Source organism: Elaeis guineensis, chromosome 3 (genome assembly GCF_000442705.2).
Source record: "Elaeis guineensis isolate ETL-2024a chromosome 3, EG11, whole genome shotgun sequence".
NCBI classification, from domain to species: domain Eukaryota; kingdom Viridiplantae; phylum Streptophyta; class Magnoliopsida; order Arecales; family Arecaceae; genus Elaeis; species Elaeis guineensis.
This window is the reverse complement of record NC_025995.2, coordinates 90,159,200-90,231,288: the sequence shown is the minus strand read 5'-3', so window position 1 is coordinate 90,231,288 and position 72,089 is coordinate 90,159,200. Positions and strand designations below refer to the sequence as shown.

Below are 72,089 nucleotides of genomic sequence, written 5' to 3'. Positions count from 1 at the left end.
AAATCGAGAGGGAGATTGGAGCGAGCAAGGAAGAGGAAGGCGATCTTGGGAGTCCCTTCGACGGAGGAGGACCGTCCAGAGGAAGAGAAGGCGGAGGCAGAGGATTGGGATTGAGAGCTGATGCGAAGGAGGGCAAGGACGCAGACGAGGACGGAGAGGGAGAGCACAAGCTGCAGACCCAGCCAGAAGTGCTGCTGGATCGACGGCGACGAAGACGGCGGCATCCTCTTCTTCATCGTCATTGTCACCGTCACGACGAGGGAGTATGAAAGAATCGAGGAGGAAGAGAAGATGGGACGCTTTCTATCTTCTCGCATTTATGGAAGCAACACCATCTAATTGCTTTGGCCATCCTCGTTCCCGGACGTCATGTTTCTCTTTCCTAACCTTTACCACCTCTGCTCTCCGCTGCCTCGCATTGCCGCCAACCCTTTCCGCTCTGTTTTAATTCTTATACTTTTACTACTGGAAATCTATCTGGTATCACCAGTACAGGAATATCGTTGGTGGCGATGCCGTGCTTTCTCTGGTGATTTAAACTGGGTGGGGACAGCAGGGGAGTTTTCTGGTCCTCTTCTCGTGCTCTCCATCTGAAGTTCTAAAAAGCGACTCCAAAGTACCCCCCAACATTTCTGTTCATGCTCTCATCTTTCCTTTTTTGTTTGTTTTTCCAGTCTCCCTCTTTATCACGCATTCCACGCCGCTTCCGCAGCTCCGCATTACTCGGCAGCAAATCTCGGTCCAAAAATTTCGTGACCCTACCGGTTAATAACGTCGTCTGTGCTTTTGAGGAAATTCGTGAGGAAACTGTGGCTGCTAAGTTTGTATTTATTTGATATAGAAATGCGCCAGTCATGATCACGGCTTTCATTCAGCTCTCTAACCATGTGAAGCGACCTTCCACCGTCATACTACGTGCTGGCCCATCACGTGTTGGAAGTCACGTCTTTGGACGAGAGCGGGGCCTCTAAGTTTTTCCGTTTAAAATATTAATTACGGTTGGTAAATAAGGATGGAATGAAAGAGCAGCTGAAAATGGATCTGGACCGAACGACATTCCTACTTGAATCCGATCCCAAATATTTTTTAGCGCTTCAGATCGAGTTTAGACTTGAAATTTTTTTAAAAATTCAAGCTCGGGTCCAGCATACGCCCAAGCTTGAGTCCGGCCAATATTACTTATTTTGGATCAAATATTAAGCTTATTCGGATCTATAAAAATAAAAAAATAATATATAAATAAGGAAAGCAAATGTTAATTCAAAAATTCATAAATATCCTTTGGGACATTGGACTAAGACTCTTCGAGACGATGAGATTTAATTAAAATTAAAATTAATTAGCTAACTAACTAGCTAGAGATCAAACTAACTCATGAGCCATCTTAAACGGCTAAACTTATGTGGCTAGAAATTGGATTCAGAACGGATATTCAAATTATTGATCAAACTTGAATTTAAGATCGAATTCGGATCAAATCCAAGATATATCCAAACCCAGCAAAAAAGACAAACAGATTCCACGATTAGACCCAAGCTTAATTAGAACTATTTCGAAAGTCAGGTCGGTTGATTTGAGGCCCATCGGATCAGTACAAGCCTAATTCCAGTCCTATGGAATCCCTCAGTTCTATATCATGCCAAAAACGGGGGGTGGGGGCGCGCCCTGATAGCACTCCATATTAATTAGAATTCTCTACGGTGCGGCTCAAAGATTAAATAATCATGCATGATTCGACATATGATCGGGGAATGCCTTATTTGATAGCCGCTGCCCATCATTTGACGGCAGCCATCCACAGCTTCACAACATTCTATGATGGCATGTGCACGACAGAGGGTTCGTGTCCCATCCATATTAGCCAAGCGTCCTGCCACTGTTTTTACTTGTCAGTAAGTCTCATCATAATCTTGTAGTCGCGTACGTCATGCAGAAGGGCTAAAACATCACCTTGGTTTAGTGTCTAACCAAGGGAATAATTACTTTGGGTTATAAACCAGAAAATGTGATGGTTAGTGGCAAACCGCAGCGCCGCACGGATGGCCCACGCCTCTAGCCAGCAATGAGCTCAGAGCTGGTTGCACTCTAGCACCAGGAAAAGCCTGCACCCGCTCCACCATCATCACGGGCACAAGAACGATCGGTACTAAGCTTTGTCCAAGTTATAGGTGGGGCAGACCAAGAAACACAAACATGAGAAGAAGACAACAGATACATTATTTACAGCATACTGGCCTAACAAGCGTTGGGCCAGCTGTGTAGGGTGCTCCGGAGGAACACGAGGCTGGCTGAAGACAAAATCGTTCCTGCTTTCCATATGCACGACAAGATTAAAGCAAAATATGACAGAGCTATAATATCATTGAATTCATTTATATGCAACCAATAATGTTGGGTCCATTGTTGCATGAAAGGTATATGATTCTTTCCAGGTACCACTAGCTCCCAAATAATCTCTGCATGTGGGCACTCAAATGGGCACTTCATGGTTCACGTACACAATGGAGAGACCACGGATGGTGCGCCTAACACGCGGCATTTGGTTGGGAGACGGCCCTTTTGGTCTGGGGTCTTGGGTGCCAAAAACCCAGGCGCGGCAAGCGTGCGCATCCCGGCATGTGAGGCGCCGCTGGACATGTTGATGGTGTGGTCGCTTGCAAGGTCCCGCAGAGCTTGATTAGTTTCTGCTAGATGAGGAGTAAAGAAATATTCGGTCAAACGCCTGAAGATACATAAATCATTTGGATCAAAGTTATAGATTTTTATTTTTCTGATAAAGATAATTCTTTCTTGCAAAGAATCTATTTCTACATGTCTTTTGAAAAGAGCTGCTAAATCAAATTCTCATTTAAATGAAATATGACTGCTTTAGCAACAGCTGAGATTCAGAAACAGATTAGTTTAGACAGTTCTTTTATGGCTCTAATGAAGACTAGATCAAAGTGTCATGGGCTCAAGAGACCTCTATTTATTTTGTCAACAATCAAGGCCCAACGGATATACATGACACAAACTACTAATTTCTTTTAGTTATGCAGTTTTTTTTTGACAAGAGTGATAGTTGCTGGAGCAGAGAGGATATTGACCAGGCGATTAGGCCAGTAGCACAGCCATGGCCACAGGGCAACTTGTTAAACTGATTGGATCAATTCAAAAAAATAAGAAGGAAACTAAGAGGAGGGGAGAGGAACCCACTCAGATGTTTATTTCAGATTGAAATTGGTGATGATGACAACCGGTGGATATTCTTGGTTTTGATGTGCAGGTACACGCAAAATTGGCAGGCATTCATACTTCTGTGATGGTCCCCGTAAGTCTGAGCCAACCATGTACCATACAAATGTCAATTTCCTATTTTTGCAGTACATTTTTTTCTTATTTTTTGGATTGCCAAAGGGCAGTGTTGGTCATTTCTCCCCATATTTTAATTGATTTCTTACTATTGTCGATTGGACTTTCAATTTTTAATTTTGCATGTATTTGTAATATTCATGTTTAATATTGAGCATTACAAATGATTTTTACTGCTCCAAGAAAATGCAAGCCAGATATTCTATTTCTCAAGGATGTGTTGCAAACTTGGATGGTTCAATGGAACTGGCACAACTAGATGGTGAGGCATGATAAACCGTTATGGACATGCAGCCAGTATGACCAACGATGTTGCTGATAATTCTCAGCCCATCTCAAAATTTATGTGAAGACCCGTTTAGTCGTCTATATATAGCATGAAGGTCCCTTTGGTCACGTAATGCTACAGCTCTCATCACCAATGCATGAGTCGGATGCCATTGGAACAGTAATATACTCTTATATTATCTTATATAATATTGTCTACACGCATATGAAATTTACAGTTCACAGTTTTCATGCAATTATTTTAGGGGACTGCCAATGTAATCTTTCCAATCCAGGAGCATGATCGATGCATGAAATGGATTCCATCTATATTTTATATTACCGTATAAAATTTTACGTATGTTGTGGGCAGGCTGTGGGGGGACCTCCCTTAATAGTCCCACATCGGGCAACTCTGGTGTGTGCATGTCCTTAAGAGGGATACGAGCACACCTTCTCTCACGAGGCGTCTTTTGCCTATAGGACGAAGGACAAAACTGTGAGGCCATCCGCGTGACGTCGGACCGGAGCGGAATAACCCTCGGTGGGGCCCGATTAGGGGCTGCAGGGACAACCCCCGGTGGAGACCACGGAGCACGCTCCCTGTCCGGACCTAGCCGAAGCGGACAATACTTCGTGGGACGGAGCGTGGTTGACTCCGACGACCTGCTTGACACGTGCGCACAACAGTGGCGCGCCAGGTAGAGGGCACCCGCCCCCTGTTCGCACATGCACCCTCCAAAGTGGAGGGCATATTGTGGACAGGCAGTGGGGGGACCTCCCTTAATAGTCCCACATCGGGCAACTCTGGTGTGTGCATGTGCTTAAGAGGGATACGAGCACATCTTCCCTCACGAGGCGCCTTTTGTCTATAGGGCGAAGGACAAAACCGTGAGGCCGTCCGCGTGACGTCGGGCCGGGACGGAATAACCCCCGGTGGGGCTCGATTAGGGCCTTCAGGGACAATCTCCGGTGGGGACTACGGGGCACGTTTTCCATCTGAATCTAGCTGAAGCGGACAATACTTCGTGGGGTAGAGCATGGTTGACTCCGACGACTTGCTTGACACGTGCGCACAACAACAAACATGCGTATTAGGTCCAATATGAAATGCTGACTTGCATATGTTTTTGCATCCAATCCCTCGATCCAAGCAAATTTTATCCAACATCATATGCATTAATATGACCGTGCCCCATGTCAATCAGCTCATCTTCTTTCCATAGGTTAAAAATGAAGACAAACACATGATGAATAGAACCCGCAAGAAAAAGATAATATGACAAATATGATGCATGTAGTGTAGGGTATGATTTCTCTCCAATCCAGATGCTGGCCAATCAAGACTAATCTTTTAGCTGAAAATCAAGTAGCAATGGATGGACAATATGATCTGAATATGTCAAAGAAGCGAGCCATCAAGTACATATGGGTTCTTTTACCCAAAAAAAAAAAAGTACATATCGGTTCATCATGTATTTTCCTTTGTAATATAAATCGTTGCTGAAATAAACTTTATCGGCATACATTTCAGGGTTGCAAACCACTGATGTATTTGTAGAAAATATATAGTCATGGTAATATTTCAAATGCATTTGAAATTTTCATTCTCCATGCACTGGATATGATAATATCCATTCAAATCTATAATCAAATTCAAATGATTGTAATATTTTGTCTTTACTAAAGTATCTCGGTTTGTGTACAAAGCTTTCTGACGTATCACACTACAAGAAATTTGATTTTTTGCGACGAAATTTTTTCGTCACTAAAAATCATATTTTCGTCGCTAAACGTATTTGCGATGAAATATATCGTCGCTAAAAATTTATAGAGAAAGCCTCGTAGCAAAAGACCTTAGCGACGAAAATATTTTATTTCGTCGCAAAAAATAGTAAACCCAGACGACGAAGTTATGTACTGTATTAGCGACGAAAATATTTTGTCGCAAGAGCTTAAATATTCGTCGCTAAAATTACAACGAAAAAAAATTTCATCGCTAAATATTTTGATTAAAAAAATTTTTTTTTTATTTTTTACGACGAAAATAAAATTCGTCGCAAAACTTAGTGACGGATTTCGTCGCAAAATAATTTGTCACAAAAATTTCGTCACAAAAATTATGACGAAAAAAATGTTCGTCGCTATAATTGCGACGAAAAAAAAATTTCGTCGCTATAATAGCAACGAAATAAAAATTTTGTCGCTAGAAGGGCGACGAAATAAAAAAATTCGTCGCCATAATTGCGACGAAATAAAAAATGCGTCGCCATAATTGCGACGAAATAAAAATTTCGTCGCAAAAAGTTTAAATTTTTAGCGACGAAACTATTTTTTCGTCGCAAAAATAGCAACGAAATAATTTCGTCACAATAATTACGACGAAAAAAAAATTTCGTCGCTATAATGGCGACGAAATAATAATTTCGTCGCTATAAGGGCGACGAAATAAAAATATTCGTCACCATAATTGCGACGAAATAAAAATTTCGTCGCAAAAAGTTATAATTTTTAGCGACGAAACTATTTTTTCGTCGTAAAAATAGCAACGAAATAAAAAATTTCGTCGCAATGAATAATAAAAGTTTTACTTTTTTGGGTTCACAAATTTTTTTGCGACGAAATTAATATTTGGTCGCTAAAATAAATTTTGGATAAAAAATAAAATTTTTATTAATTTTCCAAAAAAATTTGCTCAAATACAAATTATCTGATCAAACATATTTTAAATAAACAGTATGTTAACACAATAAAAATATTCTAAGTCAAAAGACCAATTTCAAGTATCAAAAAGTTTCATAACCATCTTTGTCATATACAAAAATATAAGTCCATACACCATTTTAAATTTAAAATAAGTACAAACTAAGTATGATCTGACTCATTGGCCTCGTTCCCTCCTCCAGGCATCGATTCCTGACCCGATATGTGTCGCGATGGTGGTGCAGAGGCGGCATCATTCTGATCCAGAGGTGCTAACTCAGAAGCATCAATACCGAGCCGTCCCGCCACCGCAGCTACGATCCTCTCGAGCGTCTGACTACGATTCATCCAGTAACTAATCTGATCTTGCATCATGCTCATGGATATCCTAACTGCCTCTGGCACTGATGCATCATCAGACCGGCCGGATGACGAACTGCGTGATTTTTTGGACCGCATGCTATGACCAGATCCTAGCTGCCGCCCGAGGACGGTATCCAAAATCGTATCATCTGTCATCAAACAAACCTGCTGCGATCCAGTATCACCATCAGATCCCACCTCCCTCGTCGCCTACTCTCTCAATTCTAACATTTTTTCCTTCACAATAAACCAAATAAAATCATAATTTTTTTCAAACTCTATAAAGTATCCAAAATGTATAGTAATGATACTTACATGACGCTGCCTCGCCTCCTCGGTCACGAACTCGCCACTCTTGTTTTGATAGAATTTAGCATAGGCGTCGACTCCGGATAGTCCCTGTTCAAACAAAAAAAAAAAAAAAAGATATCAAAATAATATAAATATTTAATAAAAAGTTACAAAGTATGATTGCAAATGTAGTTACGTACCATCATCTTCATTCCCTGTGCAAAAGAGGCACTTCCTTGCGTGTGAATAGAATCAATCTTGCTCCTATTCACCTTATTCGCCTCCGATCGTCGCTACAAAATACATACAATTATAACCAATAAAGGACATAACATAATTAAAAAAACTTGAAACACTAGACATACCTGAAATGCCTCACTTCCAAAATACTCACATAACCACCGCCAATCGTCACTAGACCCAGCCCAATTTCTGTATGGCTGGGTCACAGGATCAATCCCCTTCGCCTGCAGCTCATTGCAGTATTTATGAAGCCTACATCGCCGATCTCTGTATCTATTTGCAGCCATTTTGAGAATACATGCCGTCACTTCTTCGTCAGTGCAATCCTCGAAGTCAATATTATCCTACACAGTAATCATACCAAAAAGCAAATACATGAAATTATTCATATAATAAAAAATTTATTTATATAACCAAAAATAATATGGATCATGTAATGATATGCAAGACATCCAAATTTAATTCTTACCCTGATGTGAGAGACTAGAGCATCACGGTATCGAGGAGCTACATGCTTGAAACTTTCAGCAGCCCATGGAAAATGATTCCACATATACAAACTGATCTCATTTGCGACGATACTAGCCTCTGTGCCAACCGGATGATCTCGAAATATATGTACCTTCATTTTTCATTGTGTGTATGCACATATTTTTTCAAAACAAGACCCCTACTAGGACCACGCACTGCACGTCGATGCTGTGTTCCTACATGTAAAAATTGATGAAATGAACATATATCATGTATCACTAAATGCATATAACAAAAAAATATTTATGGTTTATAAATTGATAGAGATGTACCTGTAAGGGGATGATGCTGCGGTACCATGGCTTCCGGCTGGGCAAGCTCTGGCTGAGCACTAGGCGGCTCTGTGGACTCGGGCAACTGAGTCTCATCTAAATCCTCTGACTCATCATGCAAAATGCTAAAGTGAGGATGTGTATCATCAAGCGGAGCCTGCTGCCTACCCGTGAATGTCTACGTCCAGGACCATCATGATGCTGCAATGATTAAAATAATTTAAATAGTAAGTAATCAAAAAAACTCAAGTATTACATGATATAATAAAAAAAAAAATTGAATTACTTATTCATATTAATTATTGTTCTCAGATTCTGAACTCGTGTCCATATAGTCATCTTCGACGGGAGTCATAGAAGACTTCGACCCTGAAGTGCTATCATCATTGTCGTTAACGAAGTCATTATTGGATCGTGCTCGTGTCCGTGCCCTTATCGACGATCCAACAACAGAAACATCCTCAGGTTCATAGTCGTCTCTTTGTAATTGTCCTATGTCAATCGTATCATTGGCACTAATATGTTATCTGGTGCTTGCATTTGATATGCTTCGTTTTCAATAATTGCACAGACTTCATTCTCAAGATGTTCATCGTTCGGGCATGTGAAAAGTGCAGGATCAAACAAATGCCTATGCTGAGCCCTTATTGCAACTCGCCAAGGCTCTTTCATTTTGTTATCATCAATATACCACACTAGTCTTGCTTGCTTTGCAAAAATATAAGGATCACTTTCATACCATACATGACCAGTGTGGACACTGACGAGTTGAGGATCTATAACAATTGGCCTGTGTCGTCCTAAGTCATACCATCGACACTTGAATAACACAATCCGTCGAAGACCACTATATCTCAACTCTATAACCTCATGCAGAACACCAAAAAAATCTATTATTTCACCCTTGTGCTCGCCCTCCACGCTTATTCCACAATTCTGTGTGGTTCGATCACGATCGCGATCTTCCGTTAAAAATCGCACACCATTGACTATGCATGCTGAATATACTGATACACGTCTGTCAGATTTCGTGCAAGTGCAGCTAAGTCATTACTGATACAGTTAGGATTGTCTATACGTAGCTGAGCTATCTACAATTAAAAGAACAATAAGCAGGTTAAATTTGACAAAATAAATACTATATAAATAAACTTTTAATCATGGATGAACATGAACATAACTTACCCGTTCGTCAAACCATGATGCGAATTGATTCCTATGTCGTGCCGCTGCTAATGTAGGATTACTTCTTCTGAGCTCACTTTCGTGTTCTCTGAAGTGATACAGTAATACCATGTATATTTTAATTTAGAGTCCACGTGCATTCATTGATATATCAACAAATAAAAATTAAATGTATATACTCACATCATGTAGGCTTCTACCTCCTCGCAATTGTTTAGCACATACCAATGCATGTCATCCGTTTCTTGTGGTGTCAACATTCGAAAATCTTTTTTACCATATGGTCAGGCAACATTGGAGAATACGGACAATCCATCGGTCAGAATCTCGTCAACATCAATATTCCGCTGTGGCCTTGTAAATTTGGTCTCCACTCGTCGAAGGTACATAGAGCAGAAGTCAGACATTCATTCATAACATGTGCCTCTGCTATTGAACCTTCAGGCCGTGCTTTGTTAGTGACGGCACTCTTGTATTCACGCATCTCCCTATTCAATAAATTATCAATTGATATCACATATAATAAGAATACAATAATGAATAATAAATATTACAATATCATGCAATTACCTTTCAATTGGGTACATCCATCTTGTATGTACTGGCCCACCCAATCTAGCCTCATGTGGAAGATGAACAGAAAGATGCACCATGATATCAAAGAAGGCGGGAGGGAATATCATCTCGAGCTTACAGAGAGTAATGATAATCTTCTTCTCCAATATGTCGACCTGACTTCGTCTCAATGTCTTCGCACATAAGTCTCGAAAATAAGTTCCAGATCAAATAACGCATCACACACATTATCCGGCAACAATCGCGCAAACCAACTGGGAGCACATGCTGTAGAAGTACATGACAATCATGACTTTTCATCCCGACGATCTTCCCATCTTTCGACTTGATGCACCGTTTCAAGTTTGAGGCGTATCCATCAGGAAACCTCACTGATCTCAAATATGAAAGAAATTGATTTCTCTCTCTTCGATTCAGTGTATAACATGCCAATGGCTTCACCAGCCTATCCCCTCGTCGAATCAAATGTAATTCCTTTCTAATCCGTATATCCTCTAAGTCAAGACGAGCCTTCACGGTATCCTTTGTTCTTCCTTCGATATTGAGAATGGTATAAAATACATTATCAAATATATTCTTTTCAATATGCATGACGTCAAGATTATGTCGAAGAAGAAGCGTTTTTCAATATGGAAGATCAAACAACTTGCTCTTTTTTCTCCAATTTCGATACTTGTTCGCACCCCTACTTGGCTGGCCAGACCCTTACCAAATATGACATCCTGTGGGTTTGGTAACTGATTTAAAATATTGTCCGTAGATCAGAATCTTGGCTGCGCACGTCGTTCATGCTTGCCATTGAACTTAAGACTTCTCCTCCATCTATGATCATCTGGCAAGAAACGTCGATGGCCGGTAAAACAAATCTTTCTGCGAATACGGTCCGATGTAATATCATCGTTACAAGTTGGGCATGCTTTATACCCTTTTGTACACCATCCAGAAATATCGCCATATGCAGAAAAATCGTTAACTGTCCAAAGCAATGCTGCATGCATACGAAAGATGCCTCCTACAACATGATCATATGTTTCGCATCCTTCTTCCCACAAATATTGTAACTCTTCGATCAATGGCTCTAAAAATATGTCTATGTCTCTTCCAGGGGCATGGGAACCCGGGATCAACAAGGCCAATAGATTAAAAGGTGATTTCATGCACTTCCATGGTGGTAAATTATAAGAAATACCATAACAGGCCACATACTATAAGCAGTACTAAGATTACCATATGGATTAAATCCGTCTGTTGCCAACCCTAGCCTGACATTTCGTGAATCAGCTGCAAACCATGGATGTTCACGATCAAAATGTTTCCATGCATCTCCATCTGATGGATGTCTCATGACATCATCGTCCATATTATTTACCTCCTATGCCACGCATGTCACAAGCAGTATGCCTCGACATGAACAATCGACGCAATCATGGTGTAATCGGAAAGTACCGCAGAATCTTGCATGGTATTTTCTTTTTCTTCTTATCCTTACCACGACTTTCTTTCCATCTGCTTGAATGACAAATTGGACATGCTTGTAGATCTTGTTTATCCTTCCGAAATAGAACACAATCATTCGGACATGCATGTATCTTTTCACAGCGTAGGCCCAAGTCATCGACTCCCAAACCGAGTCCTTTCAATAATTTTTTGGCTTCATAATGACTTGACGGAAGTAACTCTCTCTCTGGCAGTAAGTCCTTCAAAAATTTGAGCAACCAATTAAACGAGTTGTTTGACCACTTACCAAGTATCTTCATGTGTAATAACTTTATTACGGCGGACAACAGAGAGTACTTCTTACAACCAGGATAAACATCACTTTGTGCATCTCTTAATAGACGCTCGAATCTATCATTTATAGATATATTAATGTCTTCTTTAGCTTCTTGTCTCGAATGGAATGCTGATGTTCTGCTCTCGCTTCTACATTTACTTCAAATAATTCCGGATGAAGATCCTCTAAAATTTCTCTATCTTCTTCACCAAGTGTTTGTCTTTCACGACTGCATGATCCACCGACTGACGACGGATTTATGGGACTCCTGGACAACATGTTCGAGCTAGTCGGCAAATCTTCACCATGACAAGTCCATCTCTTGTAAGTCACATCTATACCGTGTTCGTATAAATGATTCTGAATGTCCGATAAGGTACACCAAAATAAATTCCTACATCGACGACATGGACAACGAGCTTTTCCATCTTCTCTAGTATGATTGGACGCCACATTCATAAAAGTCGTCACACCCGTAATATACTCGGGACAGAACTTATCACGCAAAGACATCCAACCACGATCCATACCTACATATTTATGATGCAAACTATACAATCAATTTTATGTAATAATAGTTGACTAACGCCTTATATCTCCTACCTATAGGGTGATGGTCCTATTCCATTCAGGAACGTAAGAATTTAATATTGCAATACATGTCTTGTATACCAAAAAAATTTTGGCAGCATTTCGACGCAGTTCTCCAGATACACAAGCATTAAAATTGTGCTATGTATCCAGAGAACATGATCGAAAATACCGATAAAACTCTGCGATATAGAAGCACATGTGTTGCAATATTAAATTCATTCACGTGCCCAAACTGTTCACGAGGACAATTCGAGAATAGTGTGTAAAGCACCAATATTTTTTTCATAAAAAAAAATATAAAAAAAAATATTGGTTTTTGCACGCTATCCTCGAACGAAAATTCTAAGGCTTATAAATTTTTTATGCTACAATTAATATATTATTATTAAAAAAATATTTTAAAAATATTTTTAAATCATGATTAAAATTAATTATATCAAACAAATAATTATATCTAATTACTAAAATAATAAATAATTATTTTTAATGACTAAAATTTATTAAAAAAATTAAAAAAATATATAAATTAAAAAATTGGTTTCACCTTCAATCGTGAGCAGTGATGGTGACAATCCACGGCAACCGGTGGTGGCGGCCCGGTGGTGGCGCGGCGGTGGCGGCCCGGCGGCGACGCGGCGGCGGCCCTACGAAAACAAAAAAACCAGACAGACTGAGAAAGGGAGGGAGAGGCCAGCGTGGCGGCGGCGGACGAAGGCGTGGAGCTGGCGGGGGGAGAGGCAGGCGTGGCGGCGGAGGAAGGTGAGGACGGCGTCAGGCTTGTCGGGGGTGGTGATGTGGAGGAGGGATTTGGAGGCGACGAGGGCCTTATCCTTGGCCGGCGAGGAAGAATAGGAGGAGGAGGTAGTCATTTCGGCGGCGGCCGGCGAGGAAGAATAGGAGGAAAGTATGGAAGGAGGAGGAAAGGGAGGGAGGAGAGGTGGCCGCCACCTTCGTTTTATGGATTGGAGGGTTAGGGTTTCGACGGATTGGAGGGAACCGGAGGGAAGGAGGCAGAGAAGAGGGAGGATTTGGTGCGCGGAGGAGAGGGTGGCGAGGTGGGAGGGAGATGGCCGGCAAGCTGGGAGGTGGGCTCGTTCAGCGACGGGGGGAGGGCTCGAGCGGCGACGGTGGTGGGGAGGGAGGGCTCGACGGCGGTGGGGAGGGAGAGAGAGAGAGGATGGTGGCGGGGAGGGAGAGGACTTACCGGGAAGGACGACCGGCGATCGAGGAACGACGACTGTCGCCGGAGATCGGGGAGGGAGAAGATTTGGATGACCGCGGCGGAGATTGGGCCGGGAGGGAGATCAAGCGGGTTTTTTCAATTAGGGCAGAATATCAAAGGTTTTATTTTTAATTTAAAAATATTTAGCAACGAAATAAATTCGTTGCTAAAAATAAATATTCTGTCGCGAAAAAAATTATTTTTTGCAACAAAAATATTTTCGTCGCAAATGATTAATTTTTGGCAACAAAAATTTAATTTTGTCGCAAATGATCGGGAAATCAAGTTTCTCGCAACGATACAAATATTTCGTCGCTAAAAATTCAATTTTTAGCGACGTAACTATTTTCGTCGCAAAAAAAAATTTAGCAACGAAAAATTTTTCCGTCGCCAAAAAAAAAATTTTTTTGCGATGAAAAAACTTTCGTCGCTAAAAATTAATTCTAGCAACGAAATTTAAATTTTCGTCGCAAAATATTCAAAAATTTTTTAATAAAATAAAATTTAGCGACGCAATAGTTTCGTCGCTAAATATAAATGAAATTGGTCGCAAAAGTCTTTTTTTTAGCAACGAAAAATCAATTTCGTCGTAAAAAATATAATTTTTTGGCGATAATTTTTTTTTGTCGCAAAAAAAAAAATTTTAACTATGAAAAAAAATATTTCGTCGTCAAAAAATTTATTTTTTGCAACGAAAAAAAATTTCGTCGCTAAAAATGAACTTCTAGCAACCAAAAAAAAAAAATCGTTGAAAAAGATATAACTTTTTGCAATGCAATTTTTTTCGTCGCAAATACCTAATTTTTGGGGACGAAAATTAAATTTCGTTGCAAAAGCCTACTTTTTTACGATAAAAAATATTTCGTCGCTAAAATTTCATCGCAAAAAATCAAATTTCTTGTAGTGGGAGAAATTTTTTTATGTCCATTAGGATTAGCTTTTGAGTTTTTTTGAAGAGTGATGATGGAGGTATCTACCACTCTTTGGAAAAAAATGATCCAAGGCGAGCACTTGGGGGGAGCATCTCTGCATGTTTGAATTTGGAACCTCTCCGAAATAAAGGAGGCCTGTAATCAATTATCTATGGTCCAGTTACACACTACTAGTCCTGCAGAAGGAATATACTTCACAGCATTAATTGGCAGAAGTTCTCTAATTCAGTTCCCTTATCCGATTCGGATCCTCTCCAGTTGACCGGTTGACTTGGACTACGAGAGCTATCTCCGGCTGTCTTGGCACGACGGACGTGATTTTGTGGGGCCCAATACAGTATAGAGCTTGGGTCCTTTCAAATCATGGTTGTGATGGGGGATCAGATCCTCTCCGATCTAAGCCTGGATTGGTCCTGTTGTCTTCTAAAATGTGCCAGCCGGCCCCTGGCTGGCCCAGTTCTCCTCTAATACTGATCCCCGTTCTGTCTACTCCTGCCCAACTATCTAGTAGGCTCTAATCCATAAGGAGACGTTTGGTAGCATACAATTTTGATAGAATTACATTTAATTTTATAATAGATAATCATTATTAGAAAGATTAAGCTTAATTAGAAAAAAATATCTAATTAAAGGTCCAGAGATTTATTCTGTAGCATATTCTTGATTATTCTTTGACATATTCTTGTTATTCCCTATCTATATTTGGGTCTACATATTTGTATTTATAGGTCTTTGTACATACTTTTGATTTAGTGTGAAAAAAAATAAAAATAAATATCTCCTTCTCTTTTTCATAGAGCTTCCGGGTTCTGATCCATTCTTTCTTCCTTCCCCTTCTTAAAAAAAAAAACCTTCTTTTCCCTCCGCCCACCTCTACTCTCGTTTTCCATTATTATTATTTTTTTTCTCTTCACAGCAAACTACTGCCATCTTTCTCTCGGGCGTCGCCTGCAAAACCCCTTCCGGCCGAAACCCCTCCGAAACCCCGGCGTCACCTTTCTTCCCGGTCGCCACGCAGCCATCACAGCTCTCTTTCTCACCGGCCGCCTCCGTCGAGCCTCTGTCGAGCCCCTTCTTCCCGACCGAAGCCCCTCCAAAGCCTCCGCATCCGTCGAGTCCATCCGCAGCCATCACCACCGCAGCCCCCTTTCTTCCCGGCCGAAACCTCTTCGCCGGCATCCGCCGAGTCCATCCGAGCCCCTTCTTCCCGGCCGAAGCCCTTTCAAAGCTTCCGCATCCGCCGAGTCCATCCGCAGCGATCGCCACCGCAGCCCCCTTCCTTCCCGGCCGAAACCCCTTCCTCCACCTCCCGGCCAACCTCCTCCTCGTCTCCCACCTCCGCTTTGGCATGCCCGGCGTTGTGGCGGCCTCTGCTACCTCCAACCTCTCCTTCTCTTCCTCCTCCTCCAGCCCCCGACGGCGTCGTCGGCGACGGCAGCAATCCCGTGCTTCACGGGATGCATAATCGGTAAAAGCCACAGCTTCCTTTTTTAACCCTTTCTTTTATTTCATTTACCAAAAAAAAAAGAAAAGAAAAAAAAGAAAAAGAAAAAAAAATGGAGAACTTTTATGCCTAGATACTTAAGAAGCCTGTATTTACGGTGTGTCCGGTGATTCGTGTGTCTGGTGATTCATTGATAGTGTGTCAGTGAGATTATCATTTTGTTTGTATGGCCAATCCAATTACTATGCAAGATCTTGAAGGTCTGCTGGATCGGCTTATTACAGTTGCCACTCGATCAGGGGGTTCGTCAAGAGATAGTGGATCGCTGAATGCTCTTCAAGTGGCTGTAAAACTTGATGGCCCAACGACATATTTATAATGGGAGAGGAGCACTCGTCTACTTGTACAAGGGCGAGGTTTGGAGGGATATCTCACTGGCACAAAGAAGAAACCTGTTAATAATGAGCAGGATATGGCTCAATGGAGAATGGAGAACTCTGTTGTTCTAGCATTTCTTCTAAATACCATGACACCAAATGTGGCAAGAAATGTGCAACTGCTGGAGACTGCACAGGAAGTCTGGGAGACAGTGGCCCAAATGTTCTCACAGAAGCAGAATTCTGCTCAAGCATTTGAGATCCGTTCTCAATTACGTCAGCTTCGTCAGGGAGATTTATCTATCACTGAATATGCCACCGAGTTGAAACGTCTTTGGTCCGAAGCTGATCATTATAGAACTTTTGCTCCACAATGCTCCATCGATGTTGATGGATTTCAGAAATATTTAGAAGAAGAACGGGTCCAGGACTTTCTATATGGTCTAAATCCGGAATATGAATCTGTCAGAGTTCAGCTCCTCGCCAGAGATATTTTATCTAGTTTAGGTCAAGTTTTCTCTACTGTTTTAAGCGAGGAGATACGGCGACGAGTGACTTCTGACTCCAATAGTTCTATAAGATCAGCCTTTACTATACAGCCACAGCAAGTAGGTGAGAAGGTATGTTTTCATTGTAAAAAGCCTGGGCACACTAAGGCATTTTGCTGGGATCTCCATGGCCGCCCAAATCAGCCTGGGCGTGGTAGTCGGGGCCGTGGTGGTCGTCGTAGTGGTGGAAGAACTGGAGGACAGAATCATGTTCGTGGATCTGCCCAAGCCAATCTCTCTGAAGAGACCGAGGGTGCTATACACAGCTTATCTACAGAGGAGTATCAGACCTTCCGACGAATGATGGAAAAGTATGAATCATCTTCTAACACCACACCTTCTACTCTGGAACAGTCTAGCCACCAGGATGAATATCTTGATTCCTCTCTTTTTGCACACTCAGGTACTTTATATAAGTTATCACATGCATTTACTTGCGGAAAATCCAACTCCTGGATAATAGACTCAGGAGCATCCAGTCACATGACAGGGGCACCTAATAGTTTTATTTCATATTCACCATGTTCAGGACATGACAAGGTCAGAATAGCTGATGGATCTTTTACCCCTGTTTCAAGAAAAAGATCCATTGACTGTACTCCTAACTTAAGATTATCATCAGTATTGCATGTTCCATCCTTTCCTACAAATTTACTCTCTATTAGCTCTGTTACTAGAGATTTGAACTGCTCTGTCACTTTTTGGCCTTCACATTATTTATTTCAGGAGCAGAAAATGGGGAAGATACTTGGGGGTGGTAGAATGCACAATGGACTCTATTATCTATCAACTGATGAGAAAAGTATGAGCTCTTCTTTGACGGGGTATACATTGTCTGCTGAAGGTGCCACTTCAGAACTTATGTTTTTACATCATCGTAGGCTGGGTCACATTCCTTTTTCTATTCTTAGTCGCTTATTTCTATCTTTATCAACTAAATGCAATAAAAATTTGTTAGTTTGTGATCATTGTGAATTGGCTAAACACACCAGAGCAGTATTTTCTATATCTGGAATTAGAAGTTCTCAATCTTTTGCTTTAATTCACTCTGATGTATGGGGACCATGTAGTACCAATACTCTCAAGGGCCATAGGTGGTTTGTTACCTTCATTGATTGTTTTAGTCGAGTAACTTGGGTCTATTTATTGAAGAAAAAAATGAAAGTTTTAAACTATTTTAAAGAGTTTCATAAACTTGTAGGTACTCAGTTTGGTGTTGAAATTAAAATTCTACATTCTGACAATGGCACAGAATACATTAATCAGGAGTTCCGTGCGTATCTTCAAACTCACGAAATTCTTCATCAAACCACTTGTGTTGATACTCCTGCTCAAAATGGAGTTGCCGAAAGAAAAAATCGGCACTTATTGGAAGTAGCCCGATCCTTACTTTTTACTATGCAAGTTCCTAAATTTTTGTGGGGTGAGGCTGTCTTGACCGCGGCTTACTTGATCAATCGTATGCCTCTAAGAACACTCGGGTTTAAGTCCCCCATACAATGTTTGAAAGGGTCTACTGATTATGTAGTCACTCCTAGGGTCTTTGGATGTGTTTGTTTTGCTCGTGATCATAGACCTTCAGTAGGAAAACTAGATCCACGAGCATTAAAATGTGTCTTTGTCGGTTACCCTGCTACTCAAAAGGGATACAAGTGCTATTATCCCCCTGAGCGACGAATGCTTGTTACTATGTATGTTACTTTTCGAGAAACTGAAGTTTATTATGGAAGTCGTCTATCTGATAATAAGACACCAGAATTACTTCTTCCGGGTGACTTTCTATACACACCAAATTCTGGTGCCCAGGGAGAGTATCATAGTAATGATGTTCAGAGGGAGCCTAGTATTGAGAATGATGTTCAGAGGGAGCCTAGTATTGAGAAAGAAGAAGAGTCCAGTGTGCATTCACCACCAATTGCCCAGGTATCTCCACCGCTTGAAGCTTCTTCTCCAGAGTCTCCTAATGGTAACAATATTTCTACTACTTCTTCCATTTCTAATCTTAATATTTCTATTGCAAAACGGAAGGGTACTCGCTCAATTGTTCCTCCTGCTTGTTACCGTTATGATATCACTAATTATGTTTCATATAAGAATGTGTCTCCATCTTATCAAAGCTTTATAGCTGCATTAGACTCTGTCTGTATTCCTAGTACCTGGCAAAAGGCTATGGCAGAACCTAAGTGGAAGGAAGCAATGTTAGAAGAGATGACTGCTTTATCCAAAAATCAGACGTGAAATCTGGTCACTCTGCCAGCTGGGAAGCATCCTGTAGGGTGTAAATGGGTGTACACTATAAAGCAGACTCCAGAAGGCAAGGTGGAAAGATACAAAGCTCGGCTAGTAGCAAAGGGATACACTCAAATATATGGAGTAGACTATGATGAAACCTTTGCTCCAGTGGCCAAGATGAACTCTGTTCGAACACTTTATCATGTGCTGCTAATTTTGGCTGGGAATTACATCAGTTAGATGTGAAGAATGTATTTCTTCATGGAGATCTTCAGGAGGAAGTATACATGCAGATACCACCAGGATTTGAGACTAGAGCAACAATTGGAAAAGTCTGTAAGCTAAAGCGCTCACTTTATGGTCTTAAACAGTCTCCTCGAACCTGGTTTGATCGATTCAGTCGGACTGTAAAAGGAATGGGATATAAACAGAATAATGCAGATGATACTCTATTCTATAGACATCTCAAGGGAAAGAAAACTATACTCTTGGTTTATGTTGATGATATTGTAATAACAGGAGATGACCATCATGAGATTAAACAACTCAAAGAAAAACTAAAGCAAGTATTTGAGGTAAAAGATCTGGGTCCACTAAGATATTTTTTGGGCATAGAAGTTGGACGATCATCCAAAGGTATTTTTCTGTCATAATGAAAGTATGTACTAGATTTGCTTTCTGAGACTGGGATGTTGGGGTGTAAACCTGCTACTACTCCAATAAATCAGAATCATCGAACAGTGACAGATGGTGGAACTCCTGTTGATCGAGAAAGGTACCAATGGTTAGTTGGAAGGTTAATATATCTTTCACATACAAGACCCGACATAGCCTATGCTGTCAGTGTCATCAGTCAATACATGCATGATCCACGAGAATCATACATGGAGAGAGCTTTCAGAGTATTACGCTATCTGAAAGGATGTCCTGATTGTGGTTTGTTGTTCTCCCAACACAACACATTCCAGGTTGAGGGATTTACTGATGCAGATTGGGCTGGATCATTGGATGATAGGCGATCTACTTTTGGGTATTGTACATATGTAGGGGGTAATTTAGTTACCTGGAGAAGCAAGAAACAGTCAGTGGTGGCTAGATCATCAGCAGAAGCTGAATATAGAGCAATGGCTTTAGGCATATGTGAACTTCTTTGGCTTCAGAAGCTGCTTCAGGAATTACAACTTCTAAACAAATTTCCTCTTCGATTATATTGTGACAACAAAGCAGCGATTGAGATTGTAAGCAATCCGATACAACATGATCATACCAAACACATCGAGATTGACTGTCATTTTATCAAAGAAAAGATTAATCAGGGCCAGATCTGCATTACCTATATTCGGTCTTCTGATCAGGTGGCAGACATTCTAACCAAAGGGCTTAGCTCATTGTCTTTTTCTGGATTGACTGACAAGATGGGACTTCGAGATATCTTCGCCTCATCTTGAGGGGGAGTATTGGAAGGATTGAGCTTAATTGGAAAAAAATATCTAATTAAAGGTCCAGGGATTTATTCCGTAGCATATTCTTGATTATTCTTTGGCATATTCTTGTTATTCCCTATCTATATTTGGGTCTACATATTTATATTTATAGGTCTTTGTACACACTTTTGATTTAGTGTGAAGAAAAATAAAAATAAATATCTCCTTCTCTTTTTCATCAATCATATTATACTGTTTGTTTTGTTACTTTCACAGATAATGCTGCATTATATGTAATGCAGTATTATCTCAAAAAGAGGTAATCTAATTGCCTAGGAAGAGGTGGCTATGTGATTACATGTAATCTGACAATCTTATAATAAGATAACTTCAGGACCAAAATATCTCCATCAAAATAAATCAAAATAAATTATAGGTAGTCCCAATTGATAAAAATATAAAAGAAAATATAATAGATGATGTCACAAAAAATGGTTGGTCTCAAAATTAAGTTGTCCTTCTAAAAAATAGACAATAATCAATAAGCAATGATGGGGGTACTTTAGAAAAATTAGCTTATATTCCATGTAATCTAAATTGTATATCAAACGCTGCAATATAGAATTCTCTATAATTTTACAACAACATTACTGCACATACCAAACACTGCAATATAGAATTCTCTGTAATTTTACCAAGTAATCACACTCCCTCTGCAATCACATTACCATAGCAACATTACTAATGTAATGCACCAAACACCACCTACATGGATGTGATGGAGACTTAGGTTATATCCTTCCACTGGGGGCATGTTGGATGGGGACCATGTTGTATCTTTCAAGTAAAAGAATGATCGATATTCTTTCATAGCCTCAACCATTGGATTGCATTTTTCATACCTTTTAAAACATAACATGAGCTTAGTAATCTATGCGGATGGATAGAAGAGGTACTTATGCTTTGAAAGATGTGCAAAATGTGATCAGATGATTGAGGTCACGAAAGAAGATCAATCATTCTTTTGCATGAAAGATATAACTTAAACTCATTGGATGGCCTATATCTCTTGGGGTGATGGTTCTAGGGACTCTGGTACATGGATATTATTATCAGCGAAGAAGTGCAGTCCACTAAAAAAAGTGAGAATCTGTCTATTTATGCTTTGAAATTTCTTATAGCATAAATTTCCTCATCAGAGCCAACTTTTCCATTGAAATTCTCAACATTTACATGGTAAACAATGTTTTCCAATTATAGTGACGATTATAGGACAAATGATTGAACTAATATTTTCATATTCAAATCTCTTTGTCAGTTTTGGGGATATGTTTTGTATTATATGAACCATATAATACCACATACATTGCTAATTCACAATTCAATAACTGCAGCATAATGTAAAGTCCAAAGTTTGATCAGTGAAAAATTGTCACTATTTCTTAAAAAATATTGAGTTCGGCAATGTGCAAGCACCCAAAAAGTTTTTTAGCAATCTAATTCATGCATGCAAATGTAAGTTGACAAACTAGCTATCCCTTTCCTATTATACCAATCTTTGGAGTTGAGTTGGCAGAACAGAAATTTTTTTTTGTTTACTTGTCCCGTCTGCCGTTAGCATTTCTTTTCTTCTGCAAAGCTTTTTTTTTTTAAAAAGCATCAGAATCTTTTTTATTGACATTTCGAGATGGTTAAAACTTTCATCTTTCTTCCAACTACGTGGCTTAAGACCAAGATTTACATTAGCCCAAATTTCACCCTCAACCAGGTTGCTCTAAATTACTTGAGCAGACCAAAGGCCATCCTTACCCAAATGGACTAGGTCGTCCTACTCGCTCTATTGGTTGGGATAACTGGTTCCAGTGCTTAGTCTCACAGAGCGTAGAGTCAAATTCATATATGGATCAGGGCTCAAGACTACAACCTTCGTCCAAAAATTCATTACTGGAGGAAAAAATTATCCCCAAACATATTCTAAGCGAATCCAAGTAGGGTCCTTGTTCATTTTCAAAATTCAAAAATATCATAAATATGAAAAGATAAAATTATAAATTCAGAATGTGGTTTCTGCATAATTTTTTTTTATTATTTATGTCAAGAAAAATTAATTTTAATACTTTAAAAATGTACTTCTAGTGATTGCTGGAAGATTTTTGCCCTAAATCTAGGTACAAAATAAGTAAGACACATTTATTGAATACCTAATACATTTATATAAAAAATCTCATACATATTTTTTGAATATTCAATAAATTTTATTTAGACAACTCACCCTCCTTGCGCTTAGAGTTATAGACAAAATTACCGTGAAAATCTTAATTGCATATCATCCTATAAAAAAGAAATCTAATTTTTTCTTTGAAAAATAAATATCTAAGTAAATCTTTATGCAAAACATATTTTCAAAATTTAACGCATACTACATATATTTTCGTATCCACGGCCCTGATGGTAGACTTTTGATGGCTGATGGCTCCCATTTCTTTGAGCTTTCTGTCCCGGATGTAGAGCTTCATGCCGTCTGACAGGTGTCACTTTTATTAGGCAGCACCTTCACACGGAGAAGATCTATCTTGAAGGTGACTCTGCCACAGTCATTACTTGAATTCAAAGAGGTGCTAGGTAGCTCGAAGATCATCCTTTTATCCAGAATATTTGAACTTCTCTTCGCCAAGCTGCAGCAGTCAACTTAGTGCTATAATCAACTTTTATGCAAGTAATCATTTCTTATTTTACTATATATTAATGCGATGCTGATCTTGAGGTAGCAATGGATGCAACTTCATCATGCACGAAAACATTTTCTCTTCTAGTTTTCATGATTAGCGTACCAATCACTTCTTTGGAAATAAAATATTGAATGCAATAAAAAGTTATTTTAAGCCTCTTTTGTATCTAAAAATCTATCATGTATTATATTTGTAGCAGTAATTTATTCTTTTGTTCGTGTGGATGGAGATTGGAACTAATTAATAGAATGAAAAATTTTACTTCTTGAAGTGGATTTGGCTTGTGCTCTGTCAATTCAGTGGCCATTTTTGGTAATAAAAATATGCATTTATCATTTAGGATTGGTGTCGCAAAATGAGATAAGACGGTATCAAAGTTAACATATTTGGCTCTTATCCAAAATTGGGATACTACTTTTTGGTATCAAGGCAAACTTAAAGTGATCGGAGAACTTTTGGTCATCTAGCCCAATTCTTGGGTTAGCATGAACAATATTGTATGAATGTAGTTTCAAGAAGAGGTGCCTAACAAACCAAACCCTTAATTAGTCTATCCTAAGTTGTCTACTTGATTGTGACCTAGTTCCCCTTTCTAAACATCCAAATAATGAAAACCTTGAGAGGATGACCACCATGTTCCATGGACCATACGAAGAGATGATTGGATGAGGAAGAAGGATAATTTGGACCATCACAATGACCAAGTCCCTCTCCATCCAGATGGTGCTAAGGTTGCAAATAGGTCATGACTCATAAGACTGGATCAAATTCTAAAATTAGATTCATTTTATTTTTCGAATCGGATCTGAATTTATTGAATTCAGACCTAACCTGATTTGAACCTAATATGTTGTTGGATCCGACCCTGTTTAAGGGGTAAAATTGTAATCTAAAATTTGTATGAATAATGTCTTAAATATAAAGATAGATTTAAAATTATTTTTATATTTTAATTTATTTTGAGAGTAATATTATTTATTATCTATTTTATGTAATTAATTATAATTGACTATGCAATAAGTAAAACACATAGCTATGTTTAATCTGGACCTGATCTGGTCTCAAATTTTTTAGGTTGGGGTGAATTAAATATAGTTTCAACCATAGATCAAAAATTTTGATCATAGATTTGATTCAACTCGATTCGATCTTCTATTAGGTTGAGTTTGGATCCAATATTATGATCTAATGAAAAAGTCAGATCAAGTCGGATCGAGGTCACCCATAATCTAATCTGATCTGACCTATTGGCATCCCTAGAAGGCCCTTGACTTCGGTGATTACACGGCATATCATAGTCCTTGTCTAGACTACATGAGAAAATGGATTGTCAAAGGATGATATTTGACTTTCTACCAAAAAACAAAAAAAAGGATAATATTTGACTAGGACCTTATTTATCTTGTTCTTTCCAATTAGCTCAAATGGGACGATGTGGATGGATTGGATATGTGGTTTATGATAGTACTAGAACAATATTACGAAGGGACGTAGCAACTCTTGGGAGCCATGAGCTATGACAGCGGGGTTTGTGTTGTATTTTTCGCACAAAAGAATGATCAATCTTCGTTCATCCCATCGCTCTACAAATCTCAAAATAACCATTATGTGATCCAATAGTTGATTTGTATGAAATAGGATAATCTTTTTTTTGCACAAAAGATACAATCTTGCCCTTGATAGATGATGATACTTTCAGCAAGAAATTTGGGGCCATAGATGGGTTGAGGAACAAATCTTTCTTGTGATTTTATATTAAGAAATCAGGCCCAAAGATAGATTTAGGTGATGCATGAAAACTTCTCTAAGGTAGCTTAAGACAGACTTCTCCTCCCATCCTCGGCATAAAGGCCACATTAGGTCCATTATATCTATCCGGGCCTCTCTTAACCAGTTCTAATGCCCATTGGAACATGGCCCACTATCCCGAAAAAAAAAAACCACGAATAAATAAAGCATGAAAAGACCAATAACAAACCAAGAAAACAACCAATAACAGACCAAAAAAATGATTCAAACGAACATTTCTTGACTTCTCTTTTATCCTTTGCGCTCTTCCTTCGTGGCACAGAATATATGCGTACAGATCCCTTACCATATGCGTGCAGCACCACAGGATATGGTGGGTGTGGAGTACAGCTTAAATCTAGCCAGATAGATCCTTTTCTCCAAGCTCTACGCATCCCATCCTCTTCTCCAAGCTTTGTTCTGAAACTCGTATTCTCATTGGAAGCGTGCTCTCTCTTAGTGTCTCAACTCCATGGCTCCAAGCTCGTTTGAAGAATTTCTCCTTCTCAAAATGCAGATAGCCAGAATTAGAGGCCTCGAGCCAAACCTGGTGGCTAAGTTCGCCCTCTTCGTTGGCACTGGTGGGTTCATGCTAGGGTTTTGTCACCACCACCAACTGGACCTAACATTCTAGGTCTACCTCTTCACAAACCTCATCACCTTTATTTTGGGACACATGTTGATGAAAGTTTTGATGGTGGCACCTTCGAATTCTACCACTACCTGCAACGGCAAGATCCTTTGGGTAACTATGTTTATGACTGTTGTCACCCTCGCCCTTGGCTCGTTTCTTCTTATCTTCGAAAACAAATGGATAGCATGGATTGGGCCAAAATTGGGCGTCATGGACTCGATGGATTAGCCTCCTTTTCCGTGTAGTCTGGTTCACCTATAGATAATTGATGTTATTGTAGTTGCTACTTTTCTATTCTCTGGATTGTGAGTATGAGTTATCTGGTACAGTGACTCTGAAACGTAATGGTCGTGTGCTTATTCTATGTGTAAGGTTGGGGCAATCAATAAAAAAAATGGTGGTATGCTTTACATTTTCTATTTCGACATCTGATTAAAGAATTTTGACTTCTTTTCTGTCTGATTGGGAGAGAAGAATCGGAAAGAAAAGAAAGAATGAGAGAGAAAATTATTATTTTCCTTAGTTAGGAGTTTTTTTATCAAAGAAATGGAAAGAAAAGATGAGAAATGAAGGGAATACAAATCTCCTCAAATCCATAATTCTTTTCTCCTCCAAATTGAGCAGAATTGGAGAGAAAGAAATTGACAGTAAGTGAATCTTTTATAATTTTCATCTTATCCCTTTAATAATAAAGAATAAAATTAATATTATATTTCAATCTTAAGGCTTATTTCATGCATCCCACCTAAGTTTCTCATTTTATTGAGACTTCCGTGGATGGAAAAAATCAACGAAAACAAAAACAAAGATGAAAATAGTTAAAAAATAAGATCTTTTCTTGATTTCTTTTTTGAGTTTGTTGGATTCCTTTCAAAGGTATAATAGTAAAAAAAATATTATAATATTTTTTTTTCTTTTTTACTTTCAATTAAGAAAAAAGAAATTATTTTTTTTCTTTCTTTAAACTTTCTATCAAGAGAAAAGAGATATACTTACTTTTTTTTTTCTCTCTTTATTAATTTTTTTTTTTTTCGTTTCTTCCTACATTCCCAATCAAAGCATCCTTTTAGGAGGGAAAAAAAATCCATATTTAGTTTTCACCAATCATGTTGAATCCTTCGGAGCCTTAATCAGAAAGTCCAAACAAAATATTTCCATCTTTTTATACTTTTTTGGATGTTTTTAATTTGATTCTTTTTATGGTTAATCTTTTACCTAGAGTCCAAACCTTTCCCCATATGGATCCTTTGGGCACTCATGTTGAATTGGTTTAAATTAGAATAAAAAAATTCTTAATTATTCTTATTATTTTTAATTTTTTTAAATAAAAAAATCGAGGTCTTTTGTTACTGTTGAGTTTTGCCCTCTTCTTTTTCGTGCATCTAGATTATGATGGTTCAGTTGTTCTCCGGATTTTCTGTACTATTTCAACTATAAAAGGAGAATAACAATTAAATAATTTCCTCCGGTGTCGTATGCTCCTGAACATGCTGTTATTGGGCTTATGAGTTTTGTTATTTTTCTCCTTTATGATTAGGATAGGCTTTACTGGACATGGTCGGTTACATATGTGGATGTTCTTCCTTGATGAATAGAGGGTAAGGGAGTTTATCACATTAGATTTTTCCATCCTTTTTCCTTCTTGCCCTATTTCCTTTTCGTCCCTATTTTCAATTCTCTTTCATGCTAAGAAGGACAGGTCAAAATAGCCAGCCCCCTGAGCAGAAGCGAATCCAGGCTAATTTGGAGCAGGAACTCCAATTTAGCAATTGTGTAACAACAGGTCAAAGTAGCTTGTTATTGGTTTTCACTTAAATCAAACATTTGATTTTGCTGACCATCGTACATCACCTGCGTGACATTTCATCTAAAATATATTATAGTTTAGATACCCATGCTTGTTTTTTACCAGGTTGGGTTGTTTAGAATTTGGAAAATATTCATGTAGCATTATTAATGCTTCGAACTTCCAAACGAGAGAACATTGGGTTAAGTGGGACCGCATCTAATTTTAACAGACAAACAATATCAACTAGATATTATTTCAACAGAACCGGGATATATTTGAGAGTTTTTTTCCTAAATAATATAAAAAAAATTTATTTATCTAAATAATTCAAATTCTAACTTATTTACGAATCTAATGCAAAAGGGATAAAACATCATTTTGAATGGCATTTTATCAAGACCACGTCACCCACAATTTTCATGTAGACGTCGTCCAAAAAAAAAAAATAGAAAATACTATTTTAAATGACGTTTTTAAAAACGCCATTCAAAATAGTATTTTTTAATTTTTTTCCTTCAAAAAAAAAAAGAAAAAAATGAAAAAAAATAAAATTTATAATTTTAAATTTATAAATAAATAAAAATTTTAATTTTGAATGAAATTTAAAATATAAAAATAAAATTTTTAATTAAAATAAAAAAGATAATTTTAAATTATTTTTTTCTTTTCAAATTAATTTTTTTAAAACAATATCTAAACAAAAATCTTAATAAAATTTAAAAATATCATAGAAAAAGAAAAAAAGAGAAAGAAATTGAAAAAAATAAAAATTATAAATTTGAATTTTAAAAATAAAAAATTAAAATTTAATTCAAAAACATCATTTCAAATTCTTTCCCCATTTCAAATTAATTTAAAAAAATGTTCAAAAAAATGAAAAATTAAAAAAATAAAAAATATCATTAAAAATTTTTTAAAAAAAATCGAAAAAAATAAGAATTATAATTTAAAATTTAGAAAAAATAAATTTTTAAAATTAATTAAAATAAAAAATATCATTTCAAATTACTTTCTCAATTTCAAATTAATTTACTTAAAAAATATTCCAAACAAATAAAAAATAGCCTTAAAAATTTCATAAAAATAGAAAAAATAAAAAAATAGAAAAATTATATAATTATAATTTTGAATAAAAAAATTAAAATTTTAATTTGAATTAAATTTTGATAAAAGAAAAATAAATGCCATAAAAAAGTGCAAAAAAGAGGAAAAAAGGTGAAAAAAAAATTTTATAAATTAAAATTTAAAAAAATAAGAATTTTAACTTTAATTCAAATAAAAAATATCATTTCAAATTACGTTCTCCATTTCAAATTATTTTTTAAAAAATATATCTGAAGAAAAAAAATATTGTAAAAAAATAAAAAATACCATAAAAAAATAAAAAATGGAAAAGAATAGAATTGAAAAAAAAAATAAGAATTGTAATTCTAATTCAAAATAAAATTTATAATTTTAAATTTTAAAAAATAAAAATTATAATTATAATTGAAATGATATTTTTTATTATTATTTTTTTAAATGATACCATTTCAAATGACGTTTTTAAAAACGTCATATTTTTTGATATTTTTTATTATTTTTTTTGATATGGTCTACGTGGAAAATAGGGGATGACGTGGTGATGATAAAATGTCATTCAAAATGGTATTTTATCAGTTTTGCATTAATTTGATAAATAAGTTAAAAATTTGATTATTTAGATAAATAATTTTTTTTATATTAATTAAGAAAAAGACTCAGCCAAGGTCCTCCAAGGCACTTACTTGCTGCCTTGCTTCATTTTTTCGTTACTCTCTGGTATTATATTCTGACAAGTTGTTTCGTGAACAGCATAGCTATTTTTGTGCGCACACATAATTCTTTTGCTATGTATTAATTAGAAGAAAATCAGTATAACTCATGAGGCTTATTGCCAGACACCGGATATGGTTGATTATGAAATTGCCATGTCAATATTGGTGGGTCCAGTGAATTTCTGGTGTGAGCTGAAGAGGGCCCAAAGCATTTTCCGAAAAGATATTTCTTTGTTGGATGAGTTTTATTAGATCCAGCCTTCAAAGTCATGTAGCATCCGCAGTTAAATATATAAGTAAATTCTCATGGGTTAATTTCTACGACCGTTGGGCCCTGTTCCTAGAGAATATTTACTCAAATAGACCCATTAAATAATTGGTTTCTGCGGTTTGTGTCGAATAAAAGTACGACTAATTTTGATTACCCAAGCTAATAATTTATTGCACGAATTATATAGGAAATACACTAATTTTTAGGAAGCTGACAAGATAATTCATCTAAGATATCGTATGAAGTTTTTATTCTATTTGTAATTTCTTTCGATTATATCATGAATCCATGATATTATCAAATTGCTTTAAAGGCATGAAGAGAACTGAAATCACCAACAATGGACTCGGTAACGGGTTCCTGACAAATGTTATCGGACTGATGAGTTCCCGATGGGGACATGGGTTTCGATCTGGTCTTGGTCCTGGTTGGTAGATTACCCTACCCGGCCCAGCCCAATAGCACCCACACTAGGCCTGCACTTTTTTTCCTCACAATTGAAGGGACAACCCAAAGCAGCCCTGGATCTCTCAAAGAGGGGAAGAAGAGGATAGAATGAGTGATCAAAAATTATTCTCTCTGAAGGTCTATTAATGGTTTCTCTTTCTCCACTTGGTCAGGACCTGCTCGCCGGTGGCACAGAAAGCTCTGCTGTGACAGTAGAATGGGCTATTTCCGAGCTCTTGAAACATCCCAAACTCCTTGAGAAGGCCACCGAAGAACTAGACCGGGTGATCGGAAGAGAAAGGTCGGTGGAGGAGAAAGACATGCGCGAACTGCCCTACATCGAGGCCATCATGAAGGAGACCATGAGAATGCACCCAGTCGCACCCATACTTCCCCCCGGCTGGCACGCGAGGACTGCACCATCGCCGGTTTCGACGTCCCTGCCGGGACTCGCGTACTGGTTAACATGTGGACCATCGACGGACCGGGCGATATGGGACGCACCCGATGAGTTCCGCCCGGAGCGGTTCATAGGAAGGAACATCGACATCAAGGGGCAAGACTTCGAGCTACTGCCGTTTGGGTCCGGGCGGCGGATGTGCCCCGGGTACGCCCTCGGGCTCAAGGTGATCCAGGTGAGCCTGGCCAACCTGCTGCATGGGTTTGCATGGAAGCTGCCGGAGGGGATGAAGGTGGAGGAGCTGAGCATGGAGGAGATCTATGGACTGTCAACTCCTAGGAAGGTGGCACTCGAGGCGGTCGTTGAACCAAAGCTCCCTGCACATCTCTATGTGGTGTGATCTGACCATATCCTTCATAAGAGGATTTAAATAATTATAGTACGAGTGTCTGTTTGCTCGTACGAGGGTTCATGTCATAGAAGCGTCAAGGATGGATACGCTCGATGTTCGTAGTGAAATGTTGAAACTAAGTTGCATGAACAAAGAGCTTGTCTAATATATATATATATATATATATATATATATTTTTTTTTTATATATATATATATATATATATATGAGAGAGAGAGAGAGAGAATGCAGAAATTGAGAGAAGATGGATAACCATTTAGGTTGTCTATGTAAGTAACATATTATCACCTATACATGCCATTTGGATCAAAATCAACCAGCAATATGCCACATGTTTAGACTCTCCTACTTAATAATTTTTTATCTTTCAGACATTAAATTAAAATATATTATTATTAAAGCCCACTTATATGACTTAAATGATATTCTTAAAGTCTGATACTATTATTCTCTTACAATAAAAATCCACTCATATATATAGTTGAGAATATAAATGAACATCAGAATTTGGATGGATATTATTTTACTATTTATATATAATATTTTTTAAAAATAATTCATTATATGATCTAGAATCCGAGTGCAATGTGTGGGCTTAAAACTAATTTAAAGAAGATCTAACAACAAGGAGAGTATGAAATCAATCAGTGCTTGATCGAACAAGTATTGAGAATTCAAATTTACAACTTTTCTAGATTTTTGATCTTCTTAGTCATTTATAAGCCTTGAGAATGTTACATGTTCAACGGATTTGCATTTTAGAAACCTCACACTGGCTTGAGAAAATATTCATTGCAATGGTGATATCACATCAAATTTGTCACAACTCAATTAGAATGCCTACGTTTCATCGAGTGCCATATATTTCATCGATTTTCATGAATGATGCCCCACATTAGCCATCGATTTCAATTTTTGATTGGGTTGTGAGATTTTGACATGTATCATCATTGCAATGAATATCTTCTCTACTGGCTTTATGATATAGTCCGCACTGGACTTGTGGCATGGTGGAGAGAAATCTAAATTCAACTAGAGAGAGGAAATTTTCTATATCCGTTAGGATTAGCTTTCGAGTTCTTTTGAAGACTGATGATGGAGGCATCTACTACTCTTTAGAAAAAAATGATCCAAGGCGAACACTTGGGGGAAGCATCTCCGCAGGGATGAATCTGGAACCCCTCCAAATAGAGGGCTGTAATCAATTATCTATTTTCCAATTACATACTACTAGTGCTGCAGAAGGAATATACTTCACAGCATTAATTGGCAGAAGCTCTCTAATTCAGTTCCCTTGTCCGATTCGGATCCTCTTCGGTTGACTGGTTGACTGGTTGACTTGGACTTCGAGAGCTATCTCCCAAGTATGGCTGTCTTGGCACGACGGACGTGATTTTTGGGGCCCAATACGGTATAGAGCTTGGGTTCTTTCAAATCATGGCTGTGATGGGGGATCAGATCCTCTCCAGTCCAAGCCTGGTTTGGTCTCGTTGTCTTCTAGAATGTGCCGCCGTGGGCCGGCTGGCCCAGTTCTCCTCTAATACGGATGCCTGTTTTGTCTACTCGAGCCCAACTAGCTATTAGGCTCTTAACCTTAAATGGATGTGATGGGGACTCGGGTTGTATCCTTCCATTGGGGGCATGTTGGATGGGGACTCGTGTTGGTATCTTTCAAGCAAAAGAATGATCGATATTCAACCCATTGGATTGCATTTTCCATACCTTTTAAAACATAACATGAGCTTAGTAATCTATGCGGATGGACAGAAAAGATTCTTATGCTTTAAAAGATGTACAAAGCGTGATCAAATGCTTGAAGTCGCGAAAGAAGATCAATCATTCTTTCCTATGAAAGATACAACGCAAACTCGTTGGATGGCCTATATCTCTTGGGGTAATGGTTTTGGGGGCCTTTGGTACGTGGACATTATTATTAGTGAAGAAGTGCAGTTCACTAAAAGAAGTGAGAATCTATATCTATTTATGCTTCTGTTGGGATATACCGACTGTCCCTCTCACGCCGACTCACCATCGGGTCCGCCTGATCGGTATCCGACTCTACCGACCGCACCGACCGACGACTGCCGACACCGTCCGACCGAGTATACGTCGGTCGGGCAGATCCTCTCCATTCCCGACTGGCCGAACCGCGGAGTTCGATATCCGACTCCCGCAACACGTCCGACTGACCGTCGGAGGGTCTCTGGATTTTCATCCGACATTCCACAACCAAACACCGACGTACAGTCGGTCGACTCCTCCGAACACCGTACGGCTGCTGAGGACCGCCGCCCTGACAAAGGCATGCGGCGTAGCCCCCTGGGATATTGTCACATCTAAGACATGGGTCAACCCTAGTGATTTGACAGTCCCACGGCGACTCTGACAGCCTCTGGTGATTTGACAACTCTCCATTGTCTGCGCCATTAATGATGGCGCCATGCTGCGCTTTACTATAAAATGGGAAAGACAACAGTGCCAGAGGAGGTCCCTTCGAAACCCTTGGGCTTACTCTACCCTCTCTCTTTCTCTCTCGCTGAGCTCCTTGATTCTTTTTACTGTTGCCTAGTCTCCTCTCTGACTTGATCCGAGGTCCGTCGGAGTCACCTCCGGTCAGTGCGGACTTCTTTTGCAGGCATTCGTTCCCGGCGACCAGGCGACGAGGGGATTGGCCGCAACAGCATCAAAATTTTTATTTCCTATGGCATAAAATTTCTTATCAGAGCCAATTTTTCCATTGAAATTCTCAACATTTACATGGTAAACAATGTTTTCCGATTATAGTGACGATTATAGGACAATGATTGAACTAATATTTTCATATTCAAATCACTCTGTCATCTTTGGAGATATGTTTTGTATTATATGAATCATATAATACCATATACATTGCTATTTGACAATTCAAGAACTGCAGCATAATGTGAAGTCCAAAGTTTGATCAGTGAAAAATTGTCACTATTTCTAAAAAAATATTGAGTTCAGCAATGTGCAAGCACCCAAAAAGTTTTTTAGCAATCTAATTCATGCATGCAAATGTAAGTTGACAAACTATCCCTTTCCTATTATACCAATCTTTGGAGTTGAGTTGGCAGAAAAGATTTTATTTTATTTTATTTTTTTGTTTACTTGTCTAGTCCGCCGTTAGCATTTCTTTTCTTTGCGAAGGCTTTTTTTTTTTAATTTTATTTTTTTAAGGATTTTTTTGTAGACATTTCGAGTTGGTTAAAACCTTCATCTTTCATCCAACTACATGGCTTGAGACCAAGATTGACATTAGCTCAAATTTCACCCTCAACTAGGTTGCTCTAAATTACTTGAGCAGACCAAAGGACATCCTTACCCCAATGGACTAGGTCGTCCTACTCGCTCTATTGGTTGGGACTACTGGGTTTCCAGTGCTTAGTCCCACAGAGCGTAGAGTCAAATTCATATATGGATCACGACTCAGGACTACAACCTTCCTCCAAAAATTCATTACTGGAGGAAAAAATTGTCCTCAAACATATTCTAAGTGAATCCAAGTAGGGTCCTTGTTCATTTTTAAAATTTAAAAATATCATAAATATGAAAAGATAAAATTATAAATTCAGAATGTGGTTTCTGCATAAAGAGTTTTTTTGATTATTTATGTCAAGAAAAGTTAATTTTAATACTTTAAAAATGTACTTCCAGTGATTGTTGGAAGATTTTTGCCCTAAATCTAGGTACAAAATAAGTGAGACACATTTATTGAATACTTAATACATTTATATAAAAAATCTCATACATATTTTTTGAATATTCAATAAATTTTATATAGACAACTCACCCTTCTTGCACTTAGAATCGTAGATAAAATTACCATAGAAATCTTACTTGCCTATCATTCTATAAAAAAGAAATCTAATTTTTTCTTTGGAAAATAAATAGTTAAGTAAATCTTTATGCAAAACATATTTTCAAAATTTAATGCATACTACATGCCTTTCCATATCCATGGTCTTGATGGTAGACTTCTGGTGGCTCGTGGCTTCCACCTCTTTGAGTCTTCCATTTCAGATGCAGAACTTCATACCGTCTGGACAGGTGTCACTTTTGCTAGGCAGCAGTTTCATATGGAGAGGATATATTTTAAGATGACTCTGCCATAGTTATTGCTTGAATTCAAGGAGGTGCTATGCAGCTTGTCATCTTCTTATCCGGGATGTTTAGACTTCTTTTCGTCAAGCTGCGATAGTTAGAGTTCAGCATATTTATCAAGAGGCTAATACTGCAGTAGACTAGGTAGCGACTTTTGTTATAGAGCACTTGGCGACTGAATTTGGTGACAAGATGAGGACTACCCGCTGGACTTGTGAGATTTTATATATCTTGATTTTTTGGACTGCTCTCGTACTAGATTGATGTGACCATTCATTTGCACCAAAAAAAAAAGAAAAGGCAAATCTGACCATGCTAAAAGTTGAAACATAGAAGTATCTAAAAGAGCGATATGAAGAGCAGAGAGAAAGACAAATATGTGAAATAAATTTTTAGATGCAAAATTTGGCAAATAATCCACCAGCCCTAACGACGACGACCACCACCACCACAATTCTTCTTTAAAAAGAATTCTAAAAAATCACTCATCGTACCTTTAAGTTAACATCCACTATCAAAGTGATTCTATTAGATCTATCATTTTTGCCTTACCAGTGTGTACTATTAGAAGACAGAGTCATATTCTCTTTATCAAAGAAATGATAATGTTGCCGCAAGGCTCTGAAGAGAAGTGGGCGAGGTTAGTCTTGAATCAAGCTGAAGAGCTATTAAGGGTTGAGTTAGTGTAGACCATGAATGAACTTATAAAATAAGTCCTAAAATGATTGGGGTACCCTCCGATTTAGGACCTTCCGATGCTTAAATCAGCTAGGGCCTTGAGAACAGATGATGGAAATAAAGAAAATGGAAGGCAAAGAGAGGGGTTTTGAGTGAGAAGAGTGAGAATTTTGATTTTCTTCAATGAAAAAAAAGAGTTCAGCTAAGTCAGAACTCTGTGAATTATAATTTGACTTATCTTCTAGAGAGTACCCTATCTCTCTTATGTAGAGAGAGCTTGCTTAGACCATTAGGCTGTTATGAGTTTGTTAGATGGTTATGGATAATCATTGGAGTTTGTTAGACTGTTAGTTTGTTATAATAGAATAGCCAGCTGCATGAAGATCATGGGTTGTATTACCCTACGTGAAGAGTAGCTGTAACATAGCTGGAAGATAGATGTAGCATTGCTGGAAGATAATTGACTTGAAGCCTTACTGGCTCTAAGAGTGAGATTAGCTAAGTCTGATGAGATTAGTCAAATCCGATGTCCCCTTGCTGGGAATCGAGTAATATATCCGCAGATCGGTAATAACCTGATATGGCTTAAAGCAGTCATGGTGAATCTTTAGATCAACTAATGTGATATGGTGATATTTCTCCTATAGGTCGGCTAGAACCAATATCTCGTTAATACAAACTGAGTAGATCGAAGATTGCTATGAGGCTGACGTCTTCTAATATTATGATATGTCAGAGGTCTGCATTTTGATGAGATCGATCTTTTGACGAGCTCAACTTTCTGATGAAGTCAGCTTTCTAATAATCTTAGCCTCCTGATAAGGATAGCTTTTTGATAAGTTCGGTCTTCTGATGAAGACGGCTTTCTAATGAGCTCAATCTCTTGATGAGCTCGACTTTCTGATGAGCTCGATCTTTTGATGAGCTCGACTTTCTGATGAGCTCGATCTCTTGATAAGCTCGGCTTCTTTGATGAGCTCGACCTCCTGATGAGTTAGGAATCAAAGCTCACATCGATATTTTTGTCAACTCGAGAGCTTTTGAGCATGAGTCTCGAGGACATTGGCTGAGGTGGTAAAACCCATAATAAAAAAATATAAAAAAATAAATTAAAACTAAAAAAATTTAAAACTTAGCACTATAATCGACGCTTATGCAAGTAATCAATTCTTATTTTACTATATATTAATGCGATGCTGATCTTGAGGTAGCAATGGATGCAACTTTATCATGTATGGAAATATTTTCTCTTCTAGTTTTCATGATTAGTGTACCAATCACTTCTTTGGAAATAAAATATTGAATGCAATAAAAAGTTATTTTAAGCCTTTTTGTATCTAAAAATCTATCCTGTATTATATTTGTAGCAATAATATGTTCTTTTGTTCGTGTGGATGGAGATTGGAACTAATTAATAGAATGAAAAATTTTACTTCTTGAAGTGGATTTGGCTTGTGCTCTTTCAATTTAGTGGCTATTTTTGGTAATAAAAATATGCGTTTATCATTTAGGATTGGTGTCACAAAATGAGATAAGATGGTGTCAAAGTTAACATATGTGGCTCTTATCCAAAATTAGGACACTACTTTTTGGTATCAAGGCAAACTTAAAGTGATCAGAGAACTTTTGGTCATCTAGCCCAATTCTCGCGTTAGCATGAACAATGTTGTATGGATGTAGTTTCAAAAAGAGGTGCCTAACAAACCAAATCCTTAATTAGCCTATCCTAAGTTGTCTGCTTGATTGTGACCTAATTCCCCTTTCTAAACATCCAAATATTGAAAACCTTGAGAGGATGACCACCATGTTCCATGGACCATACGGAGAAATGATTGGATGAGGAAGAAGGTTCGGACCATCACAATCACCAAGTCCCTCTCCATCCAGATGGTGCTAAGGTTGTAAATAGGTTGGATTTACCTAGGACTTGATACGCTTAAACCTATTCCGATTTATTTTAATAGACCCATAAGACTAGATCCAATTTTAAAATTGGATCCATTTTATTTTTTGATTCGGATTTGAATTTACTGAATTCAGACCCAACCTGATCTGAACCTAATATGTTGTTGGATCCGAACCTATTTAAGGGGTAAAATTGTAATCTAAGACTTGTATGATGTCTTAAATATAAAGATAGATTTAAAATTATTTTTATATTCTAATTTATTTTGAGAGCGATATTATTTATTATCTATTTTATGTAATTAATAATCGTTGGCTATGCAATAATTAAAACACATAGCTATGTTTAATCTAGACCTGATCCGGTCCCAAATTTTCTGGGTTGGGGTGGATTAAATATGTTTCCAACCAAATCCGAATGATCTATTGGATTAAAAATTTTGATCATAGATTCGATTCAACTCGATTCCATCTTCTATTGGATTGGGTCTAGATTCAATATTATGATCCAATGAAAAAATCAGGTCAAGTCGAATCGAGATCACCTATAACCCAATCCGACCTGACCTATTTGCACCCCTGGAAGGCCCTTGACTTTCGTGATTACATGGCACATCATAGTCCTTGTCTAGACTACATGAGAAAATGGATTGTCAAAGGATGATGTTTTACTACTATTGAGGTGGCATCCCAGTGGAACGGGCCTTTGTTTTCAACGACGTGACTCGAGTTCGAGTGACGGCGGATATCGGATTGTGATTAAATGTCAGGGCATAAATGACTGTCGAATAGAGCATATCTTGACGATCCGAACATGATGTCTGAAAATGATATCTGATCCATTGGCTCTCAGTGGTACTGGAGTGACATACTCATCCGCTAGATTCACTAATATGATGGGGAAGGAGCCGTCTATTCATCCAAACTTAGCCGCAAATCGAACATTCTCCAGTGAAAGTTGGGGTCCTATAGTCACGTCCAGAAGAGGTAGATGTACTGGGTCACCCCCCTCCAACTCCTATTTTGTTTTAGCCAAAAAAAAGGATGATATTTGACTAGGACGGAATCATCTTGTTCTTTCCAATTAGCTCAAATGGGACAATGTGGATGGATTGGATATGTGGCTTATGATAGTACTAGAACAATATTATGAAGGGACATTGCCACTCTTGGGAGCCATGAACTATGACAGAGGGGGTTTGTGTTGTATTTTTCGCATAAAAGAATGATCAATCTTCTTTCATCCCATCGCTCCACAGATCTCAAAAAAACCATTATGCAATCCAATAGTTGATTTGTATGAAATAGGATAATCTTTCTTTCGCACGAAAGATACAATCTTTCCCCTGATAGATGATGATACTTTTAGCAAGAAATTTGGGGCCATAGATGGGTTAAAGAACAAATCTTTCTTGTGATTTTATATTAAGAAATTAGGCCCAATGATAGATTTAGGTGATGCATGAAAAATTTTCTAAAGTAGCTTAAGGTAGACTTCTCCTCCCGTCCTCAGCATAAAGGCCACATTAGGTCCATTATATCTGACTGGGCCTCTCTTAACCAGTTCTAATGCCCATTGGAACATGGCCTACTATCTGGAAAAAGAAAAACCATGAATAAATAAAGCATGAAAAAATTGATAACAAATCAAAAAAACAACCTATAACAGGTCAAGAAAACGATCCAAACGAACGTTTCATGACTTCTCTTTTGTCCCTTTGTGCTCTTCTTTCATGGCGCAGAATATACGAGTACAGATCCCTTACTATGTGCATGTAGCACTGCAGGATATGGTAGGCATGGAGTACAGCTCAAATGTAGCCAGATAAATCCTCTTCTCCAAGCTCTGCACATCCCACCCTCTTCTCCAAGCTCTATTTTGAAACTCATGTTCTCGTTGGAAGCATGCTCTTTCTCAGTGTCTCCAACTCCATGGCTCCAAGCTTATTTGAAGAATTTCTCCTCCCCGAAATGCAGCTCTCTCTCAGTGTCTCCAACTTCATGGGTCTAAGCTCGTTTGAAGAATTTCTCCTCGAAACGCAGATAGCCAGAGCTAGAGGTCCCGAGCCAAACCTGGTGGCTAAGTTCACCTTCTTCGTTGGCACTGGTATGCTCATGCTAGGGTTTTGTCGCCGCCACCAACTAGACTTGGCATTCCAGGTCTGCCTCTTCGCAAACCTCATCACCTTCATTTTGGGGCTCGTGCTAATGAAAGTTTCGATGGTGGCACCTCTGAATTCTACCATTACCCGCAACGGCAAGATCCTTTTGTGGGTAACTATGTTCACTGCTGTTGTACCCTCGCCCTCAGCTCTTTTCTCCTTATCTTCGGAAACTAATGGATAGCACTAGACTAACTGGAATCGACGTCATGGACTGGGTGGATTAGCCTCCCTTTTTGTGTAGTCTGGTTCACCTATAGATAATTGATGTTGTTGTGGTTGCAGCTTTTCTATTCTCTGGATTGTGAGTAAGAGTTACTTGCTATGGTGACTCTGAAAGGTAATGGCCGTGTGTTTATTTCTATGTGTAAGGTTGGGGCAATCAATAAAAAAAAATGGTGGTGTGTTTTACGTTCTCTATTTTGGCATCTGATTAAAGAATTTTGGCTTCTTTCCCACTTTGGTTGGGAGAGAAGAATAGGAGAGAAAAGAAAAAAATGGAAGAAAAAGTTATTACTTTCTCTTAGTTAGGAGTTTTTTTATAAAAAAAGAAAAGAAAATGAGAGAAATAGAGGGAATACAAATCTCCTCAAATCTACAATTCTTTTCTCCTCCAAATCAAGCGAAATTGGAGAGAAAGGAATTGGAAATAAGTGAATCTTTTATGATTTCCATGTTATCCCTTTAATGATAAAGAACAAAATTAATATTACATTGCAATCTTAAGACTTATTTCATGCATCCCACCTAAGCCTCCCATTCTATTGAGACTCCTGTAGATGGAAAAATCAATGAAAATAAAAAGAAAGATGAAAAAAATTAAAAAATAAGATCTTTCTTGATTCTTTTCTTGAGTTTATTAGGTTCCTTGCAAAGATATAATAGTAAAAAAATATTATAATATTTTATTTTTTTCTTTTCTTCTTTGCTTCCAATCAAAAGAAAAAAATTACTTTCTTTTCTTTCTTTAAACTCTCTATCAAGAGAAAAGAAATATACTTACTTTCTTTTCTTCTCTTTTCTTTTCTTACTAATATTTTCTTTTCTTTTGCTTTCTTTCCTAAACTCCCAGCCAAAGCATCCTTTTAGGAGGAGGGAAAAAGAATCTGTATTCGATTTTCACCAATCATATTTAATCCTTCGAGGCCTTAATCAGAAAGCCCGAAACAAAATATTTCCATCTTTTTTATACTTTTTTGGATGTTTTTAATTTGATTCCCTTTATAGTTAATCTTTTACCTAGTGTCCAAACATTCCCCCATGGATCCTCTGAGTACTGATGTTGAATTGATTTAAATTAGAATCGAAAATTTTTAATTGTTCTTATTATTTTTAATTTTAAAATAAAAAAATTACGATCTCTTGTTACTATTGAGTTTTGCCCTCTTCTTTTTCATCCATCTAGATTATGGTTCAGTTGTTCTCCAAATTTTCTATACCATTTCAATTATTAAAGGAGAATAACAATTAAACAATTTTCTCTGGTGTCGCATGCTCCTGAACATGCTGTTATTGGGCTTATGAATGTTGTTATTTTTCTACTTTATGATTAGGATAAATTTTACCAGACATGGTCGGTTACTTATGTGGATGTTCTTCCTTAATGTAATAGAGGGAAAGGAGTTTATCACATTAGATTTTTCCATCCTTTTTCCTTCTTGCCCTATTTCCTTTTCGTCCCTATTTTCAACTCTCTTTCATGCTAAGAAGGACAGGTCAAAATAGCTAGCACCCTGAGCAGAAGCGAATCCAGGCTAATTTGGAGCAAAACTCCAATTTAGCAATTGTGTAACAACATGTCAAAGTAGCTTGTTATTGGTTTTTACTTAAATCAAACATTTGATTTTGCTGACTATCATACATCACCTGCGTGACATTTCATCGAGAATATATTATAGCTTAGATACGCATGCGAGTTTTTTACCGGGTTGGGTTGTTTACAATTTGGAAAATATTCATGTAGCATTATTAATGCTTGGAACTTCCAAACGAGGGAACATTGGGTTAATTGGGACTACATCTAATTTTAACAGACAAACAATATCAACTAGAAATTATTTCAAGAGAACCGGGATATATTTGACTTCTGTCTGATGTGAAATGATGGTTGAGCAATATAATATTGTAAATTTTCACGCGGCACTTCTAGAAAGATCAGCACGCACGCTTGACTGGAGGAATAAAAGATGTGGCTTAAAGTGATCTAAGGAGAGACCATTAAGATTTAAACTTATCCATGCGACCGTACTGGATTTTACCCATCGCTGTTGTTTCCGTAGCTTAGAGCCTTCTTAGATTAGATGTCAAAAGTGATTCAGGTTGAGAAAAGCCTGACAGTGAGGGATACTGCTGCGATAGGCTTCACAAAGTATCCATAGACTTGTACAAGACAAGGTGCATTCTGGAAAAAGGCGAAAAAAAAAAAAAAAGGGATAATTTCGTAACATCTCTTAATTGGAAAAAGAAGAAAGCCAAAATATTAAAAAGGTGCATGACAAAATATGCTAATATTATCATCAGGAACATAATGATGGATTGGACCAATGGCACTAACATAAACCTAATAATTTGATTTATAGCATTTCTAACACAGCCAATAATTTCACAATTTTTGAGGGAGAGAGGGTGTCCTTCCATAAATATAGAACTAGGATAGAGATGCATATGATCAACGTAGTAGCATCCATCCAATGATGGATCTTCCCAGAATTATAGATTAAATGAAATACTGAAGAAGTGATTAGACAGCTATTTGTTGATCCTTGTAAGAAGTATGAAGATAAAGGATAATCTCATGACAAGAAATAAATGCAAAACAACCACTAACATTGCAAATATATAATTAAGTTTGAACAAACACATGTGAGATGAAACAGTCAGCTATGATATATATATATATAATCTCATACATATCTTTTGAATATCTAATAAATTCTATTTAGACGGCTCACCCACCTTGCATTTAGGATCATGGATAAAATTGCAGTGGAAATCTTAATTGCTTGTCATTTGACAATTTTTTTCCCTTGTAAATTAAATATCTAAGTAAATTTTTATGCAAAATATATTTGCTGTGGCCAATCCCCGTGTATGCCTGACTCCGATGAAGAGCGACCTGCGAAATAAGTCCACTGGTTGGAATTTTGTCCGATGGGGACCCTCCGATGCCTAATTCAGTAAAAAATGATGAACAGAAAATTTAGAGTAGAATATGGCAGAGTTTTAATCCAAAAGTTCTCTTTATTATTGCCGTTCCCTTATCTCCCCTCTATAGGCAATTCGAATGTAACCGTTGAGTGCATGGGGTCCGCTTATCATGGCACTAAAGAGATAGTTAACCCTTTTATCAGACTATAATCATAGAGTTAGTGGGCTATTTATCCTACTGACAGTCGTGGTATGGAGTTGTTACCCGTGATTGAGGTATCATGATCGTGGATTCCAATTGTATAACAAATCGATGATTCTGGCATATTGATTGGAGGTCGGTGATTCTGATATACTGACTGTAAGTCAGTTTCTCATACTTTGTATCGAAGAGTCATCAGTAGTATAGTGTATCAAGTCGTTTGGATAAGTTGCCGCTTGAGAAGATGATCGGGGGTTACTGATAGGAAGTCGGCTTACCAATAGATAGTCGGCCATTCTTCATGTTCCGTGACAGCGATAGAATGTCGGGGTGATGAACCCTGTAGATGCAATAGTCAAACCAGTAACTCCTCTGGTAGTTATTTTTGATGGTCCGACATCTGTGGCCAATGTTGAGTCGGAGAACCAACCCTGTATCGAGGAGAGCAGATCCGATTGTCCCAACAGTTGTCTCCCACTCCCAAGTCCAAAATGACTTGATATGTTGGATGATGGGAGTGAGCATATCTGCTGTCATGAATTTGAGCCTTGATTCTATGGTCATTTCAATTGCAGGCATTAATGATCCTCTCAAAAAAAAAATCTTCAGTCATTTTATCGTTTCGATAATCATGCGATCATCATTAGTATATCAAATCGAGGAGATGTTTATTTAATGTTGCAGTCCGTCAAATGGTGGGAAGATTCGATTGATTTGATTTTGATACATCGGATGCTGCCATGTGTCTGATGATTATTGGTTCTGACGATTCACGTGGATCATATTGACGTATTTTGATCAGGCAGTAGGTGTGTCGAAAGGTCCGAATGATGTTCGGCCCTAACATTGCCATATGTCAGGATCTGGGGGAATCTTGATTTGGATGAACTTATCTCGATTGTCAGTGGGATCCATATAAAGGTCACTTTCCTCCTTCATTTGGGTCTTCTGCAACTCTAAGAATCCGTGCATTTTCCTATGGGTGTCAAGAGCTCCATTGAAGGGAATCATCTTCTTCTCCTCATCTTTGTGATCTCCAGGATTTTCCTTTGCTTTCAAGTTGGCCTTTTCTCCTTCCCTTCACTTCTTTTTCAATTTTTTTCCGCCATTGTTAATGGCTAGTAGCAGTAGAAAGGGTAAAGGTCAGGTTAGGGAAGATGAAGATAGACTTTCTAGTCCAGAATCTTATTGGGGTAGTCGATCGGTTAGTTCGCTTGACAACTCCCTTTCGAGTTTGGCCGTGAAAGCTTCATCCATGACCGAATCCAAAGTTTTTTGGCTCTGAGAATGATATCGTATCCTGGAACAGTTTCAGCTTTATGCATCCAATTTGGATGACCGGATGATCTCCCCTTCCTCCAAGTCAAGTAGCTATTTACGTAGAGAACCTTCGGGCAGGTTTTCACTTTCCGATTTCGGACTTTGTTCGAAATATTTTTGACTATTATATGATTTATCCTACCCAACTTGCTCTAGATTCCATTCAGTTAATTATCAATTTTGCTCTGTTATGTCATATGATTCCAACCAACTCTAGAGTATCTCTTTTTGAAGCTTTCTTCGTACTTCATCCACACCCTAAGGTTGAGGGTTTGGTGGTTTTTTGGCCCGAAAAAGGGTCTGCATTTTATTACTGGGCTCCCTTCTTCTATCCATGAATGGAAAAAATAGTTCTTCTTTATTTTTTCCTCTTTGGCCTGGGGCTTTCCTTCTTAAAAGAATCGTAGAGTGAGTCAGAATGAGAATAGCAGAGTCGATGTCGTCGATCGAGAAGACTTCCTGCATTTGAAAGATATGGAAGTCCCTCAGCAATGGGAGCTGCTAATGGAGTAGAGCCTATATGATGTCAGACTTAGTTCAGCACCTTCTGCAGGTATAGCATAGTACTCGTCAATCTTTTATTTTTCATTTAATTTCAAATTTGTGGCTAAGTCATTATCATTATCTATCTACAGGTATGCGACTGTCGACAGATGAGATTCGATAAAATGCCATTAGAAAGAGGTCTGCTGCTGGTGCGGGTCCATCTCCAGATCCAAAGAAGACCTAACCCGACACTCCTTTGGTGGTCATTTTTGAAACCCGCACCGAACCTGTAATTGCACTGTCAGCCCTGGGGGTCCTTCTGCCACCTGAAGCTCTTCCTCCAGTTGAGCAATCAAGCAATCATGAGACATCATGATCATTGATCCACCACCTATCAACTCGGCATAGACGACATCTCAGGTGCCATCATCATTTCATCGATCTTCCACACCCAAATGGATGGCAATGCTAGTCGGTCAGCCATCCGCTCAGGAGCACGAATAGATGCTGCAGGTTTCGGCTAGTGGTGAGGCTCCGAAAGACTTGATGGAACATTTTGACATTTGGGTACCCGTTGGCGAGTCGGCACTGTGGAACCCAAAACTAGCCAAACAACTTTTGGAGGCTGCTCTTCTCTCGACGGATCGGGAGAATAGAAAGAATCAGACCATCTCCGACATCATTTCATCTTTTTATCCCATCATCCTCAACGTAAGTCGATATTTCCCTGTTCGTTTGCTCTTGTCTCATTTGCTTTTGTAATTTTAACTGTTATCTTTTCCAGTAGGTGCATGATATGTCGACATTAGAGATAGGATTCAAAGGGGTAATGAAACCTAGTAGGACATGGGCCGACTGAGTTGCAGCTGCAAATGCTAACAAGAAAGTCACCAATGAGCTTCTTTAAGTGGTGATAGACTGGAAAAAGAAACACAAAGAAGAAATATCCCGATTGAAGGTCGAATTAGCATCGGCTCAACAGACCATCAGCTCCCATGATGCCAGGATTCAACAAAAGAAGAATACAATTACCCACTCTAGGGGGAATGTGACGAATGTTTTTGCGAGCTGGAGAATGAGTGGGAGAGGCATCGGGCGATCAAAGCATGGTTGGCACTAGCCTATGTCGAGTCGGTGATTGTGAAGGAGGCGGTGAAGGCTGCTCAGGAGGCTCTTAGTCGAGCCATCAAGGACTACAAGAAGTCTGAAGACTTCAAACAAAAAGTCCTCGAAGGTAGTGATGAAGCTTACTAGATCGGGTATGAAGATGGTAAAGATGCTGTTGCAAAGCTTTATCCAAACCTAGATCTGAGTAGCATTACCATCCTGACTCTGAAAGAAAGGGCGACAGAAGTAGCACCGACTATCGAAGGAACTGCTCTGATTACTAAGAAAATCACACCGACGTCGGTCGAAGTAGAGCTGGTTACTATCGAAGTCCAAGAGGTCGAAGCTATTGCGATGACCGAAGTTGTTAGTGAAGTCGAGCGGCAATCGATGTAGTTTTTCTCTTTTTGTTACTGGATCTTAGTCCGATTTTTATATAGCCTTCAGTCGACAATGAAATTTCTTTCCTTTTATCATTGGACCTTATTTTGATTTTGTAGTCATCAACTGGGTAATGAAAGAAATTTTTTAAGTGAAATTTTTTGAATGTCAAGTAATCAAGTCTCTTTGAATGTAATCATTATTCGTTGTAGATGACTGTTGCTAGTTTAAACGAATAGTAATCAGTAATTTATCAACCGATGTCATAATGTCTTCCTTTTAGTCAGGTATTAACCAACTATTTGGGCACAATTTCTATAAATTTTTGATATATGCAGACAAACTGAATATCCATTGACCGACAAGAGTCGGATCGATATATTTTTCGACAACTGTAGTCGAGTCGATATATCTTCCGACCGACTTCGGTATATTTTTCAATCAACCATAGTCGAGTCAATATCTTCTGATCGACTTTGATATATTTTTCAACTGATCGAAGTCAAGTTGATATATCTTCCGATCAATCTGAGTCGAGTCAGTATATCTTTCAATCGACTGAAGTCGGTTTATAGATTAATCGATGGATCATCGGTCAGACATCATATTTATAGATAACTGAATATTCAGTTGAAAATTTATTGAAAGCTGAACATATCATTTCAAACATATTATGTTATATAGACAAACTTCACTGATAATACATTTGTAGATTGTCGGTATTTTATATCTGAGGGACAGTCGTTCCGTCGAGGGTCTCAAGTCGATATGCACTCATGTGAAAGATTTCAGTCACCCTGCATGAGCTTTCTTAGTTAGGAGATAATTTTTCTTGCTCCAAGAATTTTAAAACTTCTGCTTTTCTTAAAATCAAGTTGTCAGGATGGAAGACCTTCGGTTTAACCCTACTATTGTAATATCCAGCCACTTTTTGTCGATATGCAGCCATCCTTATTTGAGCTTGTAACTGAACCTCCAGGAGTAAATCCAAGTCGGCTCTTCGATAGTCGGAATTACTTGACTCTGCATACTATTCGATCCTCATTGATGGTAGTCTGATCTCTAATGGGATCACTACCTCCATTACATATGCTAGATTGAACAACGACTCTCCTGTTGGGATGCGAGGAGTCGTCCAATAAGCCCATAAGACTGAGTATAATTCTTCTATCTATAAATTTTAGACTTCATTCAGTCTGATTAATTTTGAGACCATGTAGAATCATTCAGTTTGTCACTTTCACTTCTCTGTTTGACTACGGATGGCTGATGCAGGTGAGTTTGTGGGTGATATAAAATTTTGCACAGAACTCTTTGAACTTCTAATTGTCGAATTATTGATCATTGTCGGTAATAATATTGTATGGCAATCTGAATCAGTATATATTGAATTTTTGGATGAAGTCTTCCATTTTGCCTTCAATAATTTATACTAGGGGTTAAGCTTCCATCCTTTTGGTGAAATAATATACGGCAATGACTAAGAACTTCCTCTGACCAGTCATTGGAGGGAAGTGATCGAGTATATCGATTCTCCATTGTGCAAAGGGCCATGGTGCAATAATTGATGTCAACTGATTAGCCAGTTGATGTTGAATATTGGCATACTTTTGACATGCTTCGCACTTTCAAACAAACTCGACAGCATCTTTCCTTATGGTGGGCCAGTAATACCCCTGTCGTAAGACTTTATAAGCCAGTGATTTGTCCCCCAGGTGATTTTTGTAAACTTTTTGTGGGCTTCTCAGAGAGTATAATCAGCTTCGATATTAAACGAGTAAAAAGAGAGAATAACCTTTTATATAGTTGTCTATTCATCAGCACATACTGTGAAGCCATCCATCTTAGCCATTTGGCTTCCAATGAAACTTGGGGTAGAGTTCTCTCGATCAAATACTAAAAGATTGGATCCATCTAGCTGGTTCATCATTTTATTTGTTGCACTCCATGGACTTTGTCGATACTTAATTATTCGAGGTATTTAATAAATGCTCGATTGAGTAGATTGGAAGAAGTAGCCGTCTGTCGAAAAAGTGTGTCGATGCATGTATTTTCTATTCTAGGGATATGAAAAATTCTGAAATATTTGAAAGTTTGGATGAGATTTTTTACTTTTTGAAGGTACTTCGGGTCTCGGATCTCAAATTCACCTTTAATCTGTCCGGTGATCAATTATGAATCGATGAAAACCTTCAATTTATCCATACCAAGCTCTTTTGCAATCTTCAAGTTAGCTAACAAGACTTTATATTCGGCTTGATTATTTGAAGCTTTAAAGTTGAACTGAAGGGCGTATTTAGTTACTATCCCTTCAGAATTTATGAGTATGAGGTCAGCTCCATTTTTTGAGCGTTGGATGCTCTATCAATGTGCAATGCCCAATCAAATTCTGATTCGACCTCTGAGCTTTCAATTTGCTTAGACCGTCATTAGATTTATCGTCGGATACGATGCACTCGATGATGAAGTTGATCAAGATTTGAGCTTTCATTGATGGTTGTGGACGATACTGTATACCAAATTTACTAAGTTTAATTATCTACTTTGCCATCCGACCAGAGGTATCTGGTCACTGCAAGATTATCTTCAAGGACTGATCTATTAAAATGACTGTTGAGTGTGCTTGAAAGTATAGTGGAAATCTCTAGATCGAAATAATAAGAGTGTAGACCATCTTTTCTATCTTCGAATATCTAATCTCAGTGTCATATAGTGCTTAGCTTGTATAGTAAATAGGCCTTTGAGTTTGATTTTCATCTTCGCTGATGACAACCAAACTAACCGCTTCTGAAGATGTGACCAAGTAGAGATACAGTGTTTCTCCTTCAACTTTGTAAGTAGTGGAGGAGATGTCAAGTACCTTTTTAGGTCTTCAAAAGCCTTTCAGCATTCATCCGACTATAGGAAGTCATTTGTTTGCTGCAAAGTCTTAAAGAAGGGTACACATCTTTATATTGATTTCAAAATGAATCGACTAAGTGTGGCAATTCTTCCATTCAACTATTGTATCTCCTTTTTAGAGTTGGGATGCTTCATGTCAAGAATAGCCTTTATCTTCTTTGGGATAGTTTCAATTCTCCACTGCGACATGAGAAATTCAAAAAAATTTTCAGTTGTTATACTGAATGTACGCTTAGTCGGATTTAATTTCATCTGATGTCGTCGATGTATGTCGAAAGCTTTCTTCAAGTCTCGAACATGATCATATATTTCAATACTTTTCACTAGCATGTCATCGACATAGACTTTCATATTTTATTCGATTTATTTTTTGAAGACTTTATTGATCGATCGTTGATAAGTCGCTCCAGCATTCTTCAAGTGAATAGTATCATTTTGTAGCAGTAGATACCTTTATCGATCGTAAAGGCTGTATTCTCTTCATCTTCGGACATCATTCGGATCTGGTTGTATCCCAAAAAGGCATCCATAAAGCTCAAGAGTTTATACCCTGATATTGCATCAATTAGTTAATCAATCTTCGATAAAAAAAACTTTCTTTCGGACAGGCTTTGTTTAAGTCGGTATAGTCGATGCAGATTCATCATTTTTCATTGATTTTTTTACCACCACAACATTAGCCAATCAGTTCGGATAGTTGACTTTCATGATGAAGTCTGCTGCAAAAAGTTTATTGACTTCTTCGTCGATGGCCTTCTATCTTTCAGGGGCAAAACTTTTTTTCTGTTGCCTCACCTGTTTAAATTTTAGATCAATATTTAACCGATGAGTTATCATATCTGGAGAAATTCCAGGCATGTCTGCCGCCGACCAGGCAAAGACATCGGTGTTACTTTTTAATAGATTTAGTAGTTGATTTCACTCCAACTCAAGTAGAAGTGACCTGATTTGAACAATTTTAGTCAGATCATTTTCTCCCAATGGGATCGAAATCAGTTGTTCAACTGGCTCATCCTTTTCTTCATTATCTCTTTGATCCAGTTTGTCAATCGATAGAGGGTCTTCGGATTTGTTGCCATCGATAGAAATCATGAAGTAGCATCGTGTCAATTGTTGATCCCCTCGCATCTCCCCGATCCCATTTCTTTTCAGAATTTGGATAAGAAGATGGTATGTCGAAATAACCACTCTCAACCCATTAAGTCTCGATCGTCCGAATATGGCATTATAAGTAGAAGGTACTCAGACAACAATAAATGTTAAGAGGATAGTACTTTGTTGTGGTTCGATTCTGATAGTTAAAGGGAGAATAATTTTTCCCTCTACTCCGACTGCATGTCTTGTGAAGCCGACTAAAGGGGTAGAACCTTCTCGAGTCAATCGATTGATAGTCACATTTGAGAGAAGGTGGAGTAAAATAAAACATCTATAGAATTTTTATTATCTATAAAGATTCTTTTTACATCATAGTTAGCATCATCGTCGAGATGATGACAGCATCATCATGAGGAGTTTGTACTCCTCGAGCATCATCATCCGAGAAGAAAATTACATTATCTTATCGTTGCTTCTTGGATGATTCTTCTTTGGAACTTGCCCCCCAATCTCTTGATCGTCCTGCGATCATATTGATAACTCCCACCATTGGTTGATTGTTGTTAGCTTTCTCAGATTGAAGATGAGATTGTTGATCGGCAAGAGATTGAGTCAAACGATCGCATCGATATTTTTTGAGATAGTCCCATCAGATTAGACTTCTATCTCATCTTTGAGTTGAATACACTATTCGGTATCATGATCGTGATCATGATGGAACTGACAGTATTTCTTCTTATCGTAGCTCCTCGGTGGCGCTTTCATTGGTGATGGATGATGAAGAGAATCTTCTCCCTCAATCTCCATTAGAATCTGTGCATGGGAGCAGAGAGAGGAGTGTAGGAGTCATACCTGTAATTGAAGTTATTTGATTTTAGACTCCAATGATGGAACGAAGTTTCTTTATTGGCTGATACCTGAATTGGTCCAATCGGGGCTCCATTCTTTTTCTTTTATTTTTTTTCTGACTTTTTTCTTTCGATTGACGTCGATTAGTAGTACCCTCGTCTGTGCAAAAATATTTATATGCATGCTCGACAAGTTCTGCATATGTCCGAAGAAGCATCTTATCCAGAAAATAAAAGAATCTAAAACTTCTAAGCCCCCTCTTCATAGTCGAGATGTCCATGTCCTCATTGCGGTCTCGGACTTCAAGCGTGGCAACATTGAAATGCACCATGAAGCTTCTTAAGATCTCTCCTTCATTTTGCTTGATGGAGAAGAGACTGTCGGATGTTCACGGTATTCTTCTACTAGTACTAAAATGAGCCACGAACAATTGCTCCAGGTACTCAAATGAGTAAATGCTTCCTGATTGGAGCCTAGAATATCAGGCTTGAGCAGCTTTCTGGATAGTGGCTGAGCAACTTAGACATAAGAGGACATCAGTTGCCTCCTGAATCATCATGAGAGTCTTGTAGCTCTTCAGTGATGAATAGGATCGATGAAACCATTGTAAGGCTCCACTGCGGTATCTTGAGCCAAGTCAGGATCAGCTCATCCAAAATGCATCGGAAGAAGGGCAGAATAGTGTGGTACTGAAGTCGTTGGAGGAACCTCGATTTTTCATCTAGAGTTGAGCAAGTCAACAGTCAATCTCTTTTGACTTGCACTTATAGTCATTGAGCCATCATTGCTGTGAGACTTCAAGAGTAGAATCCTCCCTTGAAGAGCTGAAGGCGAGCGGGGCCACTTCCCCTTTTTTGCACTGTGGCGAAGAGAAGGAGAAGGAGACCACTGTTGTTGGTGGGTGGCACGGTGATAGTGCTGGGATGGCTATGACTCGACACGATGGGAATATCGAGCCGGTCGTCGTTCCAGAGGTGGAGAAGGAGACTGTCGTGGGGTACACGTCTGTGCCTGGATGGCACTGTGTATAGCACTGGCTCCTCTGCCACCGGCTGCTGCTGTTGTTGCTGTGTTTGCTGGAGGCTATGAACTACCTCCATCAATGTCTTCACTTGTTGTACCTTAAGATAGAAAATTATTGAGTGTCTGTGATAATGACCGGACGCAAAGAGCTAGGCTCTACCGGTGGAGGTGGGAGATCTTTCCGGTGGGAAGATTACCTTATAGAGCTGGTGGAAACATTTTAGGCTCTTATTTTTGATATGGTGGTTAGATTTTTTGAATGCCCCCCTTCCTGACGTGCCAATCTGTTGCGGTCAATTTTCGTATGCGCCTAATTTCAATGAAGAGCGACCTATGAAATAAGTCCGCTAGCCAAAATTTTGTACGATGGAGACCCTCTAATGCCTAAGTTAGCGAGAAATGGTAAACAAAAAATTTAGAGTAAAATTTGATAGAGTTCTAGTCCAAAAATTTTCTTTACCAATGCTATTTCCTTACCTCTCCTTTATAGACGATTTGGATGTAACCGTTGAGTGCATGGGATCCCACTCATTAAAGGGGTAGTTAACCCCTATTATTGAGCCAATCATAGAATTAGTGGGCAGTTTATGCCCACTAACAATCATGGTATGGAGTCGTTATCCCTGATTGAGATATCGTGATTGTAGATTCCTATTGTATAACTAGTCGATGATTCTGGCATATCGACTGGAGGTCGGTGATCCTGATATACCGACCACTCATTAAAGGGTAGTTAATATTATTGAGCAATCATAGAATTAGTGGCAGTTTATGCCACTAACAATCATGGTATGGAGTCGTTATCCCTGATTGAGATATCGTGATTGTAGATTCCTATTGTATAACTAGTCGATGATTCTGGCATATCGACTGGAGGTCGGTGATCCTGATATACCGATTATAAGTCGGTTTCTTATACTTTGTACCGAAAAGTCATTAGTAGTATAGTGTATCAGGTCGTTTGGATAAGTTGCCGCCTTTGAATATGATCGGGGGTTACCAACAAGAAGTCGGCTTACTAATAGACAGTCGGCCATTCTTCATGTTCCATGACATAGATAGAATGTCGGGGTGATGAACCCTGTAGATACTATAGTCAAACTAGTAACTCCTCGATCCGGCGATTATGTTTTGACAGTCCGACATCTGTGGCCGATGTTGAATCGGAGAATTGATTCTGAATCAGAGAACTGATTCTAAATTGGAGGGAGCAGATTTGATTATCCTATCGGTATTTTTTTAAATTTAACATATATATGCTGCATGCCTTTCCATATGCCTTGAATGTAAATTTACTAGTAAAAACAAAAACCAAATCTGAACATGCTGAAAACCGAAATATGGTAGTGTCTAAAGAGAGATGTGAGTTTGTTAACATCCGCCACTGAAGTGACCCTGTTTAATCTATTATTTTCGCCTTGTCAGTGTTTGCTATTAGGAGGCCAAAAAGTGATATCCTGTTTATCAAAAAATGAAAATATAAGAAAAGAAAAGTCAGAAAAGTTTAAAAGTTGGCGCTATAATCAACTCTTACAAAAGTAATCAGTTCTTATAGTTTTACTATATATTGATGCTACGCTGATTTAGAGGTAGCAATGGACGTAACTGCATTATGCAAGGAAACATTTCACTCCTTCAAATTTAGTGTATGAATCATTTCTCTGAAAATAAAATATTAAATACAATAAAAAATATTTTAAACCTCTTTTGTATCTGAAAAATTGATCACGCATTATATTTGTAGGTAACTGATTTTTTTCCTTACTAAAAAAAAAAGGTAATTGATTCTTTTGTTCGCTGGGGTGGAGATTGGAATTAGGTTTATGCCGCATGAAAAATTTTACTTCCTGTATTGATTTGGCTTGTGTTTTTTCAATTCAGTGGCCATTTCTGATAATACAAATGTGTGCTTATCATTTAGGATTGGTGTCACAAAATGAGATAAGATGGTATCAAAGTTAACATGTTTGGCTCTTTTCCATAATTGGGATACTACTTTTTGGGTATCAAGGCAGTCTTAAAGTGATTAGAGTAACTTTTGCTTGTCTACCCAATTCCAGGATTAGCATGAACATTGTTATATGAATGTTGTTTCAAGAAGAGGTACCTTATAACAACACAAATATCCTTGGGTAGTTTACCCTAAATTGTCTGCTTGATCTGTGACCTAGTTCCCATTTCTAAATATCCGAACAATAGAAACCTTGAAAGGATGACCGCCATGTTCCACGGATTAAATGGACAGATGATGGGAAGAGGACGAAGGACAATTTTGACCGTCACAATCACCAAGTCCATCTCCATCTAGATAGCACTTGACTTCGGTGGATGCACGGCACATCCTACTGCCAGTAGGTTAGATGAGAAAATGGATTGTTAAACGGTGATATTTGACCAGAGACCGCATTCATCTTGTTCTTTAGAATTAATTCAAATGGGACAATGTGGATGGATTGGATATGTGGCTTATGATGGTACTCAAATGGTACTATGAAGGGACGTTGCAAGTCCTGCGAGCCAGGAACTATGATAGATGAGGCTCGGGTTGTATCTTTTGCGTGAGAGAACGATTGATCTTCTTTGGCGACTTTGCCCGCCATATCGCACCCGACGTAGATTTCAGAGTACTCCGTATAAATCTTAAAGTACTTAAAAATTAATGGGCCCGGATCCATTTTTTTTAGATAAAAAATTTACCCATAAAATTATATTTTTGTAGATAAATATTTTTCAGATAATATTTAGACAGAAAAATAACTTACCTATGTTCTTTTATATATGGGAAAGTGGCTTTGAAATCTGTTACCTATGTTCTTTTACATTATTACTTTCCCGGATAAGTTGCTAAACTTTATCCATATTTTCTATAATACCCTTTATGCTTCTTGGATCAAATTTGATGATTTATTTATAAAGCTTAATTTTTTTTGTACCAAACTAAGTAATTTTTTTTGTACCAAACTAAGCTTTTAGTCTATACCAAATTATCCTAATATAATAAAATTATCAACTTCTAATAAAGATATATTTTATTTTAGAATTTGTTTGATTCAATGCTTTGCTCAACGGTTTGAAAAAGCTAAAGCTTTTGCTTGCTAGAATGTGTTCCCTTTGATGGAATGCCTGAAGGAATCTCAGTACATGATCGCGGAAGTGAAGCAGAAAATAAAGGATGAGTCTGAGCGATTCTTGCCTGAGTATGGGCTGACAGAGCTCTACCGTGCTTGCTTCACTCAAGAGCCTGACAAGGTTCTGATTGTTCTTGTATATGGCAAACCATTCCTTGGGGCCATTCAGGGTGACTCATTTGGAATTGCTAGCTTGGAATAGCAACTGAGGAAACTGGAGCTGAGTCTTCTTGAATAGTTTTAGATACTGTGGCTGTAAGTTCTTTTATGATAAGATTGATTGACAAATTTTGATGTAACACTAGTCCAATTTGTAACAATTTATTGATATTGGAAGTCTAATTGGATATCCAATTCTTTTCTATGTTATCATTAAAATTCAAGTTATATTTCTATATATTTTGAAGAATTTCTTTTCCAGAACTTGATTTCTTTCTTTTTCATTTCATAATTATGTATGTGGCTCGTCAAGGTTTTTTATTTCCCTTCAATTTTTTGTTTGATATCTGATGCTTGCATAGTGCTCTACCTTTCATTAATGAGATCATTTCACTGATGCTGGGGCATAGTGCTTGATTAGGAATTCATATCGTGAATGGAACAAAAATCGCTCTCTACACAAGCATTATTTGCTTGAGCTTTCGCCCAATAAAGTCCTATGGTCAGTGTACAGCTATAAAAATATATAACTTGGAGATGGTACTGAGTATAGTAAAATAGTAAACAGTGGATGTATATAGAAATAGTTTGAAACGAGATAGCATCATCAGCACAGGGGCATTGTTAAACAAGCATTGACTCGCTCTGTGAGTCGGCAGAAAAGGTACAAAGTAGTTATGAAGAAACATAAAGATCATGAGCTCTATAGCAAGAATAAAAAGTAAAATCCTGTATCAAGTTATTTGAAACTTCTTGAGTAGTCCACCCACAAATACTTCACAATTTCATCATAAAATTCATTACATATAAATACCAAAATATGAGACTAAGATAAACATAACTAACAAAACAAGTAAACATAGAACAACCCACATCAAATACTAGTATGTAAGTACCAAAATACCACTCCAAGATAAATATGAGTAACAAAACAAATAAAGATAAAACAACCCACATCAAGTACCGGTATATTAGTATCAAAATATAACTCCAAAATAAACCTAAGTATCAAAACAAGTAAACATAAAACAACCCATATCAGATACTAGACTCGTAACCAAAATGCTTCATCGGCAAATACTTTCTACTGGTCACGTCCCACTATAGCAAGAACATAAGCATGTCTATAATCCTCTGGCAAACTAAAAAAATAATCAGTCTCCTGCACATCACTTGAAATTTTCCTCCCCACCATCATCCTCTCATTTTGAGTGAGCCCTTCAATCTTGAGAATCTCATCAAATACTTTCATTCTCATCTCCCTTTCCACATTGAATACTCCAGCCAAGTGTTTCATATGATCCCCAGCCATTTGAAAGTATGATCCCAACTTGGACAGCTCATCTGAAAGGACTTTCACCAATGGATCATCTTCGGTAGTGCCCCTTGATCTCTTTGACCTGTGCTGTCTAGAAGATGGACCTGTTGCTTGACTAGGTTGCATGCCAATAGGTGACTGTGTATCAAATGCAAAACCATAGTAATCTTCTGGATATTTTCCAGATCTATATTGTTATTCCAATCTACATCAAATATCTCTTCATTAACAAACTTAGTATTTGTTACTCCTTCTTGCTCCATATGCTCTACAGCATCTGCCGGTGTCTCAGCTGCTTCTCCAGTTGCTCTGTCTCTACCAAATACTATCGCCAACTGATCCAAATGAGGGAATTACTTATTCCTAAGCCCTTTGGCATATGGATGACTCTTTAAGAAGTAATGAACAACCAATTGTCAGTTGAGTGTTTAACTTAGAAATTTATTTTAAAAAAAAAGATGATAAGAAAGGTGTTAAGATTTAATAAGAATATATCTTACCTTTATTCAATCATTGAAGACACTCTCCTCACATATGATGCATTTATCTTTGTCATTCCATCCAAATCCTGAAGCCTGAGGTTCTAACATCTCCTGAATAGCATTGTATTGCCTTTTTAGATGCTTTACCCTTGATTCAATATGTGGGCTAGACTTTAACCCACAACCAGGAAGCTTCTCCTCCATCCACTTCTCCAATTGCACAAGATATCCACTTCTAAAGGTGCCATTGTCCGCTTTCCAATGTCCACAATTTACTAGATCTAATAAGCATTCAACCAACTTTGCATCTTCAACAGGTCCCTAAGTTCTATTCTGCCTCGATGCTCCCTTCATCTTTTTAGAAGTTCCCACAATTGAAGTGCTCATTTCTATACATTGCATATGACAACCACGATACAATTTGAAACACATGATTAGTTAACATGAATTAAAATAAATAGCATATAATTCTTTCATTGAATATAAAAGCAATCCATAAACATTGCTACAAAATAAGCTTACAACAAATTATGACAAGCCATAAAAAGTTGTTCATACTATTATATGCCAAAACAAAGTTGTTCCAAATATTACAAGGCCAAATGATGTAACAAAATAATATCTAACATACATCAACTAGAAGAGACATAACAATCTAGTACAATATAAATTAGAAGAAAAATCATCTCTGTCTCTCTTGCTGCCACTGTGTGAATATCTGTGTAGCCAATGTATCCCTCCAAGCATTCCATTCATTGCTTGTTTCCATTATTGTTATTCTCTCTTGATACATATCCTGCATGCTATCGACTTCATCATCATCAAGTGCTTGCTCAAGTGGGTCAATGGACATTTCTCTTCTTATAAAGTTGTGAAGAAGACAGCAAGCAGAGATTATCCTACAATGAGTTTTAATAGGATAGAATGATGGTCCTCTAAGAATTGCCCACCTCATTTTGAGGAGACCGAAGGCTCTTTCTATGACATTTCTAGCTTGTGAGTGTTTCATATTGAAGAACTCTGTAGGTATTGAAGGTTGAGCTCCACTTCTCCACTCACTAAGATGGTATCTCTGGCCTCTATAAGGAGCCAAAAATCCTTCACAATTTGGAAAACCAGCATCACATAGATAGTAGTAACCTAATATCAACAAACATAGTCAATCATCAAATAAAAATTTTAGATAAATATATAATTGCTCTATAGTTTTTTTCATGCTTAATTTACCTCGAGGTACTCTTAATCCATTTCTCCTAGCAATTGCATCACGAAGAATCCTACTGTCTTGTGCAGAACCCTCCCAACCGGGCAGAACATATATAAACTGCATATCTTGAGAGCAAACACCCAAAACATTTGTTTCAATTTCATTCTTTCTGGTCCGATATCTAGGTTTATCATGTTCTGTAACTCGAACTCTAATATGTGTACCATCTAAAGCACCTAAACAATTCTAGAATTGCAAAAAAGGTAACAATCAATATATGCTTACAAAATAAAGATAACTAAACTATAGTAATGAAGATGATACCAACCTTAAACCACCTCCATCGATCATCTATTGAGTTTTCAAGCATCGGTTCTGATTTTTTAAGTAGAATCTCATGTAGGTACAGTATTGCATAAAGAACAGCATTGAAATGTCTACTAATTATGGAGCCTGATCGACGGAATAATAATTGCACGGATCTATTTTTTGAATGGTGACCTATAGTATTTAAAAATATGGCTACCATTTCTTCTATCCTTATATCTCCACTAGCTGTCAATTTTCCAATTTCTTCAACATGTTACACAATTTCATAAAACATCTCCTATCCATCCTTAGATGATCTATACAAAACTGGTCACTCTCCATTGTCATATGCCTAATGTTTGCAAGTCAAGTTATATATCTTTGTTCATGAGTCTCTCTAATTTCATCACCTTCTTCAGATATCAGCCTATGCACTGATCTCCTCCTTCTCCTAATGACTATGACTAATGTGACCATATAACATGCAATTAAGAACTTCATCATCATATTATAATATATCTCTATGATAGCCGTAGAATTCTTCTCTTTCTATTCCTATCTACACGATAATGGCCATCCCTGCACATACAAATTGATTATAATTAAAGGTGTGGTCAAAATTGATGATTGGATAAGAGGAAGAAAGCTTATCATAAAAATGATAGTAAACTAATAAATAAAAAATATTGAAACATATTAGAAATTGGTTTAAAAGGGGGAGATAGGATAGTTTGCAATATAGACTACTATTTATAATTTGATGATTCTATCTCAATCTAAGACTTCTTAAAATATCTTGTACCATATTTTGATTTCTGAAAAAATAGTAGAGAAAAATATTGAATAGATTACATTAGCTAAGTTTTAACAAAATGATTCTTAATTATCATAAATAAAAAAGATTTAATCATAATTAGATTCCATCAATATTTTTTATATTTGAATTTGCCATTTTGGTGTTTCTGTTTCATGTCAGATCCATATCTCATGTCTGCCTTCATGCTTCACAGCAAGATGATATTCATTTTTATTTTTATTAAATGGATCAAAAAGTATAAAATTTTAACTTACTTGAAAAATTAGTTGCATACCATAACTAAATATAAGGACCAGCACCTTTTACCTTGATGAAAACAGGATGTCAAAGAAAAATATTACAAACATAGCAGGATACTTTGTCTAGTCAGAAAAAAGGTAACCTAAGGAATCACTGCAAAAAAGGTATAGATAATAATATTAACCTGTACTTTAATTTTTAAAATTAAAATTTGATTTCGTAATTCTATATCCTATATAACTTCTTCTATCAGGTTCTTATCAACCATGAGATTTAAAAAAAAAAAACCCTCGCATGCTCCCCCTCCTCCACTGCATGCCACGTCATCCAAAACCAGGCTAATCCCTTTCTTCCCCACTACATTCGCGTTCTCTATTCTCTCCCCGCATCCCATCCTCCCTCTCAGATGCTTCCACATTCTCTCCTCTCTCCTTGCATCCTGTCCTCCCTTCCTCCCTACAAACCACCCCCCACCAATGCCCTATCTAGTTGGCAGATTAATGGTTTCCACCATGTACAAGTGCTTGAAAGGTCAGAGCAGTGAAAATGAGTTCTTGTGATAATGACTAAGACCCCAACCCCACCCGCCCACCAGCCAGCACCCCGCTTCTTTCCTCTCCCCCAAAACCCCCCCAACCCACCCCCAGCATCCGCGTCTTCCCTCTCTGCCCCCCCACATCCGTGTCTTCCCCCTCCCCCAGAGATGGAATGGAACAAAATTACGGAAAAAAAAAAACAGAGGCAGAAAAAAAAATTTATAAAAAAAATTTGATAAGATAATTTTGCATATATACCTTGGAGGATTCAAGAAAGCAGAACCACCACGGATGAAGATGGTAATGATCAAAGAGATAATGAGAAGAAGAACATGAACTAAGCTTTGGAAAAAATAGTCTGAGTTATTAGGCATTAACGATAGAGGCATCGGAAACGAGAAAAAGAATATTTTAGGAATAAAATTAAGAGATCACTTTACCGGTTGATGGAAAAATCATTTAGCCATCCCTTAGATGGGTAAAATTTTTCTCCTATTTCATGGGTAAATGCCACCCATAGAAAATAATTTACCCATCTTGAAATCTGTGAGAACATGGGTAAGTTGGTCAATAGAAAAGTTGACCAACTTTTTCATGATATTTACCCACAAAAGAACGAGCCCATGATATTTGACCAACTTTTCCATCGATAAGTGCAGATCTCAAAACAACTATTGTGCGACCCAATGGTTGATTTGTATGAAGGAGAGTGAATCCTTCTTTCATGCGAAAGATACAACCCTATACCTGATACATGATGGTACTTTCAGCATGAAATTTGGTGCCAAAGATGAGTTGAAGAGCAAATGTTTCTGCTGAATTTCTATTAACAAATCAGACCAGAAGATAGGTTTAGGTGAGGCATGAAAAATCTTCTGAGGTAGCGCTAATGCCCCGTTAGATTGTGATCTACCATCCGAAAAAAAAAAGAAGAAAAGTACAAATCACGAAGTGCTCATCGGTTTGCAAGAAGATTTTTTTTTTTACTAAAATATTTTTTTTGCACAGCTAGTTTCTAGAAATATATACTTAAAAAAATAGTTTTAATATATTTGACTTATCTAAAAAAAATGATACATAGTGCTTCATGTTTGGTTAAATATTTTTTTTTTTTGAGAAAACTACATATAGTATTTATTATAGTCTAAATAAAAAAAAAGATATTAAGCCTTCAAAATCATTTTTGAAAAAACAACTCCAATATTCAAACGATTGGAAATAAGAAAAATATATATTCCATATGACTATTTTTAAAAAATATAAAAATTTTATTTTTATAAAAATTTTATTTTTATTTTTAAAAAATATATTTAAATAAAAGAGATTTTTTTATTTGGCATTTCAATGCGATTTTCCAAACAGTTGGAGTCCAAAGGGATAAGGGTAAATGAAAAGGATTTAATCAAACCAAGGAAAACAACCATCAGAAAATTACTTCCACGACTTCTCTTTTGTCGCTTTGTGCTTCTTCCTCGACGAATCTTCTCTTTGACAGCTATATGGATGCCTTATGCGCTGTTGGTGCATATTATCTAACCTCATCATCGTCTAAATATGTGGCAGTAGATTGTATTTGAGTTAACTGTTCCTCCATGATGATATTGGCCTATGATCGATCTGTCTCTTCAGTATTATCTGTTAGTTGGTTTAATCCAAAATTGATCTTAAACAAACCTTCACCTCAGTTTGTAGCTGATCTGCAACATTTTACTTTGGTTATCATCCGACATGATTATTGATATTAAGGACATGATGCCCAGTTCAGACGGTTACCGATATCAGCTATTCCACATCTGTTTATCACGATATGCCATAAAAAATACAGACGATTATCCGATAGCTGTGCAGCTCAGCAATAACTATCTTCCAGCGGCATTACAGTTCATTACTACGTGGGCAAACACCCGACGATCTTTTCACGGTTGGCCATTCTGTTATAATAAATCTCTAACGATCTAATAAACTTTTCTTAAGGCCTAAGCGAGCTCTCTTTATAAAAAGAGGAATATGATACTCTTTGGGAGGTAAGTCAGAACTCACAGAGATAAAACCTGCACTGAAAAGAATTAGAATTCTCTCCATTTTTTTCTTTTTTAAATTTCTATTTTTTTTTATATTTTTTTATTTTTACTATCTGTTTTCAAGATCCCAACTGACTTAAATATTGAAGAATCTTAAATCGAAGAGTATCTTCGTGATTTTAAATTTTTTTTTATAAATTTATCCATCATCTACGTCGACTCGATCGCAGCAGTTCTCCAACTCGTTTCAATACAGACCGCATCTAATTTTCTCCGAAGTCTTGCAGCAACACGTGCCATGTAGCATATATAATGTGTTCTGCAGGACAGAGTACAGCATATACCTAGCTGGCGTGGAGTGCCTCAAATATGGCCACAAAGATCCGAACAAGCCGGGCCCACCTTTCCCCTTACGAAGAATGCGACTCCAGTGGCTGAACAGGTGACCCGCTCTTCTACCAACAACATTCCACTTTCTGATAAGGTGACGACCTCCTTGACGCATCACTCACTGATGGCCGGTGAGTCGACGGTATCGGTCCGCGCAAGTCGAAGACTAATGCCATCGTGGCAGGTGAGCGGAGTCGTGCCCGAGCCAGCACTCGTTTATTAAAAAGGTGCTGCACGCCCTACCCATAGCCGGAAGCGCCGTTCTGAAACTTCTCCCATTCTCTTTGGTAGCGTGCTCTCTGTCAGTGTCTCCGTAACCATGGCTCCAACCTCATTTGAAGAATTCCTCCTCGCCGCGCCGCAGATGGCCAGGACCAGAGGCCTCGATCCAAACCTCATCAGTAAGTTCGCCCTCATAATCGCCGCTGGTGGGCTGATGTTGGGGTACGATCGCCACTGCCGTCGCCACCACCACCACTTGGATTTGGCATTCCAGATTACCTCTTTGCAGATATCATGACCTTCATTCTAGGGCTCTTGCTGATGTACCATTTAATGGCGGCACCTCCGGATTCTACCACCACCGGCAACGGCAAGATCACGACGTGGGTGACTCTGTTCATGTCTGTTGTCACCCTTGCCCTGGGCTCTTATCTCCTGATCTTCGCAAATTGTCATGGGTAACGCTGGACTAAGCGGAATTGGGTGTCATGGACTTGGTCAGTTGGAGCCCCCATGCCTCCCATATCCCTAGCTCATCTATAGATAGTTGATGTTGTTTTTACCTGTTCTGTTCTCTGGATTGTGAGTTTGAGCAAGTACTGCTGTGTGACTTTCATTTCTCAGAGTTCCGTTAGGGTGAGTTCGAAAGGAAAATGGTTGCATGTTTCTATGTGCAAGGTTGAACTAACTAATTAAATAAATGGTGGTGTGCTCTATATTCTTCTCTCTTTCAGCGTCATATTATAGAAGCCTTTTTTAAGAGAACCAAAACAAAACAAAAGCAAAATCTGTGTTCGATTTGCTCCAATTATGTCGGATGCTTCGTGGCCTTGATTACGAGAGGATACATTAGTTAGTCCAATAATAAGAATATGCGGCTAAGAGAAATTCTTTGTGGATTGTCCGTGATGTAGAAAATCTGACGCAGAGTACACTGTTTCATCTTATTAGACCACGTAGCCATCATTTTTCAACGTAAATTTAATGTTCATAATTTTATTTTTTCGTTTAAATTTTGAATGTCGAAAATATTTTTTTTTAAAAAAATTATAATATTTATACTGATATTATGATATTCTGTATTAAAGTTATAATTTTTTACACATGATGTCATAATTTTTTTATAAAATATTATAAAATATATATTTTTATTATTTAAAAATTTAAATAAAAAAATATAATTATGAATATCGAATGGACATCAGATTTGCTACGCCGCAGGCGCTGCACAAAAAATTCCGCGTGCAGCTAATCAAGAGGGGCCCAGATGGACCAAATATATTCAAAAAAGAAACACGAAGCCCACAAGATGATGAATGGGAGGCTCGCAGCCGTTCGTCCCTCTGTCTTCTCTTCCGGTTATAGTCAACCGCCCTTCGTCCTTGCAGCCGCCGTAGATGGGGAGATCGATAGTCGGCGATGCGGATTGGGGTTTTGGTGAGTCAACTTCATCGCTTTTTGGATTGTGTTGGATCTTGTTTCCGTATCCTCAGAATCCCAAAATTAAGTCCTTATCGATCGTTTCGTTTTTGTTGGGACTTCTTTTTTTTGTTTTGTGATGTTTTTAATTTGGTTTCTTTTCCGAAAAATCTTTAATTAAGAGTCCAAAAATTCATCTTTTCATAGATGTTGTGGGTACTGATGTTGAATTAATTTAATTTAAAATCAGGAGATTCTTAATTTTCACTCATTGTTTTTTCTTTTTTTCAAGAAAGTTTAGGGCATTATTGTAGGGTTTAATTTCCTCAGTTGGATTCTTCGGTGGGTTGTTCACTATGCTGATTGATATTCAACAATGTTTTGATTGTCTCATAATTCTTTTCTTACATTTGATCTTCTAAAATCGGATCATTACTTCTTATAATGGCCTTAACTGACAGCATAATTATTTTAAACTTTTGCATATAACACGTATTTCTTCAATTTTTTTTGTTAATTTGATTTGTTATTTTATCGGATCTCTCAAAATAATAATAATAATAATAATAACAACTCGGTCTTTACGGTACAGTTTGGAGCACTTATTTCAATTATAAGCGAGCATATAATTATCTTCCTGCTAAGATTTGAACATGGGTTAATAATACATAAAACAATACTATTAAAATTTGATGTCTCGAGATTCGGTCTATATTGAATTCACAGTGAAGTCTGCAACAACAAACAGAGTCCAACAAATCCAAAATCAGCCTAAATGGAGTCCGAATGAAGTTATAGTTGTAAGAACTCTGCACGAAGATTGGAGCAGCGGAGGTCGGTGGCGGCCGGTGGCTACCTGACGGTGCGAGTGCGCACGGCAGTGCACGGACCACCCGTGAGCACACAGACATGCGGGCGCATGCGGTGCGTGGTCCAAGCCCAGGCAGGCGCGCGCAGGCACAATCCATGCGTGACTTTCACATGATCCATGCACGATGCATGGATCGGCGGTCCATGGGGGCTGCAATGGATCGAACAGGCATTTCCCGCTCGCTTCTTGCGGTCCACTGTGAACCAACGGCATTTCGAAGCCGTTTCTTACGGTCCACAGTATTATTTCATGGATCGGTGCACGATCGGGTGGTTACGAATGATTTCGATCATGTTTGGACAGTTGTTGACAGTTCTAGGGAGATCAGCGGGCATGTAGCATGCGATGAGGTGTGCTCGAACGGCTCAGGGATGAGCTAATCGAGATCTGACGGTTCATAGGCATGTTCGGGTGATAATCGGAGTGAATATCCGATCAGGGCTCGGATTCAGTCTTTAAAAGGACTTGTGGCAACGAGCAGAGTGCAGCATGCTGTGGTGTATTCGGTCGAGGACCCATTGCAGTAGTAGACCGAGAGAAGCTGGTAGAGAGCAAAAACAGGGTGCTTTAGGTAGACTGTCAGGCAGCAAACAACGGTTACTTTAGGGGTTTAAGGGATTTTTCTAGAGAGAGAGTGTTGCTCCTAGATTGATTTTGATGATTACAAAGCAGATTAAAGGGATACAAACAATTGAAAAAGTCCTTATGCTCTTCAAGGGCAAAATCGTAATTTTGCTAAAATCCTGATTTGATAATATCATTTGGTAGAACAAATGATTTGAAATCTATTGGTGAAAATTTCATTGTGTTTGGACTAATATTTCTGAAGTTATGAAGGTTTGAAGTGCATGAGTCGACTCATGAGTCAACTCATGGCACTATGAGCTGAATGGCACGAAAAAATTCCCATGGCACGCTGAATTTTTGGCTTGGCACGACCTGTGAGTCGACTCATGAGTCGACCCACAAGGCATGAGTCGACTCATGAGTCGACCCCTGCTGATTTGAACCGAAAAATTCAGAAATCAGATCTTCTGGTCTGTTGCAACAGAAGTCGACTCATGAGTCGACTCCTGAAGCATGAGTCGACTCATGAGTCGACCCCTGCGACGGGAAATGTCAGCAACGGCTATTTTTTTGCCCGTTTTAATTGCCATTTATGCTTCCTAAAAATCCTCTAACGGCTCTTTATCTGCCTAAATTGTTTTCTCTTGCTTCTAATGCTACAAAATGCTTTAAATGATGAAAGAAATTGCAGATTAAATAGCGGATCAAACGTGAAATCAAATGTAGAGAAGAAAAGAGAGGAAAAAGAGAAGAACAGAAGAGAGGATCCGAAATTTGCAAGAAAAAGCCTGAGATTAACGAAATATCCATAGAGAAAAAGAGAGAGGATCCACAATATACCAGAGAGATTGTGAAAGAGAAAAGGAAGATCTTTCAAGGAGAGAATTCTTCACGCCTATCGTTTCAACCTTGATCTAGAGATCGTTCAAAGCTTTCAAGAGATCTTCAATCAACAATCAACCTCTTCTCAAGCGTTCAACCGTTCATTCATCTTGAGAAAATCTGAAAAAGGGGTTCTTCATTTGAGTAAAGTTTTTATTGTTATATTTGCTCATTTAAGGAGCTGTTTTTGTATTCATCTGTGCTCTAAATATTCTTACTCTTTGTGAGTTTTTGCTCTTGTTTTTGGAGGATTTCCAAAACAAGGAAAGGTTGATCCGAACCTGAAATCGGAGTGTTGTGGGTTGGCTTGTACCCGGGAAACAAGTGTTCTAGCTTGGGATAGCTAGGGTCGGAGTTTCCGACGTCCTGTATTCTAGCTTGGGATAGCTAGTGTCGGAGTTTCCGACGTTTTGTATTCGGGTTGAATACAAAGGATAGTGGATTAAAATTCCCAAGTGGGATCTTGGGGAGTGGACGTAGGTGCAAGGTTAGCACCGAACCACTATAAATCCTTGTGTTTGTGGTGTGCTTTATCGCTTTATCATATTTATATCCTTGCAATACTGCTTTAGTTAATTAATATTGATTTAAAGCCATTATTTTGTTCTTCATAAGTTATCTGTTGGGCTTAAAATTTTTAGAAACCCAATTCACCCCCCCTCTTGGGTTGCATAGCTGGGCAACAAGTGGTATCAGAGCCAGTGCTCTAGCCCTTCTTTGATCTAACAATCAAAGAGCCAAAGATCTATGGCAACCCATGTTGGAACTTCTCTAGCCGAGGGGCAATCAACAAACCGACCTCCACTTTTCAATGGGTCTAATTACACCTATTGGAAAGCTCGGATAAAGATTTTCATACAAGCACTCGACTATGATATGTGGAGTATCATAGTGAATGGTCCTCACACACCCACCAAGATTATAGATGGTGAGGAGTCAACCAAACCCGAGAAAGAATGGGATGAGGTTGACAAGAAATTAGCACAATTAAATGCCAAAGCTATGAATGTTCTTTATTGTGCACTAGATGCTAGTGAATTTAATCGCATTTCTACTTGTGCATCTGCTAAAGAAATATGGAATAGGTTAGAAGTCACCCATGAGGGAACAAATCAAGTAAAAGAGTCTAAAATAAACATGCTTGTACATAAATATGAATTGTTCAAAATAGAGCATGATGAGTCCATAACTGCTATGTTTACTCGTTTTACTGATATAATCAATGGTTTAAAGAGTCTTGGCAAATCTTATACTAACAGTGAACTTGTAAGGAAGATTCTCAGGTCACTGCCAAGAACTTGGGAAGCCAAGGTGACTGCCATCCAAGAAGCAAAGGACTTGAACACTCTACCTCTAGAAGAGCTTCTTGGATCCTTGATGACTCATGAACTTAGCATGATGCAACATCAAGAGGATGAAATCAAAAAGAAAAGAACCATTGCCCTCAAATCCACAACTTCACCTGATTATGAAACAGATGACTCTGAAGATGAAGATCAGGATGAGGAGATGGCTCTCATCACCCGGAAATTCAAGAAGTTTCTAAGAAAAAGGAAACAGGGGATGAGAAAGAAATTTACAAAAGGGGATCAAAGCATAGAAAAGGAGAAAGATCAAACCCCTATATGCTACGAGTGCAAGAAGCCAGGACATTTCAGATCCGAATGTCCTCAATTGAAGAAAGGTCCAAAGAAATTCAAAAAGAAGGCAATGATGGCGACCTGGAGTGCGAGTGATGACTCAAGCTCCGACGAGGAAACCTCAACCGAACAAGCCAATCTGTGCCTGATGGCACATGAAAATGAGGTAACTTCTGAATCCACTAGTGAATTTACTTTTGAAGAATTGCATGAAGCTTTCTATGATTCAATTGATGAATTAAAGAAACTAGGGAAGAAAAACAAAGAGCTGAAATTGGAAAATCAGTCCTTAGTGAAACAAGCTGAAATTCTTTCAATTGAAAAATTCACATTGATTCAAGAAAATCAAAACTTTAAGGATGAAATTAACAAACTGAAATCTATAGTAGATAAGTTCACCTTAAGTTCAAACAAGCTAAATATGATCCTTGATAATCAGAAAGCTATATATGATAAGGCTGGACTTGGTTATAAACCCCTGAAGAAACAAAAATTTTTGAAGGATATTTATGCAAATTATTCAAGCAAAAAGCCTACAAATATTACTTGTTTTAAATGTGGAAGAATAGGACATAAATCATACACATGTCTTATTAACAAATATGCAAACACAAAGAAAATATGGGTTCCAAAAGGAACCATTCTGACTAACCTGAAAGGACCCAAGAAAGCTTGGGTACCTAAGACAGAAACTTGATCTGTGCTTGCAGGTGTGTCTAGCATCCCAAGAAGGAAACAGGAAATGGTATCTTGACAGCGGATGCTCGAGACACATGACTGGTGATGAATCACAATTCATCACGCTTGATGCTAAGGATGGAGGGATGGTCACCTTTGGAGATAATGGCAAAGGAAAGATCATCGGGATAGGTAACATTGGTATCACTCCCTCCAAATACATTGAGAATGTTTTACTTGTTAAAGGTTTAAAGCATAACTTACTTAGCATTAGTCAATTCTGTGATAAAGGGTATAAAGTAAGTTTTGAATCATCTGTATGCATTGTGACGAGTCCTATTAACGATGGCATTAAATTTATAGGACATAGGCATGGCAATGTTTATATGGTAGACTTGAATGATTTAACTAAATTAGACATGCAATGCCTAGTTTCCTTAAATGCTAAAATAAATGAGACTAGTTGGCTGTGGCATCGTAGACTTGCACATATTAGCATGCATTCTCTTTCAAAATTAATCAAAAGGATTTAGTTCTCGGTTTGCCAAAATTAAATTTTGAAAAGGATAGAATTTGTGATGCATGCCAATTAGGTAAACAAACTAGAATATCATTTAAATCCAAAAACACTATTTCAACTTCTAGACCTTTAGAGCTCTTACATATGGATTTATTTGGACCAACTAAAACCACTAGTCTAGGAGGAAAACGATATGGATTTGTAATAATTGATGATTACTCTCGTTTTACTTGGGTTTTCTTTTTAGCTCTCAAAAATGAAACTTTTCAAATTTTCACGAAATTTCATCGAAAAGTCACTAATGAAAAAGGGTTTTCAATTCAAAATATTAGAAGTGATCATGGAACAGAATTTGAAAATCATGACTTTGAAAATTTTTGTGATGAAAATGGAATTGGCCACAACTTCTCTGCTCCTAGGACACCCCAACAAAATGGGGTAGTTGAAAGGAAAAATAGAACCTTAGAAGAAATGGCCCGTACCATGCTCTGTGAAAGCAACCTTCCAAAATATTTTTGGGCGGAAGCTATTAACACAGCATGTTACATTTTAAATCGTGCTTTAATAAGACAATTTTTAAAGAAAACCCCCTATGAACTTTGGAAAGGAAGAAAACCAAATATTGCCTATTTTCATGTTTTTGGTTGCCGATGTTTTGTATTAAATAATGGCAAAGAAAAACTTGGTAAATTTGATGCAAAATCAGATGAAGCAATCCTTCTAGGCTACTCCTCCACTAGTAAAGCATTTAGAGTGTTCAACAAAAGAACCTTAGTAGTTGAGGAGTCCATACATGTTGTCTTTGATGAATCTAACGATCTTCCTTCAAGGAAGAATAAGGGTGTTGATGATGCAGATCCACTAATAGAAGGTATGAAGGAGATCACTCTAAAAGATTCAGCAACTCCAGAAGACAAGGATCAAGAAGATGAACAAAATGAGAAAGGTGAAGAAATTCAAGAACAACCTCAAGGTACAAATGACTTACCCAAGGAATGGAGGTATGTTCACAACCACCCTAAGGAATTAATTATCGGAGATCCTATGCATGGGGTAAAAACACGTTCTTCACTTAGAGATGTACTTAATCATTGTGCTTTTGTATCTCAACTTGAACCTAAAACTTTTGAAGAAGCTGAAAATGATCATAACTGGATTAATGCTATGCAAGAAGAACTCAGTCAATTTGAAAGAAATAATGTTTGGACCTTAGTGAAAAGACCTAAAGATTATTCAATAATTGGCACAAAATGGGTCTTTAGAAACAAATTAGATGAGCATGGAAATGTAATTAGAAATAAAGCAAGACTGGTTGCTAAGGGATATAATCAAGAAGAAGGAATTGATTTTGATGAAACCTTTGCACCTGTTGCTAGATTAGAAGCCATTAGACTTCTACTTGCTTATGCTTGCTTTATGAAATTCAAACTATTTCAAATGGATGTTAAAAGTGCATTTTTAAATGGATATATTTCTGAAGAAGTATATGTAGAACAACCCCCTGGATTTGAAAATCATGCTTTTCCCAATCATGTCTTTAGATTAAATAAAGCTTTATATGGTCTAAAACAAGCACCTAGAGCATGGTATGAAAGGCTAAGCAAATTTCTACTAAATAATGGTTTCTCAAGAGGCAATGTGGATACAACTCTATTTATTAAAAGAAACCAAAATGATATGCTAATTATACAAATTTATGTTGATGACATAATTTTTGGGTCTACTAATGAATCCCTTTGTCAAGACTTTGCTAAGCTTATGCAGGGAGAGTTCGAGATGAGCATGATGGGAGAACTCACCTTCTTCCTCGGACTCCAAATCAAACAATCAAAAGAGGGAATCTCCATCACCCAAAGCAAGTACACCAAGGAACTACTCAAAAGATTTGGAATGGAGAACTGCAAACCAATTGGCACACCAATGAGTCCCTCATGTAAGCTTGACAAGGATGATGAAGGTAAAAGCGTAGACTTAAAATACTATAGAGGTATGATTGGCTCATTATTATATTTAACTGCAAGTAGGCCTGATATCATGTTTAGTGTTTGCTTATGTGCAAGATATCAATCTAATCCTAAGGAATCTCATTTGAATGCTGTTAAAAGAATCCTTAGATACTTAAATGGTACACAAACTATAGGGTTATGGTACTCTAAGGACTCACAAATTAATTTGTTAGGATATACTGATGCTGATTTTGCTGGATGTAAATTAGATAGAAAAAGCACAAGTGGAACTTGCCAATTTCTTGGAGTTAACCTAATCTCATGGTTTAGCAAGAAACAAAATTCGGTAGCACTGTCTACGGCTGAGGCCGAATACATTGCAGCCGGAAGTTGTTGTGCTCAAATCTTGTGGATTAAGCAACAACTCGAAGATTTTGGAATCAAACTTAATGAAACACCAATAAAATGTGATAATACAAGTGCTATAAATCTATCTAAAAATCCAATACAACACTCAAGATCTAAACATATTGAGATAAGACATCATTTTATAAGAGAACATGTTCAAAACAAAAATATAATTCTTGAATATGTTTGCACTGAAAATCAATTAGCTGATATCTTTACAAAGGCCCTTAGTGAGGAAAGATTCTGTGAAATTAGGAGAAATCTAGGAATTCTAGATCCATTTGTCTGAAATTTCTCAATTTCCAAAGAATAGATGTCAAAATCTCTTAGAGCTCAATTTTCAACATCTATCCTGG

The 72,089-nt window shown here is 37.8% G+C and overlaps 2 protein-coding genes and 1 pseudogene across 3 annotated transcripts in view; 1 reads left to right on the top strand and 2 right to left on the bottom strand.

Annotated features, from left to right (window-relative positions):
• The window catches only part of LOC140856497 (glycosyltransferase BC10-like), a 4,335-nt gene extending 3,617 nt beyond the window's left edge, over positions 1-718 (bottom strand). The window contains exon 1 of one of the 2 annotated variants that reach the window (XM_073253950.1): positions 1-718. This exon is cut by the window's left edge and continues 22 nt beyond it. In XM_073253950.1, the coding sequence (XP_073110051.1) occupies positions 1-317 (317 nt within the window). In that variant the 5' untranslated portion in view covers positions 318-718. The other variant, XM_073253951.1, reaches the window with a different exon arrangement.
• Positions 719-29,929: 29,211 nt separating this feature from the next.
• Positions 29,930-30,688, top strand: LOC140856268 (trimethyltridecatetraene synthase-like). The gene is given in 3 exon segments (XM_073253387.1): positions 29,930-30,173; positions 30,176-30,260; positions 30,262-30,688. Coding segments are annotated over 3 exon segments (651 nt in total). The 3' UTR covers positions 30,584-30,688.
• A 27,054-nt stretch (positions 30,689-57,742) lies between these two features.
• LOC140856267 (uncharacterized) lies at positions 57,743-59,053 on the bottom strand (annotated as a pseudogene).
• Positions 59,054-72,089: the final 13,036 nt, after the last annotated feature.